Source organism: Triticum urartu, chromosome 7A (genome assembly GCF_056163025.1).
Source record: "Triticum urartu cultivar PI428250 chromosome 7A, HENAU_Tu73, whole genome shotgun sequence".
NCBI classification, from domain to species: domain Eukaryota; kingdom Viridiplantae; phylum Streptophyta; class Magnoliopsida; order Poales; family Poaceae; genus Triticum; species Triticum urartu.
Window position 1 is genome coordinate 508,751,842 of NC_141879.1, and position 72,089 is coordinate 508,823,930.

The 72,089-nt window shown below is 41.9% G+C and overlaps 2 protein-coding genes and 1 pseudogene across 2 annotated transcripts; 1 reads left to right on the top strand and 2 right to left on the bottom strand.

Moving 5' to 3' along the window:
• Positions 1-24,207: 24,207 nt before the first annotated feature.
• LOC147960180 (uncharacterized) lies at positions 24,208-24,759 on the bottom strand. Its single transcript, XM_087533197.1, has one exon. It carries the CDS (start codon positions 24,757-24,759, stop codon positions 24,208-24,210), a length of 552 nt encoding a protein of 183 aa, XP_087389323.1.
• Positions 24,760-27,900: 3,141 nt separating this feature from the next.
• On the top strand, positions 27,901-31,534 carry LOC125525178 (uncharacterized; annotated as a pseudogene).
• A 5,184-nt stretch (positions 31,535-36,718) lies between these two features.
• LOC125521828 (putative beta-1,3-galactosyltransferase 2) lies at positions 36,719-41,298 on the bottom strand. Its single transcript, XM_048686890.2, has 11 exons — positions 40,730-41,298; positions 39,629-39,728; positions 39,471-39,529; positions 39,164-39,360; positions 38,970-39,033; positions 38,771-38,843; positions 38,557-38,677; positions 38,355-38,442; positions 38,140-38,265; positions 37,891-38,000; positions 36,719-37,370 (listed from the first exon to the last, which is right to left on the bottom strand). Exons 1-11 carry the CDS (start codon positions 40,843-40,845, stop codon positions 37,222-37,224), a joined length of 1,203 nt encoding a protein of 400 aa, XP_048542847.2. The 5' UTR covers positions 40,846-41,298; the 3' UTR covers positions 36,719-37,221.
• Positions 41,299-72,089: the final 30,791 nt, after the last annotated feature.

Below are 72,089 nucleotides of genomic sequence, written 5' to 3' on the forward strand. Positions count from 1 at the left end.
GTGTTTACCCACCGTTTGCTATTTTTCTCGAGAGAAGCCACTAGTGAAACCTACGGCCCCCGGGTCTTTTTTCTCATATATTCACCTTGCGATCTACTTTTCCTTTGCATTTTTATTCCGATCTATTAAACCAAAAAAATACAAAAATACCTTGTTGTGTTTTATATTTATTTATTTTATTTGGCATTCGATCTATCAATCTACTACAATTTACCTCACGTCCGTTTGCATATCTTGAGGCGCCGTACCCCGGAAGGGATTGACAACCCTTTTAACACGTCGGGTTGTGAGGTGTTGTTATTTGTGTGCAGGTGCTGCTTACATTGTGTTGCTTGGTTCTCCTACTAGTTCGATACCTTGGTTCATAACTGAGGGAAATACCTACCGTCGCTGTGCTACATCATCCCTCCCTCTCCAGGGAAATACCGACATAGTTCCAGCTACCATCAAGGAGAATTTCTGGCACCGTTGCCGGGGAGAATCAAGTCAACATAGCCTCCCGTCAACATGCCATTTCTGGCACCGTTGCCGGGGAGGATCTTCAACATAACTAGGTTCGTAATCACAAATCTCATTTCCTTGCAATTTACATTATTTTCCATTTGCCTCTCATTTTCCTCTCCCCCACTTCACAAAAATTTGCCGTTTTATTCGCCTCTCTTTTTCCGTTCGCCGTTTTCTTACCGGATCTATTTTTGTGTGCTTTCTTGTTTGCGTAGTCATGATGCCTCAAAGAAAATATTATGATGTTCCTTACCCAAATTTTTTCTTGAAATTGGGAAAAGTACTAAGGAATATATGACTACACAATTTGAGCATAATAAATATTTCACTGAAGAACTCAAGGAGCACTCCGTTGTGCTAGATGCTATCACAAAACAACTTGATGATATTAGTAGAGAAGTTTGTAACCTCCAATCTAAGTATGCTTTTGTTGGAAAAAAATATCCGATGCACAAGCTATCTTAGTAAATCAAATGGCTGCCAAACCAATCTCGTTAGAAGATAAAAGTGATGCAGATCTTAAAATGATTGGTGTTTCTTCTATTGATTCCGTGTTTAGTAAAGTTAAGAATGATGAAAAAGGGACTGGAAAAGAGTGAACTTTAGGTAGAAGGCGTCCCAATATTTCGGAGGGTGAAAATCTTGTTGGGAAAATTGATGAAAGTGGGTTTGGAGAGGTCAAAACTTTATCTAGTGATGCACCCACTCTTTTGGATTACAAAGAATTTAATTATAATAGTTGCTCTTTGATTGATTGTATTTCTTTGTTGCAATCCATGATAAATTCATCCCATGCTTATGAACAAAACAAAGCTTTTACTAAACATATTGTTGATGCTATGATGAAAGCTTTAGAAGAAAAATTGGAATTAGAAGTTTCAATCCCTAGAAAATTGCATGATGAATGGGAACCTACTATCAAAGTCAAGATTAAAAATTATGAGTGTTTTGCTTTGTGTGACTTGGGTGCTAGTGTTTCCACAATTCCAAAATCTTTATGTGATGTGCTTGGTCTTACCAATCTTGAAGATTGTTCTTTGAATTTACACTTGGCAGATTCTACTATTAAAAAACCTATGAGAAGAATTAATGATGTTCTTATTCTTGCAAATAGGAATTATGTGCCCATATATTTTATTGTTCATGATATTGATTGCAATCCGTCTTGTCCAATTATTCTTGGTAGACCGTTTTTACGCACTACCGGTGCCGTGATTGATATGAAAGAAGGCAACATTAAGTTCCAATTTCCTTTGAGAAAGGGTATGGAACACTTTCCTAGAATAAGAATTAGGCCACCATATGAATGAATCATGAGGGCATCTTATGGATCTCGAACCAAAGATGACAAAACTTAGATCCTTGCTTTATGCCTAGCTAAGGGCGTAAAACTATAGCGCTTGTTGGGAGGCAACCCAATGAATAAAATTTATTTTTTGCTTTTTTCTTTCTGTTCTTGAGTGTTAGCACAATTATTCTACTGTTATTATTATGTTTTTATGTTTTAATTAGTGTTTGTGCCAAGTAAAGCCTTTAGGATCTTCTTGGGTGATGGTTATTTGACCTTGCTGAAAAAACAGAAAGTTTTGCGCTCACGAAAACAATTATTATTATTTACTAGAGAGCGATAAAATACCCATTCCAATTGAAGTAGATCAATATACAAATTTCTCAGGTCGTCCTAATTTGGCATAATTTTTGGAGTTACAGAAGTATTCGAAATAGTCAGATTTCTACAGACTGTTCTGTTTTGACAGATTATATTTTCTTTGTGTTGTGTGCTTATTTTGATGCTTCTATGGTTTTCTTTGATGACTTTTTTCCATATAAAAGTTGGAATAGAGTAGATATAATACAAAAAAATATGAATTGGTTTGATACAACACTTATAGTAGTGGTTTATTATTCTTATACTAACGGATCTCGCGAAGGTTTTTGTTGAGTTTTGTGTGATTGAAGTTTTCAAGTTTTGGGTTATCATACGATGGATGAAGGAAGGATGTAAGAGCCTAAGATTGGGGATGCCCCGACATCCCAAGCTATTATCCAATGATGAGCAACCAACTAAGCTTGGGGATGCCCCCAAGTGGCATCCCCGCTTTCTTCCAACAACTATCGGTATTTTACTCGAGACTATACTTTTATTCATCACATGATATGTGTTTTGCTTGGAGCGTCTTGTATGATATGTGTCTTTGCTTGTTTTATTTTTTGTTTTAAGTCATCAATCCTTGCTGGACAAACCTATTTGAGAGAGCCAAAATTATATCACGACTTGTTAGAATTGCTCTCCATGCTTCACTTAAATCTTTTATGAGCTAGGACTTGCTCTAGTGCTTCACTTATATCTTTTTGAGCAAGGTGTGCTTAGTATTTTGAATAAATTGTCTCTTGCTTCACTTAGATTTGTTTGAGAGTTAGTAATTTTTTGAAGAAATTCTCTCTTACTTCACTTAAATTATTTTGAGAGAAAGAAAAAATTTTATGCTCATGATCTTCACTTATATTGGTTCGAGCTTATGAAAAGCAACACATGAAAATTAGTGCCAAACTGATAGATATCCAAGAAGGATAAAGAAAAAAGAAAATGTCATGAAGATCATTGGACAAAATAAACTTGATTCTTAGTAATAGTTTTGAGATATGATGATGTGATATGTGAGTTATGTTGATGAGTAATTGTGCTCTAGTAAGAATATTGGTGTTAAGGTTTGTGATTCCCAATGCATGCACGAAAGTCAATAATCATGCAATGAAAATTACATCCTACTTGTGGTGTATTATTCGGTGTTAATTATGCTTAATGCTTTCTTATGAGATTATTCATTTCTTGGTTGATCGCTTCTCAATCTTTTTGCTAGCCTTCATTTTGCACTAAGTATGACCTCTACTTGTGCATCCAAAATCCTTTAAACCAGTTTTGCCACATGAGTCCACTATATCTACTTATATGCGGCATTCTTTTGCCGTTCTAAGCAAATTTGCATGTGCCATCTCTAATTTTCAAAATAAACTTCTCTTTTGTGTGTTTGTTTCGCTCACAGAACGGTAATGGGTGGCTAATATTTTCCATGCTAGATGTGTTATTGTCAAGATGAGTGTTTATTCACTTGTCATTGCACGAGAGTAAGGGAAAGATATTAGGGATGCCCAGTCCCGAAATGAAAAAAATGAATTTACTTTATGTTGTCAAATAATAAATTCCTTGGAAAGTGTTGGTATGGAGGGCACCCATGGATACGGTTAGCTATGGAAAGTGAAAGTTATGGTGGAAAAGGAATAAACTTTATTTTCTGTTTGGGAACCGCCTATGGCATATCTAGCATGGAAAGTGTTGGTAACTCTAAGTCGTTTTTATTGGTGGGATGGATACACCTCCCAAAATGTTTTTATCTCTAATTTTTCGTTTTGAGCTCTGGCACCTCTACAAATCCCTACTTCCCTCTGTGAAGGGCCTTTTCTTTTACTTTATGCAATTTTTATTTTTTTGAAATTTGAGTCTCCATCTTCTCTCATAAAAGCACCAACTAGGAGGCAATATGATCGTTCTCAAGTATTGAGTGTAGTTAATATTCAAGTGTGTTTCATGAATGGATCAATGTTTGAGCATGATGGGCTAGGGATAACTTATTTTAGCATTGATATTTTGAAAGACATGGTTGCTTGTTGATATGCTTGAGTATCTAAATTATTATGTCAAAACTAGACTATTGCTTTGAATCACATAAAAGTACAAATGTCCATGCTATAAAGAAAAGAATATGATATGACTTGATGAACAACACTCCACATCAAAAATTATGTTTCTATCACTTACCTACTCGAGGATGAGTAGGAGTTAAGCTTGGGGATGCTGATATGTCTCCAATGTATCTATAATTCTTGATTGTTCCATGTTGTTTTATTACCAATCTTGGATGTTTGATAATCATTTTATAGTCATTTTATATCATTTTTTTGGTACTAACCTATTGACATAGTGCCAAGTGTCAGTTGCTGTTTTTTCCATGTTTTTTACATCGCAGAATATCAATATTAAACGGAGTCCAAATGCCACGAAACTCCACGATGATTCTTTATGGTATAGAAGGAAGGCAATGGGCCCTGGTTGCACCCGGGGGTGCCCCGAAGGGGGCACAACCCACCAGGGCGCGCCAGGAGGCCCAGGCACGCACTGGTGGGTTGTGCCCACCTCGGGTGCCCCCCAGACCGCCTCTTTGCTCTATAAATACCGCAATATTCCAGAAACCCTAAGGGCATCGACGAAATATTCATCCAGCTGCCGCAGAGTCCAGAACCACTAGATCCAATCTAGACACCATCTCGGATGGGGTTCACCACCTCCATTGGTGCCTCTCCGATGATGCGTGAGTAGTTCTTTGTAGACCTTCGGGTCCGTAGTTAGTAGCTAGATGTCTTTCTCTCTCTCACTGAATTCTCAATACAATGGTCTCTTGGAGATCCATATGATGTAACTCTTTTGCGGTGTGTTTGTTGGGATCTGATGAACTTCGAGTTTATGATCAGTCATATCTTTTTATATCCATGAAAGTTATTTGAATTTCTTTGATCTCTTATAGCCTCGTATTTCTTGTCCGATATTTGGGTTTTGTTTGGCCAACTTGATCTATTTATCTTGCAATGGGAAGAGGTGCTCGGTAGTGGGTTCGATCTTACGATGCTTGATCCCAGTGACAGAAAGGGAACCGACACGTATGTATCGTTGCTACTAAGGATAAAAAGCTGAGATCTATATCTACCGCCATATAGATAAACAGATCTTGTCTACATCATGTCATCATTCTTATTGCATTACTCCGTTTTTCATGAACTTAATACACTAGATGCATGCTGGATAGTGGTCGATGTGTGGAGTAATAGTAGTAGATGTAGGCAGGAGTCGGTCTACTAATCTTGGACGTGATGCCTATGTAATGATTATTGCCTGGATACCGTCATAATTATTTGAAGTTCTATCAATTGCCCAACAGTAATTTGTTTACCCACCGTTTGCTATTTTTCTCGAGAGAAGCCACTAGTGAAACCCACGGCCCCCTGGTCTTCTTTCTCATATATTTGCCTTGTGATCTACTTTTCCTTTGCATTTTTATTCAGATCTATTAAACCAAAAAAATACAAAAATACCTTGTTGTGTTTTATCTTTATTTATTTTATTTGGCGTTTGATCTATCAATCTACTACAATTTACCTCACGTCTGTTTGCCTATCTTGAGGCGTCGTACCTCAGAAGGGATTGACAACCCCTTTAACACGTCGGGTTATGAGGTGTTGTTATTTGTGTGCAGATGCTGCTTACGTTGTGTTTCTTAGTTCTCCTACTGGTTCGATACCTTGGTTTCATAACTGAGGGAAATACCTACCGCCGATGTGCTACATCATCCCTCCCTCTCCAGGGAAATACCGACGTAGTTCCAGCTACCATCAGCCCTCGAGGCGCTATCCGAGGCCCTTGCGGCCGAGGAATTAACCACTCTGCGCTCTACAATGGACAAGGACGATGTAATCCTCGACAAGAGGCCCAAATCCACTTCCTTTAAGCCAGTAGACGTACACCCAACGGATCCTAATAAAACAGCAGCCATTGGAGCACAGCTGGATCCAACGATCGACGCCGCTTGAAGAGCATTTCTGTGAGAAAATAGGGACATCTTTGCCTGGCATCCTTCGGATATGCCAGGAATCCCATGCAGACTGGCCGAACATAGCCTCAATATAATAAAAGGGTTTAAACCAGTCAAGCAAATGCTGCGGCGATTTTCCGAACCCAAGCGACAAGCTATAGGGGAGGAGCTAGCCAAACTACTTGAAGCCGGGTTCATCAGAGAGATCAAACACCCGGACTGGCTAGCAAACCTGGTCATGGTGCCAAAGAAGGACAAATCCTAGTGCCTTTGTGTCGATTTCAAAGACCTCAACAAGGCCTGCCCTAAGGACCCCTTCCCACTGCCCCGCATTGACCAAATCATTGATGCAACTGCAGGACACGATTCATTGTGCTTCCTCGATGCATACTCCGGATACCATCAAATTAAGATGAAGGAATTCGATTAGGCCGCAAGAGCATTCATTACTCCGTATGGGCCTTTCTGCTTCAACACTATGCCTTTCGGACTCAAAAACACCGGCGCCACCTACCAATGCATGATTCAAACATGCCTGGAAAAACAAATTGGCAAGACGGTGGAGGCATATGTAGATGATGTAGTCATCAAAACTAAACATGTCGAATCATTGGTGGACGACTTGCGCCTTTCATTCGACAACCTCCGAACATATGACATACGACTCAATCCGTAAAAATGCGTTTTCAGCGTCCCGGCCGGAAAGCTGCTCGGGTTCATTGTTTCGAATAGAGGAATCGAAGCAAATAAAGCCAAAATCCGAGCCTTTTCACAATTGGCAACGCCAACTGACCTAAAGCAGGTCCAAAAACTAGCTGGGTGCATGGCAGCCTTGAGCCGCTTTATCTCCAGATGGGAGAAAAGGCACTGTCGCTTTATCGCCTGCTCCGACGTACCGACCACTTTGAGTGGACGGATGCGGCAACAACTGGATTGGAAGAAATAAAAACTCTGTTAGCAAACAACCCAATCCTTGCCGCACCAAATGTCAGTGACCTATGCTACTATACATATCAGCAACTCACTAGGTAGTGAGCGTTGTGCTCGTTGTCGAACGAGAGGAGGAGGGACACAAATTCCCACTCCAAAAACCAGTGTACTATGTATCGGCGGTCCTTACACCATGTAAATCCCGATACCCGCACTATCAAAAGATAACGTATGCGGTATTCATGGCATCCCGAAAGCTGCGGCACTACTTTCAAGAATGCTCGATCACGGTGGCTTCCGAAGTGCCACTCAATGACATCATAAAGAATCGAGACGCCACCGGCCGCATTGCCAAGTGGGCTATTGAGCTCTTACCATTTGAAATAACATGCAAGCCACGCCGAGCTATTAAATCTCAGGTGTTGGCCGACTTTGTCGCCGAATGGACAGAAGCCAAACTCCCTAAAGAGTACAGCACATACTCCAACAGGGTGATGTACTTCGACGGCTCCAAAATGTTAGCCGGATTGGGGGCTGGTGTCATCCTAACATCCCCTACAAGGGACACAGTCCATTATGTATTATAAATCATGTATACGGACTCCAATAACGTGGCCGAATATGAAGCGCTATTGCATGGACTCTGGATGGCCGTTTCTATGGGCATACAACGCCTGGAGGTGCATGGGGATTCGAACCTCGTGATATCTCAAATAAATGGAGAATTCGATGCAAAAGATCCAAAGATGGCGGCCTACTGCAACACCGTACTCAAAATATCAGCTCGGTTTGAGGGGCTCGAGTTTCATCATGTGGCTCGAGACAGCAATCAAGCAGCGGACATCCTTGCTTGAATGGGCGCTAAATGCGACCCCGTCCCGCCTAACACCTTTTTGGAAAGGCTTTTTAAGCCATCTGTGGTATGGCAGGACGACAGCGGAAATACCTGTCCGGCGCCGATCATGTCCCCGGACGCCGAACACGATTCGGGTATCATCGGGGGCTCGGGCACTGATCCAACGCCTTCCACCCATGTAATCATGGCGGTTATTGCTCCATGGACTGAACCCTTCTTAGCCTACCTTAATAGGCAGGAGCTCCCTGAAGGTCAGAACGAGGCCTGTCGCATAGTCCGACGCTCTAAAGCCTACAAAGTTCACGATGGAGAACTCTACAAGAAAAGCACTACTGGAGTTCTTCAAAGATGTATCTCCAAAGAGGAGGGGCGACAGCTCTTGGCCGAAATACATGCTGGCCTCAGCGGCCATCACGCCGCAGCTCGGGCCCTCATAAGCAAGGCCTTTTGTACAGGATTCTTCTGGCCCACGGCCCAAGTAGATGCACATGCCCTCGTACAACGCTGTGTCGAATGCCAGCTCTTTGCCAATCAAAGCCATATGCCACCTACTTCCCAAAGAACTATCCCCATTACCTGGCCTTTCGCGGTCTGGGGGCTAGACATGGTCGGACCCCTTAAAGGGGGAAGCCATAAGAAGAATTATTTACTAGTCATGGTGGATAAATTCACTAAGTGGATAGAGGCCAAACCAGTAAAAACAGCTGAAGCCGGACCGGTGATAGATTTTATATCCGGTGTCGTACACCGTTATGGTGTCCCGCATAGCATTATTACTGACAACGGCTCTAACTTCATAGCCGATGAGGTAAAAAATTAGTGTGCTAAGCAGGGCATCAAGCTCGATTAGCCTCCGTATATCACCCTCAAACAAACAGTCAAGTCGAGCGGGCTAATGGCCTGATAATGACCGGCATCAACCCAGACTAGTGTGATCCCTAAAGGAGTCGGATAAACACTGGGTCGAGGAACTCGATTCCGTACGCTGGGGGCTGCGGACCACACCCAACTGCACGACCGGATACACACCATTCTTCATGGTGTACGGCGTAGAGGCTGTCTTGCCCTGCGACATTATTCATGATTCACCTTGAGTGCGCATGTACGAAGAGAGAGAGGCCGAGCTCGATCGGCAGGACGACTTAGATGGCCTGGAGGAGGAGCGCGATGTTGCAAAATCCCGTTCCGCATTCTATCAACAACAAGCTAGAAGATACCAAAGCAGAGAAGTGCGGGCAAAGACTTATAACATCGGTGAGCTCGTTTTACGCCTCCTAGAGAAGAAAAAGGACAAACTCAAACCAAAATGGGAAGGTCCCTTCATTATAGATGAAGTTCTCACTGGAGGAGCCTACCGCCTTCGCAATGCATCAGATAATCGCTTAGAGCCGAACCCTTGGAACGCTGCCCGGCTCCGAAGATTCTACGCATAAGTACGGCCATGCTTCTTATTCGTTCTTTTCTCTCCTTTTCATTTTTTCCTTTTTTCGTTTTTATACGTTTCCCATGGTGCGTTCGGATAAGCCGAACACTTGAGGGGTACACATTCTTAAATGTACACACCCCGCCACGATTGAGGGCTTCTGTAAGTAGAAGCTTATTATTATACCAAGCCTAGAGCTCACAATATATGTGTCGTTTGCGGATATACATCCTTTTTGCCATTATATGCACCTCTATGACTTAAGTTTTTGCCAAGCTAGGTTGCCTCGCTCCTGTGCTTATGCCCTACGTTCCCGATTGTTCGGCTAGGGCATAAAGGGAGCACCTCTCCGATTGTTACAACTGGGTCATCTGGACATGTACCTCAGACGGGTGAAGCCGAAAGCTAGCATTCTTAAGGGAATAATTGGTCGGCACTAAAATGACAGATTGTTGTCGTATTGCAACCATCTTTAAAGCACTTCGAGACGGTTTTCCCGTATTATGGACCACACGCCCCGGCACGTGTAATCATAATATGCCGACCCAAGGAAAGGAACCTTTAACGGAAATATTTTCCTTGGAAGATGTTTCTTACATACGTAATATAACATACATCCCAAACTCGATTTTTTTGTCTGTTTGAGCACAATGACTGGGTTGCCTGGTTTCCGGAAAGATACTTCCTTTTTTCCTAAGTATCCGAAAACACTCCACCATTTTGGTCTGGAGGTTAAAGCCGAAAGCCTGCGATGAAAAAATCATTTCACATGTTCGTATCAAACCAAAGGTCGATCATACATGTACATTGATACACTAAGTCAAAAACCTATTCCTTCTCTATTCCGTCTATAAGGCTGTCTAATCTACAGTCTTCCTGTGAATATTTTGCAGTGATCATTACTTGATCATAAAACAAATTTAAATGGATTTCTTTTCCATCTGGTCCCTGCGGTCCTACTCAGGCCATATGATTCGGGTCCAGTTTCGTGAAGCGTGTCTTCACCATGGCCCAGGCTTCTCGTGCGCCTTCACGGCAGGCAGACGTCTTCCATAGCTCGAACCGGCGCCGGGCACCTTTGAATAGGTTTGCCAGGCCCTCCATACTTTCTGAAGGGGTATCAGATAGCCATAACGCCTTCACCATCTTCCTCATGGCTTTCCGAGCCGGAGCATGCACGACGGACAACTCCTTTAGCACGTCGCCTTGAAACCCGAGCACTTCCTCCTCTGGCCTACCAGTTAACAGACCTGCCGCAACAAATTCATGATATTCCACATTATGGACTAAACATGAGTACCTATGGTGGTCCTGAATAAGATGGGAAGACATACCGAACATGCCGCCCTTCAGCTTTTCATTTTCCTTCTGAGCGGCTGATAGCTGAGCCTTCAAGCTCTCTATCTCTTTGGACTATTTGTCCTTTTCCTCCTCAAGTTTTTTCTCCCTAAACACGCCCGTTGCGGTCTCTTTCAATTCCGCTAGTTCGGCGGTGACTGCACTCGGTTGCGTCTGGTTTGTGTTCAGCTCTTGGGCTAGCATAGTGTTATTTTCTTGCAGAACCTGCAAAAATTATCGATCGTTAAATCGGTTTGCTTCACCATTTAAAGTCTCACATGTTATTGGCATATGGCCATGCAAATTGCATAAAATTTTACCTGTATATTCTTCGAGAATAACTGAATGAATCCAGTAAGGCCGTCTCGAGTGGCTTGGATATATGCATCTGTCGAACTCAGTGCAGAGAATTCTTGTTCGGACAAGGCCGAAGCACGCATAGCCTCCTTTAATTAACAGTGATTCATCACGCTCTCCACTTCGGAATTCGTGACCGACACGTCATGCAAATCCTCTTGAGGAGGCGAAACGGGCATGGCGTCAGCTCGCGTCCTAGTTGACGAGTCCGGCACCGGATTAGTGGACATCTGGCTAATCGGGCATTTTCCCACCGTCTGCCACGTACTCCTTCTGAAGTCAAGGATAAAAAGGGAGACTCTTAACAACCCAGACTTGTGCCTAGGCATGCATTAAAGCACACATACCTGTTGGAGGACTGAGAGGTCTTCGCTGTACTCCCGGTCCCTTTTTGTTTTGAACGACGACCTTGTGTAGGGGCCGCCCTCGAGGAGATATGGTCCCTAGAGCGCCGATCCTGTTAAAATCCGGATCAGTACAACGGGTAAGGATGCAGATGAGGATCTCCTCTTAGGAATCCTCTGCATACTCATGATGCAGAATGGGTAAAGGAAAGGGTAGTCGGCGGTGATAGCCACTTCCGAACCGTCAGGGCTCGCTTGATAGAATATCCCATCGTCGAATACTATATATATATATATATGTCCGGATCCTCGCAAAAGCAAGGATCTTCATCATGATTATGATCCTTTGGCTGGGGAGCGGGACAGTGGATGTTCTCAGTCATCCTCCTCCATGACTGTTGACGGCAATAACGAGCGAATTCAGTTAGTGCCTGTAATGCAATAAAATAAGCACATATGATCGAGATCTTACCCATTCAATAAGGGTGTACATGGAATAAGCCTCCCGGCAGTTTAACCGGAGAAAATCTTCTTTTCTCCCTTGTACAGATCAGTTGAAGCCAGTTCGGCCGGGGTATCCGGACCCTGCCATCTGTAACGGGAGGCGTCGTCTTCTCTGTTGTAACACCATAAGGGAGTTACTCTGGATTGGAGAGGCTACACGCACCTCTTTATTGCAATCGCCATGACCTCAACTATCGAGAGTTTGGAGTGGGCGAGGAGCCTGACCTTGCTGACCAACCTCTTTATCTCCGCACCGTCCTCTTCCTTGGGACTTCAGGGGCCCCATTTGAGGCGCTTCTTTAGAGGAGCGCTGGAAAATTCAGGGAGGCCGTGCCTGACTGGATTCGCAGAGGGCAACAAAATCTGAGATGTGCAGAATCGAACCTGGGGTGAGGTTGTGCAGTTGGATGCCGTAAAATTCCAATAACCCCCGGAGGAAGGGATGGATTGGAAATCCCAGGCCTCGCAACATAAATGGGACGAAGAACACCCTCTCCTCCTTATTTGGGTTGGGGAAGTTCTCAGCCATCGTGTCGTTGCCTATTGAATATAATCCCGCTCGAATGGGGACTAGATATGCGAGTGGGAGGTAGCCCTGCATCTGGAGCCGGCTTAGTTGAAGATGAGGCACGGAGCAACTCTGCCAATCACCCTCTTGCAGGCCATGGGGGCGCGAAGAGGAGCCTGGGGTGCCGACTATGATGGAAGGCTTTGTTTGTGGCTAGACTTGGCCGTTTTCCTTCCGTGCGATGTGAGATGGCATTTGGAGATCTATATCTCCTTATATAGATGCCATCCGAGCGTGGTGAAGGGCTTATTTGCGAAAAAGCATGGACCGTTCATATATCGCCCAACGCGCAAAAATTGAAGCGTTGACAAGGGGGATCGTAAAAGACATTGAGGTTATCGCCGAACTGTCATTAGTCCAGATTATAATGAAGAACCCACCTTGCAAAGCCGAAGACATGAGCCTAATATTACATCGTCATTGAAGGTAAGTTCGGGGGCTACTGAGGGAGTCCTGGATTATGGGGTCCTCAGGTGTCCCAGCTGTGTAGCATGGGCCGGACTGATGGGCCATGAAGATACAAGATAGAAGGCCTTCCCCCGTGTTTGGGTGGGACTCTCCTTTGCGTGGATGGCAAGCTTAACGTCTGGATGTGTAGTTTCCTTTCTCTGTAAACCGACTCTATACAACCCTAGGCCCCTCCGGTGTCTATATAAACCGAAGGGTTTAGTCCGTAGAGGCTATCAAAATTCATATAGGCTAGACATCTAGGGTTTAGCCATTACGATCTCGAGGTAGATAAACTCTTGTAACCCCTATACTCATCAAATACAATCAAGCGGGACGTAGGATTTTACCTCCATTAAGAGGGCCCGAACCTGGGTAAAGACCGTGTCCCCCTTGTCTACTGTTACCTTCGATCCTCAGACGCACAGTTCGGGACCCCCTACCCGAGATCAGCCGATTTTGACACCGACAGGGGGCGCGCGCCACCCCTTGCGGGCTTCCCACTCTCTCCCCTATGGCCCATGTAGGCCCATTACTTCCCCGGGGGTTCCGGTAACCTCCCGGTACTCTGAAAAATACCCGAGACATTCCGAAACCATTCCGGTGTCCGAATACTATCGTCCAATATATCAATCTTTACCTCTTGACCATTTCGAGACTCCTCATCATGTCCGTGATCTCATCTGGGACTCCGAAAAATCTTCGGTCACCAAAACACATAACTCATAATACAAGTCATCATCGAACATTAAGCGTGCGGACCCTATAGGTTCGAGAACTATGTAGACATGACCGAGACACATCTCCGGTCAATAACCAACGGTGGAACCTGGATTCTCATATTGGTTCCTACATATTCTACGAAGATCTTTATCGGTCAAATCGCAATGACAACATACGTTATTCCCTTTATCATCGGTATGTTACTTGCCCGAGATTCAATCGTCGGTATATTCATACCTAGTTCAATCTCGTTACCGGCAAGTCTCTTTACTCGTTCCATAATGCATCATCCCGCAACTAACTCATTAATCACATTGCTTGCAAGGCTTATTGTGATGTGCATTACCGAGAGGGCCCAGAGATACCTCTCCGATACTCGGAGTTAAAAATCCTAGTCTCGATCTATGCCAACCTAACAAACATTTTCGGAGACACCTGTAGAGCATCTTTATAATCACCCATTTACGTTGTGACGTTTGATAGCACACAAGGTGTTCCTCCGATATTCGGGAGTTGCATAATCTCATAGTCAAAGGAATATGTATAAGTCATGAAGAATACAATAGCAATAAAATTTAATAATCATTATGCTAAGCTAATAGATGGGTCTTGTCCATCACATCATTCTCCTAATGATGTGACCCCGTTCATCAAATGACAACACATGTCTATGGTTAGGAAACTTAACCATCTTTGATTAACGAGCTAGTCTAGTAGATGCTTACTAGGGACACAGTGTTTTGTCTATGTATCCACACATGTATCAAGTTTCCGGTTAATACAATTCTAGCATGGATAATAAACATTTATCATGATATAACGAAATATAAAATAACAACTTTATTATTGCCTCTAGGGCATATTTCCTTCAGTACTAGGGTGTAACTCCGCCAACTTGAAGTGAAACCAGTTTCTCGCTTCTGTCTAGAAGCCTGCATTAGCAAGCTCCAAGCAATTATGGTTCTGTATTGTACATATCAGCGATATGTTGCATTTTTCTTGAATTTTGTTGGGAAGAGGGTGAATTCATGTTGCCAATGTGTTTCTTATTTGTTGTTATTCTTGTTTCCATATGCTGCAAATATGTTTTTAGACAAATAAGTATAGGTTGCAAATATGTTGCAACCAATAATCATCTTCCTTCTCGTGTATGTCATGCGAGAGGAGGAAAACAAGCTCCGAGCCTGCGATCAAACAACCCCGTACAACTAATCAGCCGGTTGGCCACGCGGCTCATCTTTCCCTAACATCAGGCTACTGGCCCCTAGCAGCTGCCTTATTCTTTTTTATTCTCTTTCATTTTTTGGTTTTCCATTGGTATTTTATTTTTCCCTTTTGATATACCTAAAATGTTTATTTGAATTAGCAAAAATTATAAAAATTCAAAAATAAATAAATTCTTGAAGCGTAAATATTTTCCAATTCACAAAGATTTTGTGAACATTTTTAATTCATTTTTTTAATTCATGAACAAATTTATAAATTTGGATTATTTTTAAACTCATCAATATTTTTGAGCTCGCAAACATTTTTAAAATTCATGAACACTTTTGTAGATTCACAAACATTTTTTTAACTTACTATCAACTTTTAAAATTCATGAACATTGTTTTGAATACATGAACCCTTTTAAATTTTGAACATTTTTTAATTGAAAAACATTTGTTTTGAAAATCGCAAGCATTTTTGGAATTCTCGAACATATTTCTAGTTACTATATTTTTTCTATAAGATTTCGCAAATATTTTTTGTATTTGCAAAAAAATCCATATTCCAGAACATGTTTTGCTTTTGATTAAAATCATTAAAAGAAAGAATTGAAAGAAACTGAAAAAGCGTCTTATGCCCCGCACTAGGCCGGCCCAAAGCTGCATGGGAGGGGGAGGGTGCAACGAGCATGCGGAGATTAGGAGGTCCCACAAAAGGCCTAGGTGAGTCGACGGGCTTGCTTATTTTTTTCTGTACATGGGTTTTGATCAATGGGGCAAATAGCTTTGTGTCTAGGACATGTATAAGTTGCCCAAAAGGTTGAGTGGGTTGCAAGTAAATTTTCTCCTCAATGGGAGAGCTCCTAATTGGCGCCTTTAGCGCCCACTAGCTAATTGGCACTCACGCACCCGCTTAAGCGGGCCGCAGCCCGGATCGCTCGCCCTTCGAAGGTGCACTCGCAAATGCCCTCGCCCGCTAACCAGCTCTCCACTAACCACTGACTACCTGACAGGCTTACCTACCGACTATTCGTTCTTTTGACCCGTTGACTTTTTTTAAAAGTTCATAGATTAAAAAATGTTCAAAAATTTAAAAAGATTCATAATTTTTACAATTGTACTCACCATAAAAAAGTTCACCGGCTTTAAGAAAGTTCATGGATTTGTTTTTTTAATTTACAGAAATGTCAATGAAATTTGAAAAAAGTTCACCGGTTAAAAAAAGTCCATACATCTGAATAAAGTTCATGGATTTGAAAAGTTCATAGATTTCATGAATTAAAAAAAGGGCATGCATTTGGAAAACAAAGTTTGTAGGTTTGAAGAAGGTTCATGATTTTTTAAAAAGTTCATACATTTCAAAAATGCCTTCAAATTTCAAAATATTTTTAGACCTAAATTAATATTCACAAAAAATTAAAAACAGAAAAAGGAGAACCCCCTCCCCCCCAAAATTAAAAAAAGAGAAAGAAAAAATAAATTAAATAAAAGGAAAAGGACAAAAGGAGTAAAAACATGAAAAAAAAACTCCAATAAAAAACCTTGCAGAAACTAGGAGTACCATTAGAAGGAAGGTTTCGAAAACTGATGGTAAGAAAGAATGGTGTATGGGTGGCCCTCTATGGACGATCGGGAGCTACTACTGATACTATTGTACTTGGTGCCTTAAGCGCCAAATAAGGAGTGGCCCAGGGTGGAAAGGGCGAATATACTACCCATTTGTCGCTCTCTGTGACAGATTGTTGAGAAAACGCACACGTAGGGAGATATATTATGTCACAACATAATTAGCTATATTCCTAATAGAAATTTGCCAAATTTGGATTTCCCCGTTTTAGGAAGGTTCTAGTCTCATTTCTTTCTATCGATTTTTTCTGATTTCCCTTTTTATATATACTTTAATAATTTCGTTTTTTATTTTCTTTCATAAAATTCTCACAATTTTAAAAATATGTTTATTAAATTTAAAGCAGCTAAAATAATTTAACAACAGTTTACAATTTTTAGCATTCTTTTAATTTATTTCATAAATACTCACATTTTCTAAAAAAACTATCAATTCATAAATAAGTAAATATTCATGTCTTTTTGAAAACAAAAATAACCACTAAAAAGTAAAATAAAAGTGAAAAAAGAGAGGATCTTTTATTACTACAGTCATCTGCAATTCCCGAGTGCCAAACCCCCTATTATGTTGCAATAAGCGACAAATAGGACATCTTGGAGCCAAACACTATTCCACGCCCGGTTTTTAGGCAGTCTTCTTTGTACTTCCCTTTTTGCTGCCCAGCCAATGTTATGTTTTTTGCCTTCATGTTTTTCATTTCTGTTCCCCTATTTATTCTTACTCTTCATGTCCATTTTAATTTCCCCTTTCCATTTTTGAAACTTTATTCAATTCTTTTCACTTCTCCTGTTGATATATGTTTATGGTTTTTTCTATAACTATTTAAACATTTTGACATGGTATATGAATATATATTCAGGATTACATATTTTAATTAATTGGTGAATTTATTTTATATGGATTTTGCTTAATACGCTATGAACATTTTCTAAAACATGATGAAATTTTAAAAAATAGATGATGACAACTTTTTAAATACAAGATATAGGTTCTTAATTTGTTTCCATTCTTATATTTTGCTCCGTACATTTCTCTAATCAGCGGTAAATATTATTTCAAATACACAATGAATTTATTTTTAAATATTCTGTGAACATTTTTTATATCCTATGAACGTTTCAAAATTATGATGAATCTTTTAAACATACTCCATGAAATGTTTTCGAACCCCAGATGAACATTTTTTCCATGTGCGGTTAACTTGTTTTAATATATGCAATGATCTCAATAGTTAGTAGATGGTGAATATTTTTTTAAACGTGATGATCTTTTAAAAGAGGTAGACATTTTAAAAATACAATGATTTGTTTGAAAATTTTATGAATATTGTTTCAAATATATGATCAAGATTTTTAAATATTGGGTGAACATGTACTAAATATGATTTTTTTAATATGCTATTCTTATTTTCAATTAATTTCTAAACATTTTTGGAAAAGGTATTTTTCTGATACAAGTTGAATCTTTTTTTAGGTGCTTGGTGAACATTTTTAATAGGAATAAAAAACATAGAATATTTTAAAATACACGACGAACAGTTTTCAAATATGCAAAAAAAAATACTCGATGATTTCCTTAAAAAGGCAATGAATATTTTTTGAATATGTGATGAGCATCTTTTGAAATAAATGATAAAATTTTCTTCAAAAAGGCGGTGAATTCATTATAAATTATATGATGATTTATTCTAATTGTGTGATGACCATTGGACGAATATGTATAATTTTTCATTTTTGTAATACATGCGTTTCCTAATATTTAAACAACTTAACTCTTTTTTATAAAATATAAAAATATATTATCCATTTTAATAATACACATTTTTTGTATTTTTAAACAGCTGTTATCAAAGTATTTTCCTCTTAAGTATTTGAACAGACAAAATGTAAAAGGAAATATGCACGTTAGACGTGCCGGTCCACGGGCTTTCGACACACATTTGCGCCTTCAACGCTAGTTGTTGCAACTGGCACTCTCGGGCCGTGCCCCTGGGCCAGCCCAATAATCCCTAGAACCTGCTCTCAAACACAGGGAATTTATTATGATATTTTATTCCTGACGCCATTTTGAGAGCAGAGGGATTCGAATTCCACACGGAGCATTGACAGTTGTCCCTAATCACCACTAGGTCAAGTTCATTTCAGTGACCGCAAGTTGGAACTAGTGCCATTTGACCCTTCCTTCAGTAAACATATATTGAACCATATCAGCTTATTCAGTAACCCAAGGGGCGGATATCAGATACTGGAATTTGATCTTGAGACCACATTCAGAGAAAATGAATTACTTGATTCTACGCTTTTCCACTGACGCTGGATCAAGACGAAGGGTAAAGACCTTCGAGTTGCCGCCGATGGCGATTTTTTCAAAAAGTAAGGTCTGCCGGTTTGCAACTTCGAAGCAGAAAAGGAAAGATAACGTTAGCCGGTTTCCAGTTCCTTACCATTATTTTAAAACGAAAGTATATATTTGAATAATAATTCTAAAAAATATTGAAAGCAACCACGAAATTTGAAAAAAACATTCATAAAAATTGGAAAAAGTTCCTGGAAACTAATAAAGTTCATCAATTTCAAGAAGTAGTTCACAAATTTTAAAAAGTCTATCAATTTTGAAATTTTCTCGTCAATTAAGAGAAAAATTTGCCAAATATTAAAAAAAATCGTCTATTCTGGGAAAAAGTTCACAAATTTGAAAAAAGTTCATCAAATTTCAAAAAATAAATTAATTTTAGAAAAGTTCACAAATTTATGAAAGTCTATCAATTGGAAAAAATCACAAATTTGAGAAAAAGTCCATTGATTTTGAAAAAAACATTCATGCATTTAGGAAAAAAGTTCATCGATTTTGAAGAAAAAGTTCGGGAACTTGGAAAAAGTTAAGGAATTTGAAAGAAATTTGTGCATTTATGAAAACATGAATAAAATGAAAGAACAGGAGAAAATAAAAACTAAGCAAAACCATCAAAAAACTCACGAAATGGGTAAAAACTGGCTTGGGAATTTGAAATAAAAAAGGAATAAAACTAACTGAGCACAAGCGGCTATGCGGCGCAGTGGAAGCAGTCGCTAGTTCGAACCCTTTCACCTGCACTTGTTTTTTTTATGTTCTAAAAAACTTATTTCTTTTTGAAGATCAACAGAAAAATAAAGGAGGAATGGACCGGTCCAGATCTGAGAGGGGGGACATAAGCATGCACTTACGTGTACAGTTTTTGTATTCATGTCCCTCAATAGAAAAATGTTAAGTTTTTCATTCAATTTTTTCGTTTCCTAAAAAACCATCAATTTGTTCGTATTTCATTTTTGTAAAAAGCATATTAACGGGCGCCTGAAGCTTCAAATAGGACATGTCCAGTTTTCCGCGGACTGGTCGCGGAGTTGGGAGGAGAGGGAGATGGGCGTGGCTCTGTCTCGCTGCGACACATCCTAAATCTGCCGGCCCATAAGCATGCAGTTACATGTGCAGTTTTTGTTAGTTTTTGTTTTCATTTCTTTAAAATAAAAATGTTAGATTTTTCATTCAATTTTTTCGTTCCCTAAAAAATTTCAATTTGTTCGTATTTTATTTTTGCATATATTTTACAAAAAATATTATATATATATATACAAATTTATTTATTTCATACAACTTAATGTACATCGGTTTACAAAAAATGTCGCACTGTGAATTTGAAAATATTAACACATTGTGATGTTTTATTAATTTAATTTTAAAATGTTAATACAATTCAAAAAATGTTCGTGAAAATTAAAAATATTAATACATTTCAATAATATGTATGTGAAATTTTTAGAAAATGTTTTACAATATAATATATGTTTATTTAATTTGAAGAAATGTTTCGTACCATTCAGAAAAACGGACATCACATTCAAAAAAAGTTCATGCATTTCAAAAATATATTTATGTAATGTGAGAAAATGTTTATACGATGTAACAAATGTTCGCATAGATTAGAAAAATGTTTTCTAACATTAAAATAGTTTTTAACATGTATTCGTAAAATGTTTAACACATATTGAGAAACTGTTCAAAAATATGTATTTGAAAAAAGGTTCACCATATATTTGAAAAAAATTGATGGTGTATAAAAATGTTTTATATATGTACTGAACATGCACAATGTGTTTGAAAAAAGAATAGACGTCAAAAAATATATTTTAAAAAAGGTAAAAATGCATAGAAAAATATTCCTGATGTACTATAAAAAGGTCATGTGTTGAAAAAAAATGAAAAGAGAGAAATAAACAAAAAGAAAAAACCCAAAGAAAACCTGTGAAAAGCAGAACAAAAGACAAAGAAAAAGTAATAAAGAAAAAACAGAAGAAAAAAAGGCCGCAAAGACTAAAAAAACAGATAAAACCCACACAGGGGAAAAAACACGCTGCTGCTACAGTAAAGGGACGACCGAGTAGCGTCGGCGTGAGAGCAACGGGCGATTTATAGCTTCTTCTGATGGAGATCGATTGGATTTGGTGATGCTGGAGAGTTCTAGAACGGGCCCTAAATAAGCAAATATATACTCCTCACGATGATCAGATCAATACAACAACAAAGTAATGTTGATTTTTCATATATATATTTTCTAAAAGGAAAGCAAGCGAGTAATATATATTTTCTATACCCGCAAAAAGAAGAAACATATATTTTCTAAAGGGAAAGCAAGCAAGAAGACCATCCCACGCGTACGGTCGCGCACAACTCCAACTGGAAATCCAAAAAACATCTTATTGTGCTATTATTACATGATAGCATACATCACCACCGATGAGCATTTGGCAAGAATGGTGGGGGGAGAACCCCGCCGATCTCCCTCTCCTTCCACTCTTTTATCATCGCATCACCCCTCTCCGCTATCTCCTCATATTTATAAGTAATCTTGTCGGGATCTTTTCAAGCACTAAAACATAAAAGCTCCCCTACGTACACTGATACAATTCCTAATCAATCAAACCACTACAAGATTTAAAAAAATTAACGTAAGAACGAAGAACAAAGCTCCTCATGTCGGCCGAGCTTGTAGTTGTACATGAGTGTACAAGCATCCCACGCTCTGAAGGGGCCACCAGCGAATTTTCTTCTATCCACCATCTTGACATGTGAAACTATACAATATCAATCGGCACTCCTGAGCTTGCCTAGCGCTCCGCTCCCTCCCTCACGCCTAGCGCTCCGCTCCTAGCGCTGCCGGTGGCCACTCCGCCCCGGCGTCCACCTATGTTTATCACTTCCCTGTTGATCTTCTCCTTCCTAGCCATGTCTCTTGTTGTTAGAATAAATCTAAGGCATTCCATCGATCTACCGAGGACCAAGCAATCACACAAGCATCGACACCGAGATTTGTTAACGAGGTTTACCATTATGGCTACATCTCCGAGGCATAACTACGGGTGCGCCTCCCCATGACACTGCTACAATACCGCACCCTAGCCGCTCGGGTGCCGGCACACACCGCCGGCTCCCCCGCGTGCCTGTGCTATTATGTTGGCATGGGTTACATCGTGTGTCTACCCCGCTATATATGAGAGGCTTAAGATACAAGTGTCCTAATAGGACACGACTCCGTAATCCTATCTACAGACCGTACGACTCAGAGTCCAACTGTAACCTACCTTGTACAATAATATTCGACACAACTCTAACAAACTCCACCTTGGCGAATATTCTCCATCATTTTGGATTCTTCCATGCATCAAATTTTCATGTACATTGGACTTGAGATACGCCATAAGTACCGCTGCTACTCCCAGATTCCATGTGACTCCACCTGCAACTGTAGTCCCTTCTCGTCTTCTTCACAGTCAATACTTGAGCAAAATTAAGTTTCTCATTACTCTACTTTATACTCCCAACTTCCGGAGAATCCGTTCAACGCCATCACACAACGATCACTGTCTGCGTGAAAGTGAACAATTCATATATTGAACGTCACATATAAGAGTTACCTGAACTCAACTTTACCGCTCTTTCATGACCGTCTGTCTGAAACTTGAAGAAATTTCACCGTCGCCTTGTGTCACCCTGAGTCAAATTCGCAGTTGTCTCACCCTTTTTCCCAGATAGTCTCTGACACGTCCCATAGCTATAGCACTCCGCCTCCTTCTATACTTGTCATCGGCACTTGGCCATGTGCACTGAACACCACAGAATATACAGCCATGTACTCTCTCAGCTTTTGACAATTTCAGACTCTCCGCCACTTTCTCAGATTCTTCATAGTCAACTCATGTCCATCAACTAGCATCGATAGACCTAGTCACCAACTTGAATCTGGTACTCGTCAACACTGCTTCAGCACCCCTTGCACAATTTGTCTGACCACATGTCTGGCCATCAGTGCCTTGGCATGTCGCTGTGTCCTGTGCTTACCGCACGCCTCGCCGCTATCACCGCGTCGAGCCTCTGCTGTCCTGGTCGAATCTCCCGGGTAGCTAGCCCACACTGCCTCAACCCCCACTGCAGAGAACCATCGATCATCACCGACCGATGCCGAGTATCACGCCTCCATTAGACCACTGGTACCCAGTCTGATCCACGTGTCTCTCGTTGTCCCGCTGAAATAGGCTTCGACTCTCCGAATTCTTACGCCGTAGCCCCTTCATCGGCACAGAGTGAAGTCTTCCATTAAACTCCATCTCCACCTTCAACATGACTCCATGGTGGTTGTACGTGCCACCCTCCCGCGCCCTGTCGACTCCAAACTCTCATGTGCACCGTCTTGAATCAACCCCGCGTCATAGTCTGTCGAAGCCGCACAAGCCCTCAGGCCCGCACCACGTGTTTCCACGCCCCAGAAACCAGCCACCATCAGCATCACGCTCCTATGTCGTCGTCACTGAAATCACCGCCGTCTTCTGCTTTGACCAACAACCCCGTCGATCCATCAGACTATCCAGTCCGACCTAGCCGAATTATCTGACTGCAACCATGCTTCACCCCGCGTCATGTCCGCCTCGCACATCTTCGTGCATTGCTTAACACCTTGTGTATGCATGAACCTGACGACGCGCTTGCCTGCGCGCTCCGTTGCCTGTCCACACGCTCCAAGCCATCCGATCAAACCAACCTAGCAAAACTTCCATGCATACTTGAACGGACAAATCCCTTGTCTGCAAATTATCTTGCCCATGTTTGATATATTAACCTCTTGGTGCACCCAGCAGAAAATCAGATCGTAATGATCCATCCCAACTACTCCGTACACACGCGTTGGACCTAGCAACTCCTTTTTTTTTTAACCAAACAAATCTCAGGTAGCCTTTGTATTGCACAGCACGCACACGTACACCTCTGCACCAGTAGCACTTCTCCTTGACCTTAGCGCATGCAGCCACCAGTGGGCCTTGCCTGGACCTAGGGCGCCTAGCAGTAATGTATTCCTGCATACGCACGCAGCAGCCTCGCCTGGCCGCACGCGCCGTACTGCCTTGGACCTGTGCACAAAGGGATCTTAGCCCGGACTGGACTCGGCCGCGTCGCTGCTGCACGTCTGCCGTCCGATGCATGCACTTTACGCAGCCGCCGCTATCTCCAATCTAACCGACGTCTGCACCACGCGCCGCCAGCCTGTTGTATGCTGTCTCGCCGTGGTCGCTTCCGGTACTCGCCGACTTCTCCAGATCAATTTTCATGTTTCTGTCCGAACATCATTGATCCACGTCGAGCTTTTATCCTCTAAATCAACAAATCCACAACCTTCTCGCAACCTTTTTTTTTGCGGGATAATGTGGGTTTTATTCCTCAGAAACAGAATTACAGTCTGCTAGTACATCATGCGTAACTATGTCTGGCACACGGCGCAACCAACAAGCGGTGCTACCATCAGATCTTCCAATACTAGCTAAACTATCAGCAACTCTATTTTGATGACGCTCAATTTTCAACGGAATAAACCCACGTGAGTCCAGAGTTTTCTTGATCTCCAACATGAGATGACCATATGTAGAACGGTCCAACGAGTCATCAGTCAATGCAGCAATAACGGCCGCGTTATCGGATTGGATCACAATTGGCAATTCTGACCACTGTATACTCATTGACAATCCTTCAAGAACAGCGCTAATCTCTGCTTCAAGGGTATCTTTGCAGTTGAACAGGTACCGATAAGCCGAGAAGATAACCTCCCCCTTGGAATCCCTAAGCACCATGCCGGACCCAGCTAGTCCTGTCTCCTTCACAAATGATTCATCCGTAGATAGTGCGACCCATCCCAGGGGAGGTTTTGGCCAGGGTGCACGTTTAGCACTAATAGGAGCCGGGATGGCCACCTGTTCATCGACGGTCATTTTTCCTTTAATGATATCCTCAATGCTGTGCTTCTGGGCCTGATTGAAAGAAGATAAATAGCTGCATAAAAAGTCTTTTGTGATGTCAAGCGGTGGAGTGGCTTTATGGTGCAACTGGTCATTCCGTACAGACCATATACGCCAAAGCAACATGATAATCATTGCACATATCTTCTCTGTCCTATCCGCAAGCAGTGGCATTAACCATTCCGGCCCCGTGTAGATTAACTCATCATTAGTCGGGAGTGGCCAAACCTGCCTCATTGTATTCCATATCGCGACAGAGCTTGGACATGTTATTAATGCATGAAATGAGTCATCCTTTGAATCTCCGCACAGCCGACAAACTTCAGATTCGCTAATGTGACGCTTTACTTTGCATGCTGCAGTAGCTAACACGCCAACCGAGACCTTCCATGCAAATGTTCTCATTTTATGTGGTACTTGGGCCTTCCACACCCAGTTCCAACATGCGCGATTCCCCTCAGGTCTTGAGCTGCTAGCACCTGGGTTGTGACGTCGTATGTGCTCCTGCATCGCCCAATGGTAGGCCGATTTGACTGAGGATTGCCCAAACTTGCCCGGAAACCATGCAAGAAAATCATCATCCTGGCTCGGTGATGTTCGAATGCTCTGGATCACTTGCACGTCTACCGGCCAAAAATGTTCATTTAGAAGATGAATATTCCAATTACCTCTATGATCAAGAAACTCAGAAACTCTGTTCAGTCGACATCTTCTTTTTGGGGTAATTGGTTTTAGCACAGGCCCTCTTGGGATCCATGGATCTCGCCAAGTTCTGATACTATTGCCGTTACCCACTCTCCATATCATGCCTTTTTTCACCAGCTCTAGCCCATGTTCTATACCTGTCCAGACAGCAGAAGCATTGCCAGTAAACACAGTGTCCACCAAGCTGCCAGAAGGGTAATATTTGGCACACAACAGTCTCGCGACTAAACTTTCGGGGTGTTCAATTAATCTCCATGCCTGCTTGGCTAGGAGAGCTTGGTTAAAAGCTCTCATGTCCCTGAATCCCATTCCACCCATAGCTTTGGGTAGTATCATTTTATCCCAAGCAAGCCATGCCATTTTCCTCTTCCCATTCTCCACACCCCACCAGTATTGCCTTATCATGCGGGTCAAGTCATCACAAACTGACATGGGCAATTTAAAAACACTCATAACATATGTAGGTATTGCTTGTGCAACCGCCTTAATAAGAACTTCTTTACTTGCCATGGACATATACCTCTCGCTCCAATCCACTAGCCTCTTGCTCAACTTGGCTTGAAGTGGTTCTAATTTACCTTTGTTCATTCTCCCCTCTGGGACCGGAAGACCCAGGTATTTTGGTTCAAATACTTCCTGAGCAACTCCCAATATATTTTTAACTTCATTTGAGGTCGTCACTGGGCAATTGTCTGCAAACAAGATGGAACACTTCGCCGGGTTAATGAGTTGTCCCGTAGCCTCCGCATATGTGTTCAACACCCCCTTGACAATTGTCGCTTGTTCAGAACTCGCCCGAAAGAAGAGCAATGTATCATCCGCAAATAGAAGATGAGAAATTTCCGGAGCTCTTCTACAAATTTTTAATGCTTCTAGGCCATCATCTCGTATTGCTTTATGTAACAAGGCGGACAAAGCATCAGCCACAAAAAGAAATAAGAAAGGTGATAAAGGATCACCTTGTCGAAGTCCCCTTGTCGGTGTAAACTGGGCCAACAACTTCCCATTAAACTTGACTGAATACTTCACTGATTTAACACATTCCATGATCCGGCTCACCCATGTACCTGAGAAGCCCCACTTCAGAAGTGCCTTCTCCAAGAAATCCCAATCGACGCGATCGTACGCCTTCGAAAGATCCAACTTGTACGCACAATAACTCTGACTTTGAAGAGCAGATTGGATATGATGTATACACTCAAAGGCAATAATTGTATTATCAGTGATAAGTCTCCCTGGTATGAATGCACTTTGGTTCTCCGAAATAAGATCCGAGAGAAGAGGCCGCAGTCGGTTTACCAAACATTTGGAAACAATCTTATATATGACATTACAGAGACTAATAGGTCTAAAATCCTTCAGGTCAGCCGGTGAATTTACCTTAGGGATAAGAACTATAGCCGTGTCATTGACTCCTGCTGGCATCTTTCCGGTTGCAAAAAATTCCAATACGGCTGTTGTAATCTCCTCCTTCAATATGTTCCAGTTCCGCTGAAAAAACCTCGCTGGGAAACCATCTGGTCCCGGCGCCTTAATGGGGCCAATTTGGAATAGCGCATCCGCCACTTCCTTCTCCGTGAATGGCACATCAAGTAACTCATTCATATGGGGTGTAACCTTTGTATCGATACACCCTAAAAGAGCCTCATATGTCAAGGTAGGATCCTTAGTGTACAACTCCTGAAAATAAGAGCTAGCCATCAGCTCCATTTCACTAGGAACAGAACTCCATGTACCATCACTTTTGCGCAGTTGCCTGATAAGATTCTTCCTAGCACGCCACACTGTCTTTCTATGGAAATATTGTGTGTTCCTGTCCCCCTCCTTTAACCAAGTGATACGTGACCGTTGAAGCCACAACATCTCCTCACGGTACAAAAGTTCGTCCAAAACAAACATCTTTTCTTTAATCACCGCTCTCTCTTCATTATTTAATTGCAAATCCTCTAGTTCTGTAGCAAGCGTTCAATCTGTTTAGAGACATGACCAAAATGTTCTCGACTCCATTCCTTCAGTTCTGTCATAACTGTTTTGAGATTTGCAGCAACATCTCCTAAGTTGCTAGCTTTCTTTTTAGACCAAGCATTATCTATTACACCGGGGAGAGAAGAATGCCTCTCCCACATAATTTCGCAACCTTACTCATGATACCACTTGTTAGAATAAATCTGAGGCACTCCATCGATCTACCGAGGACCAAGCAATCACACGAGCATCGACACCGAGATTTGTTAACGAGGTTCACCAGCATGGCTACATCCCCGGGGCATGACTACGGGCGCGTCTCCCCATGACACTGCTATAATACCGCACCCTGGCCGCCCGGGTGCCGGCACACGCCGCCGGCTCCCCCGCGTGCCTGTGCTATTATGTTGGCATGAGTTACATCATGTGTCTACCCCGCTATATATGAGAGGCTTAGGATACAGGTGTCCTAATAGGACACGACTCCGTAATCCTATCTACACACCGTACGACTCAGAGTCCAACTGTAACCTACCTTGTACAATAATATTCGACACAACTCTAACACTTGCAGATCTAAATTTCGACCGAGGACAGGACTTCGCGGCTGAAGTTTGGAGAAAATGGGGTGTCACGATCAACTTTGAGGAAGGGAAGGATATGGAGGAATTGATCCTTGTTGCCGAGTTCACCAGATCTCGTATCAGCCTCACTGAGGAATCAGTTAGCACTATCCTCCTCTCTTGCTTTGGTGGGCGCACTTCTCTCTATAAGGTATCTCGTCTTCAGAATTGGTCTTTCAAATTTTCCGTCTCATCCAAAGAAGTTGGTTTCTCCATTATCAAAGAGGGGAATGTTTCGCTCCCCCTAATCAATATCAATTTCCTTCTTTGGGGTGATGGAGGTCCTAATTCCAGCTGGGAACTAGATCAATATCTGTAAGAGAAAGAGGATGAATGGACCCATATCTTCAGAAACCATCCTAGGAAATCTTATCTTCAAGCTCTTAGATCTCCTGCTACCTTCAGAGATTCTAGCCTTGCGGTTCGTCCGGTCGATCGTCAGGATCTTGCGCGTTCTCCGCCTGCCACTCATGCCGCTCATCAACAAGGAGTTAATGCCCATTATTCGTCAGTTACTACACATGAGGCGGGATCATCTCGTTTTCAAAAAGGCCCACAGAGAGACTACTGCGTCCGATGTCTTCTTCCGGGCCATATCTGGCCCAACTGTAAGAATTGTATCAAATGCCACAAGTGCAAGAGATGGGGACACATTGGACGAGATTGCTACTCGCAGGCCCAACAAGACCCGGTCTACAAGCCCACTTCTCAGAGTCGCCCGACGGTAGAGTTTTCGAGGCAAGTGGCCACTGTTCCCGCGACTGTGACTAATCAGGCAGTCACACCGCCGGCCGCCCCTGCTAATCGCATTAATGCCCCTCCTCTCCGCCGGGTTGGTAGCCCTCTTTGTAGCTCCTTCCAAAATTCCGTCGCCCAGCGTCTTCTAGCAGCCACAATCTCGCCCAATCCAAACCCCATAGCTTCATCTTCCACATTGCCGCAGACTAGCAGAGCAGGTGCCATGGCCACCTTCCCGTTCGACCCAACGCCTTTTCTTCCGCCAAACCACCAAAGCATCGAGGTGGAAGGAAGACCCGCGCGCATCAAGATCATCAATGGTGCGGCGCCGGCTTCCCATGAGGAATGGGCCATCGCCACGATTGTTCCTATGCCCAATCTTCCGGTGGCGTTCTCTACGATCAGAGAGGTACTCACTGACTTCTTGGATGACAAGCACATAGGGTTTTTAGAGATTGGGCCATGTCCTTTTGGCCAAGCGTACATCAAGCTAGCGAGTGTCTTTGATAGGGACTCACTGGTTACTGATAGTCCCCACCCTTTCACTGATGTTCATGTGGTTTTCCAACCACACAATAAGGGCCTGAACTAGAGACGGGTAGTTATGAACAGAGACGCTTGGATACTTCTTTGTGGTTATCCGTTTGACAGAACAGACATTCAAGAACTCAACAATGCTGTCAGTAAATTTGGAAAATTCCTAAGCTGGGACAGGAATAGAAGTACTCCTGCCAATCTGATGGTTAAAGTGAGAGTGGAGCAGTTGAGTGACATCCCTGCTAGCCTTGTCTTTGGGGAGGGTTATGACTTTCAGACTGACTCCCTCACTGTCCCAATAGTTATTTTGAAGCATCAGATTTTGGGAGCCGAGGTCCCTGATGAAGATCCAACTGATCCTTTTGGTAATCCACATCCGGCGCGTGCACAACTCAATTTCCATCCAAATCAACATAACCATTTTCTTGGACCACTTCAGCAGCATGAGCATGATGATGTTCATTTACATGACCAGCAGAACAATCCCCAGCTTGATCTCCAACTTACTCTACAACCAATACAAGGATAGGTGGCCAATCAGTTACAGGAGGTTGAGGAGGATGTGGGGATTTACCAGGCTGGGGACATTGGGCTTTACCACCAATTGCAGATATTGAGCTCCATGCAGGTGAATTTCTGGCTCTTAATGATCTGATGGATCCAATGGAAGAGGAAGTTAATGTGGCACATGAAGCAAATAGTATTCTCACTGGCTCTCAAGCTCCACCCGACAACAGTATGAGCTCTGATGCATCTGCCAATGGCCCTATGGAGCCAATGCCTGCATTGATACCAGATTTGAATGAAGTGCAGCCCAATGGACCAGAACTGGAGCAGGATTTGGCCCAACAAGATATACCTTTGCCTGTCTTGGGCCTGCAGGAGTTACCTGGAGCCCAACATATTGATCCCTTGCCTGTGCAACAACATGCTCACCATGTGCAGCCACTGGCCCAGCTGGTAGACCCCATGATTGCAGCTCTCAACACTGTTGGAATTTGGGACAACAGAAACTCTGTTGATGACCCTATGCTCTCTGAAATACTGGCTAATGCTAGTATTTTGAATTCCATCTCTAAGCCTGATAATATGCAGAGACTTGAGGTGTCAGAGAACACTGCGGTGGCTATGGAAACAGTGAAGGACACTAGTCACCCCCTGCCTTTAGCTGCTCAGGTTAATGATAAAGAGTTAGAGATGGCTAAGGAGAATACAGGTACAGACAACTTTTTTGAATTATCTGCTCCACCTGGCTTCCCTATCAGAGCCTATGCTAACCAGAACCACACACTTTGCCCAGAATCCTCCTCTGTTAGAGACCATGAGGTTCTACAAAAAGTCAATGAGGAAGCCCTGCTTGGTAAGGAAGGTGCATGGATTTGGAAACAACACTTTGCTCCAAAACCTAACAGTGACAACATTATTCAGGTACCTTCAGACTGGGTCAACTTTCTTTCAGTTAATTTCCTTAATCCAGAAAAATTCCCTTGGGAAAAGAAATTCATCTCATCCACAATTTGGGAAATCATCAAGCAAGCATCTTCTTGTAATTCTACTCTTCCTTTCTCTGTCCCTGAGATCTATCATGGTAGTGATGTCTTGGCATGTCTTGCATCTACTCCTTCTCAGGATTCTCAGGAACATGTTGTGGAGACATCAGAGGACAAGTGTGCTTCTGAATCTATGTCAGCCTCTTCTACCTCTGCTCTCCATAAAAACAAGAAGAGGAAGGATAACATCCCCATGGTGGAAACTGAGGTAAGGAGGAGTTGCAGACTACAAAAACTATCTAAAGGTTTCAAGCAAGCAGTATGTAGAGATAAGAATAGTCTGGCTTTCCATGTTTCACCTCCTACTCTATCTACTAAAATAGTTAAATCTCTGAACTCCTCCTTCTGTAAGGTTCCGGACAAGGAGATTCCAGGAGGTCTCCCCAGTAAGAGATCTAAGAAAGGAAAGGGAGAAGGCCAGGAGATGGAAGGTGGCAAGGGCACCAAGGAGAAGAACAAGAAATGGCTCTAAAGCCATTCCTGAGAGCTTGAGAGACTTAGTTCCTCTATCAGACCTTTATGTATGCAATGTGTCTGATGTATCTGTTGTCCTTGTCCCTTGTGAACAGTTGTTGGAGCACTTTTCATATGTTTAATCTGATGCAGACTTTTGGGTATATCCCTCTGCAAGATCTTTCCTTTTTGCTTGTCCTGGGTTTTATATGCCTTACTTCTCCTCCTTCAAGTGTTGTGAATGCTAGTACTGCTCTATATCCCTATGATGAACAGAAATTGGAATATTTTGAATTGGAATATCCGAGGTCTTAATGATCCAAAAAAGTGGACGGCCATCTCTAACAAAGTGCAGGAATCAAGATGTGCCATCCTTTGTCTTCAGGAAACCAAGAGGGAGCAGATTGATTCAGCCTATCTCAAGAACTTCTGTCCTAGAACTATCTCGAAATTCTCTTATCTTCCTTCTGTGGGTGCCTCTGGGGGTCTATTGATTGCTTGGAATGACAACATCTTCTCTGGCCAACTCCACCATATCAATGATTTCTCTTTGACCATCCAATTTTCTTCTAAGTTGGATGGTGATTCCTGGTTTCTGACTAATGTTTATGGGCCATGTCAACCCAATGAGAGAGCAGAGTTCATCAATTGGTTCCAGAACTTTCCTATGGCTGATGATGCAAACCGGATTATTATGGGTGATTTCAACTATATCAGGTACCCTCATAATAGAAGCAGAGAAGGAGGGTCCATTGATGATATGCTCTCTTTAAATGAAGCTATAAACAGACATGCATTGATTGAAATCCCTTTAAAGGGCAGAAATTATACTTGGAGTAATATGCAAGATGCTCCTTTGCTGGAGAAATTGGACTGGTGTTTTACCTCTGAAGCATGGACTCTTAAATTCCCTAGCACCTTGGCTCTTCCTCTTGCTAAAACTACATCTGATCATATTCCTATTATGATTTCTATTGGCACAAACATCCCAAAATCCAAGGTCTTCAGATTTGAGAACTACTGGTTAGAACATAATCAGTTCAGAGAGGTTGTACAGAATATTTGGACACAACCAGTGGATGTACAAGACAGTGCTAAAGTGATTGCTACCAAGTTTAGAAGATTGAGGAAAGGTCTGAAGAACTGGGCTAGGGGTCTTTCTGATTTGAAGAAGGTCATTGACAATTCTAATTTCCTTATTCTTTGTTATGATTATTTTGAGGAATACAGAAGCTTGACCACTGATGAAAAAGAAGGCAGAGATGTTGTTAAGGAACATTTACATGTCATACTAGAGCATCAAAGAGTCTATTGGAAACAGAGAGCAACTATTAGGCAGATCAAAGTGGGAGAAGCCAACACTAAGTACTTTCAAGCCAAGGCCACTATCAAAATGAGGAATAATTGTATTGCAGTGTTGAAGGATGAGAATGGATTGGAGCATCATGAACACAATGCCAAGGCTGCCATACTTCTAAGGGCTTTTAAAGCAAGAATGGGCACTTCAGCAGCCACCAGCAACCCTCTCCAAATCCACCAACTATTAAACCCTTTGGATGATCTCTCTGCTCTAGAAGCCTCTTTTTCTAAAGAAGAAATTGACAAGGTGGTGCATAGCATGCCTGCAGATAAATCCCCAGGGCCTGATGGATTTAATGTTGCTTTCTTGAAAAACTGCTGGGACATTATAGCTGCTGATTTCTATAAGTTGATTGAAGACTTTCACTCTGGAAAAGTTAATCGTCAAAGAATTAACTATTCTTTCATCACTCTGATCCCTAAGAAGGATTCTGCAGTTTACCCATAAGATTTCAGGCCAATTTGTTTACTCAACTACACTCTTAAGATTATCACAAAGCTTTTGGCAAATAGACTGCAAGGTTACATTCTAAATATGGTGCATAAGAACCAGTATGGGTTTCTGAATAAGAGGTGCATACAAGATTGTCTTGCATGGGCATATGAATATATTCATCAGTGTTATCAGAGTAAACAAGAGCTCATCATGCTGAAATTGGATTTTGAGAAAGCTTTTGACATGCTTAGCCATGACACTATTGTTCAGACTCTGCAAGCCAAAGGATTTGGTGAGAAGTGGATCACCTGGGTCAAGATGATTTATGGCGCTGGATATTCCTCTATCCTTCTGAATGGTTGTACCTGGGAAACAGTTTTTATGCTTAAAAGGGGTCAGGCAAGGAGATCCACTATCCCCCCTCATCTTTGTACTTGCTACTGATATCCTTCAAAGCATGCTTAATGAGGCCATGAGAAATCAACTAATTCAGGCACCTTTGCAACATAATTCTGCTACTGATTTCCCAATTGTACAGTATGTAGATGACACTGTGCTTATAGCTAGGGCTGATCTTAGGCAAGTTATGCATATCAAGAACCTGCTTTTGCACTATGCTGAATTTCTGGCCTCCAGATTAACTATGCCAAGTCCACTCTCATCTCAATTAACACTGCTCATGAGAAAATGCTGGAACTATCAGCTTTGCTTGGTTGTAAGATTGGCAGTTGGCCTCACACTTATCTGGGTCTCCCTTTGAGCTCTTCTAAACCCAAAGTTCAAGACTTCATGCCTATGTTGAAGAGAATTGAGAACAGATTGCTTAGTTGCTCAACCATGCTATCATCTGGGGATAAGCTAACTCTTCTCAAATCAGTTTTCTCCAGTATGCCTACATTCTTCATGTGTACTCTCATGATCCCAAAGACTGTGCTTAAACAAATCAACTTCTATATGATGAATTGCTTCTGGAGGAAATATGGGACCCATGACAGAGGCATGGTTCTGATTGCTTGGGATAAAGTTTGCCTTCCTAAATCCCATGGTGGCTTGGGTGTTCTAGATTTGCAGGCTCACAATCAAGCCCTTCTCATGAAGTTTCTGCATAAGTTCCTCAACAAAGAGGACATCCCCTGGGTTAATATTGTTTGGGAAGCTTATTATCAAAACAGCCTGCCAGGAGATAGAATGATTGGATCCTTCTGGTGGAGAACAATACTTAAACTGCTTCCTACCTTCAAGGCACATACAAAATGCAAAGCAGGCAGAGGAGACACAATACTTTTCTGGTCAGATAAGTGGTTAAGCATGCCTCTCAACACACAGTACCCTGAACTGCATTCTTTTGCTATTTCTGCTAACATCACCTTGGCAGAGGCTCAGCAGAATGTAGACTTGAGCACTATGTTTCATAGACCTTTATCTCTCCTGGCATACCAACAGTTCAATGCTCTACACAACATCTTGACAACTAGGGCAAACATAACAATCAAAGACTCTTGGATCATGGCAGGCAATAATCCAAAATTCTCAGCTATGACCATTTATAAAGCCATGTCTGGTCCTAGCAATGCTCATGAGATCTTTCAGAAAGTTTGGAAAACGTCTTGTAGGCTCAGGCACAAAATTTTCTTTTGGCTTTTGCTCCATGACAGACTGAGCACCAGGAATATGATTCAGCGCAGAAGTATGCATCTAGATGATTACAACTGTGCCCTTTGTTCAGACTCTACTGTTGAAACCAGCACACATCTCTTTTGGGATTGCCAATTTGCTAGCTACTGCTGGTATAGAATTACTCCTGCTAAACACAGAGGCACATCAACATATGATGAAGTTCTTTTCACTCTCAGAGAGCTGCCCAAAGATATTGCAATGGAAGTGGTGATTATGGGCTGTTGGAGCACCTGGATGATCAGAAATGATAAAATCTTCAAAAAGGTGCCAATAAGTTATGGGTCCTGGCAACATTATCTCCGGGAAGGCATGGAAATGACTAGGCTGAGAGCAAAGGCAAAGAAAGCTGAGTTGATTACCAGTTGGGTCGAGCATAATCTCTAATTTCCTCATGATAGTTATGTTTCCTAAAACTGGTGTTGGCTGATGTCCTGTTGTTGGCTATTTAGCCATTTGTAAATATACTTTACTTTATTTAATATAGAAATACCGTAGAACGTCTACGGTTTCGGCTAAAAAAAAACCATCTTGACATGTTTCAGTTGATCGCTATAATATCCGGCCGCCCTCCGTTAAAGCAAGAATTGTGTATGTGGATGTTCTGTGCCTTTCTCCTTTCAGTAGTATGAAGTCTGGAGAATCTTCAGTTCAGAAGGTTGCGTTCCAGATAGCGTTCGCACTCTCACCGCAGCGCCGATGGACCTCCTTGATCCGATCGGCCGACTTACAGATGCCGCTGCAGCTCCAGTCAAACGACGCGGCGCATACGTTCCCCGCCTGAGCCTTCCGCTCACAATCTGCACAATGGTGACAAGAAAGATCAGCTCAGATATATCTGAAAATTTTAGTGGAAAAAATGATTTACAAAGGTGACTGTGAAAAATTTACAAAGTTTTTTGTTAATTTAATTTTAAACAAATGTTAATACCATTCAAAAAATGTCTGTTACAATTTAAAAATATTCATGAATTTCAATAACATGTATGTGAAAATTTTAGAAAATGACTACAATATAAAATATGTTTATTTAATTCAAAGAAATGTTTCGTACCATTAAAAAAAGCAGACATTACATTTAAAGAAAGCTCATGCATTTCAAAAGTATATTTGTGTCACTTAAAAAAATGTTTATACGATGTAAACAAATGTTCACATAGATAAAAAAAATGTTCTGTAACATTCAAATAGTTCTTTCAACATGTATTCGTAAAATGTTTGGTACATATTCAGAAAACTGTTCAAAATCATGTATATGAAAAAATGGTTAACCATATATTTGAAAAAAATGTTAAACATGTATAAAAATGTTTTATATATGTACCCAACATGTACAATGTGTTTGAAAAAAGAATAGACGTCAAAAAAATATTCAAAAAAATGATAAATTTGTATAGAAAAATATTCCTGATGTATTAGGAAAAAGGTCATGTGTTGAAAAAAGTTGAAAAGAGAGAAATAAACAAAAGGAAAAAACCCCAAAGAAAACCTGTGAAAACCAGAAAAAATAAAACCAAAAAGACAAATGAAATGTAATAAATGAATAACAGAAAAAAGGTCGCAACGAGTGAAAAAGCTGATGAAAACCACACAGGGAAAAAAAACCCACTGCTACAGTAAAGGGTCGGCCGACTAGCATGCTCACGAGAGCAACGGGCGATTTATAGCTCCTGCAGATGGAGATCGACTGGATTTGATGCTGGAGAGTTCCAGAACATGGCCTAAATAAGTAAATATATACTCCTCACAATGATCATATCAATACAACAACAAAGTAATTTAGATTTTTCATATATATATTTTCTAAAAGGAAAGCAAGCAAGAAATATATTTTCTAAAAGGAAAGCAAGCAAGAAGACCATCCCACGTGGACGCTCGCGCACAACTCCAACTGGAAATCCAAAAAATATCTTATTATGCTATTATAACTTGATAGCATACATCACCACCAATGAGCATTTGGCAAGAATGGTGGGGGGAGAACCCCGCCGATCTCCCTCTCCTTCCACTCTTTTATCACCACATCACCCTCTCCACTATCTCCTCATATTTATAAGTAATCTTGCTGGGATCTTTTCAAGCACTAAAACATAAAAGCTCCCCTACGTACACTGATACAATTCCTAATCAATCAAACCACTACAAGATTTAAAAAAATTAACGTAAGAAGGAAGAACAAAGCTCCTCATGTCGGCCGAGCTTGTAGTTGTACATGAGTGTACAAGCATCCCACGCTCTGAAGGGGCCACCAATGAATTTTCTTTCATCCACCACCTTGACATATACCAGTTGATCGCTATAATATCCGGCCACCCTCCGTTAAAGCAAGAATTGTATACGGATGTTATGTGTCTTTCTCCTTTCAGCAGCGCTTAAAGTCTGAAGAATCTTCAGTTCAGAAGGTTGCGTTCCAGATAGCGTTCGCACTCTCGCCGCAGCGCCGATGGACCTCCTTGATCCGATCCGCCGACTTGCAGATGCCGCTGCAGCTCCAGTCAAACGACGCAGCACACACGTTCCCCGCCTGAGCCTTCCGTTCACAGTCTGCACAATTGTGACATGAACAGTTAGCTCAAATATGTCCGAATTTTGACTGAAAAAGTGATCTTCTTTCTATACTGATAGGTCTATGTAGAAGAGTTTTCTGTCAGATGTCATCAAATTTTAGTTCACATCGATGAATACTCAGCATATTTGTCATTACACTTCACCGAAGAAACTGTACCTGAGGCGACGTGTTAGTTTAAGAAAAAAAAGGGAAAGATGAGATGTCTAATGTCCGGAAAGACTGATGGCACACGAGGAACCCTAACAACAACGTCGAGAAGCACATGCTTATGACAGCTGATACCACACCTACTTACTGAAGTTGACTGCCAACCGCTCCAGATCCGAACTACATACACATTAAAGAATACTTACGCTGCCTTGCGGAATGATTGCATACAGGCCGACTAAGCTGTGTGTGCTAAAATATTAATCAGCAGCCACATACAGGCGGTAGCCGACTGGCATGTTATGTTACCACCGACGAATTCGTCTCAAAGAGGACGCAATTCAGTACCTGGATGCGTGCCGCAGCAGAGCCGGCGATCGTCGACGTGCTCGGCATCTACTCCGATGAACCAGGCCCCTATCGACACATCCTCGTTGGCATATTTGTGGAGAACATGCCTGAAATGTCGCCATCCAATCATCAGGGTTAGGTTATATATGGTCAGCGATGCGATGGGCAGGTGTTGACTTGTGCGTAGAAAATTCAGTCAGTCGGCACAAGAAGGGAGCACAAAAAACATTCTTAACATTTGCTTACTGGTTGATTGATATGTAGGAGGCCAGATCCTTGGAGATGGCGTACAGCTGACCGCTCGCGTGCCGGAAGTACTTGTTTCCCCACTCGCCGAATTTCCAGTACTCCGGCTCATGGTATTTCACACCCCTGAAACGGCCAACAACTTCATCTCAGCAGCTGCTGCAAGGGAACCAATGCAAGAAGAAAGGCGTCGTAGCAGTGGCGAGCGAGCTTACTCCTGAGCGAGGACCGGGCCTGATTTCATGCAGCCGATGTAGGCTCGGGGCTTGGAACGATGCCTGGCCAATATGCCTCCAAGAGTTGCTGCAGTTTATACGGTCGAATCTCGTCAACACACACACCAGTGAGACAGCTTCATTTAAATGAACAGTGTACTATCTTTTAGACCTCCAAGATCTGCAATAATGTAGCACAGACCTATGTTTACATGCACATCATCGTCCACCTTGACGAAGTACTCTGCGTCCCACGTGGAGACGGCTTTGGCGAAGTAGGATTTCGTCTTCGCTGCGAGCTCCAGGTACCCTTCAACGTGGTCCTGCATGACAGTATGAGTGACTGTTAATACTGCTGTACTACGGCTACATACAATCATCAGTCAGTACTGTGTTGTGCGTTCAAAGGAAGTTACCAGCCTCAGGAAGTCGCCATGCTCTCTGTCTTCCGCGTCAATTGCTCTGTCCAGTATCCCGCCAGATGTTGCACTGGAAAGGGCAAGTTTCAGATGTCAGTAATCTGAATTTATGGTTGGGTTAACGTAGATTAACCATACAAAATGTCAAAGTGCACTGCTTTTTTTTATAAAGGCAATGCATGATCGATGGACTAACCTATGACCTATGACGAAACGGATGATGATGCCCTTCTCCTCTTCCATCCTCCTTCTTTTCTCCCCTGCAGTAAATCCGGCAAAGCAGGTCAGGGGACACATCACACAAGGTCGGCGCCGAGGCAGCGAAAAGCAGCTCATGGAATTTTTGTTACGAGGAAGTATCTTAAGGCAGGAACAAGAAACTGCAAGAACCTTGAGGCATCCATGTGGCGCGAACTGAATCTCGCCGCTTCCGGCTGCTGAACGCGGTGTTGATGCCGATGACCATGAAGTACTTCCGTTTTGCCGCCGGTTCCGACGACGGTACGCCGCCGTTGAGGATAGAGTCCTGCGTCGCCTTGGCCGAGGCTAGCTCCATTTCCAAGTTTGATATTGTCTTGTCCAGCGTCCTGATGGCACAAGGAATTATTTGTAAGCCTCCACCCAACACTTCAGTGTGGTCTCAGAATTTCTAAGTAGAATGAAAATGATCTACTGTTTCGACACTTGGTCTACTTACTGTATAGCATCTTCAGTTCTTTGGACTTGCCCAACATAGTCTTTTGGCTCGTTATTGATCTATTGTATTTTCAAAAGAAAGGAGGGATCAGTGATCACATCACACAAGCGAAAGTCGGCAATCAGACATGACAAGTGGAAGGATATATGTATGCTTACGCTTTTGAGCGCACAATCACTAGAAGAGACGAGATTCATTTTGTCCAATTCGAGGGCCGACCTCCTGATGATTTCTTTGGATTCCGGGACGGTCCACATCCTGCATCATCAACCAGCAAATAAAATTTACAGCGCCGAACAGAGTCATTTGCGATAGCAAGAGCCTAAACATTAGAAAACACCAGAAAAACGGAAGAAGAGTACTTGTAGCTGTTCGTGATCAGCTAGTAAGCCACTGCCGAATTTTTTATCGGATCAAGTACCCCCAAAAGTGAAAGTGATTATACTTTTACTACTACTAGTACTACTTAGCCAAACCACTTGTGTTCTTCCGGGTGGTGGGGCTGGGGCAACAGAAACCGAACCACTATGTTGTTTTTTTTTGAAACGGAGGAACCACTATGTTGTCGGCGACAGGTAGACTGGTGGCAGATGCTGGGCGGGCAGTTCGCGCTTAATGGCCCTGTGGCCTGCTCGCGATGCAAGATCTTGAGACATAAAGAAGCAACTCATCCGCCAGTGAAGTACACCGCGGGGTACATGCCCCCGGAATTCCACGCTCACGACTCCGGTGGGAGTACGCTACAGCAACAGTCGTGCGGACAGAGAGAGGGGTACGCCAGCTATAGTATTGGTGGTCGCCCTGGGGCCTGTGGGTGGGTACTGGGTAGTACTCGCCTGGCCCTTGGAAAAAATGGGGTGAGGTGATCACAGGGAAGTCGATAAACCAATGGGATTCGGTGATTTTGCAGAGGACTCTGCTCGAGACGGAGACATTCGCTAGGACATGATTGGAATTAGCTGCTGCAAATTTATTCTGCGTGTGTGCAAGCGGCCTAAGAAGCCTAATAACAGGCAGAACGTACACGGGCGGGCATTGTTCATGGCTATCTGGAGCTCATCAAGAACTCAAGGCAAGTCCAAGGAGACAAGCACGAATATGCAAAGAAAAGAAGAAACTGAGCGGTCCAAGCAAAACTGCATGCAGAAACGTCAGAGCGATCGAAACTTGATGAACCATCCAAGCGAACTCACAGAAAATCAGGAGCGGGAAAGAAGAAGGAGAAGAGGAGGAGGAGGAAGAAGAAGCATGGTGTGCACCTGTTGGTGAAGATGAGGCCGACGAAGAAGCTGCTGAGGCAGAGCAGAGAGGTCCATTTCCGGGAGATGGTGCCCCTGAACAGCAGCTCGTCCCCTCCTCCCGACCCCCTCGTCATCTCCCTCCCTCTCTCCCGCTCTCTCTTCCCCTCTCCGCAACACCAAGCCCGGGTCACCTAATGCTGCTCAGGGCCGCTTTACTCTGGGGGAAAGCATGATCACACTACAGAAACTTCAAGCCGAGCATCAAGAATCTAATGGTCCCTGCTTCCACTCCACCTCCACCTCCCGCTGCTCTCGCTCTCACTTTTGTGAGGCGCAAGTCTCCCTCCACCTTGCTTCCCTCTCCGGATTCCTGCCCGGGTTCGCTCCGAGTGGCCGGTGTCTTTGAAGTGAAGGGGAAGGGGAAGGGGAGCGCGAGGAGGAGGACGCACCAACTGCGGGCGTGCGTGCGTGCGATCTCCGATCTGTGATGCGTGTGGGTGAGCCAGCGAGCGGGCGGTGTGGAGTCCGAGGGAGGCAAGGGATCTCGCGCCCGCCCAGATTTATTCGGCAGCGCTTGTCTGGGGGCAGGGCGCGCACCGGCCCGGCTTAATCTGGTGGTTATCTTCTTGGTTTAAACTTTGGTTCTTGGTGGATTATAGAATTATTACTGTCACTGGCATGTCAGCATTAACGCCCGGGTAAAGTTAGTTGGATTGTGAAGGGTTTGGACTGGTGGGGACAAGTTGTAAATTTGGCTCTTCCATGGTCAAGTCAAACCCTCAGCTTTGTGTTTATCTTCCGGGAATTTTATAGTGCAAATGATTGGTTTTGGAGAATCTCTGCCTACTGTTACTGTAAACTGTACTTTGGGTCCCGTGTTTTTTTGTTAACTTTGGGTGTCGTGTTTTTTTATAACTCCCTCCGCCTTTTTATACAAGGCACTTCAATTTTTTATGTCTAACTTGGAGAATTATTTTTTATCAATAAAATGTGAGGTGTATGCCATAAAAAGTATTATATTTCTTTACAGAGGGAGTATATGCCATTGGATGTACGTTTCAAACAACTTATGGATGATATAGTTTTGATGACGTATAACCCACATTTTGTTGACGAAAATTACAAGTCAAAATTTGATATGAAAAATGAAGTAGGGTATAGAGAGGATTTGTTTTACATTTTTAGAAAGGACATTTTTGTTGTCCTAGTGTCACATTAAGAGGATAAAAGTGGTTACGATAATTTCCGACGGACACCATTTTTGAATAATGTTTTATAGGATATGGTAAGAGATTTTTAAGTCCGATTTTGGGGATTTCAAGGCAATGTTCATGATTTGAGGATTTTGTAGAGGCAAGTCACACCTAACGGATATAGATACGAGATTTCACATAGTGAATGTTTTACCCATGTTCAACCCCTGTCATAGGGGAAATACCCTGTTTCTACATGGATGTGTTTCTCTCTTGTGTGAGCTGAGTTATTACAGAGGAATTGCCTAGCTTGTAGACTTGAGTGAACATGTCTATGTCTCGCGCCCTTCCAACCTTATATACTACGGTGAGACGGTGGAGTTACAAGGGTTGTTATGAGCTATGGCGCAGTAATCACCAAAATGGTGGCAGTTACACATGGAATTAGCAGGTTGCCGTAAGAGTAATCTTGATGGCGTCGCGGGTAACATTCGACTTGATTGACCACGTCTTGGTCACGTCGGAAGGACATTGTGGTGTTTTATCGATGCCGGCCCGACCGAGCGATTCTCCTGATGAAGGCTAGGGCCATAGGCCATGCTAGGCCGAATCCTTGTCATGGGCCTACCCTAGGGGAATCATGCCATCAATAGCCCCCCCCCCCCCCCCCGAGTTCTTCAAGGTCTTTGGGATGGCACCGACTCCTTGGATGAGGAAGGTTCCTGTGGGGAAACCGACTGCGGTCATGATTGGGTCGCCTAAAGAGAGGCCTAGATGCAATTAATCAAAAAAGGACAAGCAGTTTATAATAGACTTAGTGATACCGAATACGCTTAGAAGGGAGTTTGTCTTATGGCTTGTCAGGAAGCGTATCAAAAATTCTGAGTGATCTCGAGGAATGCCTATGCTTATCCGAGTGGGTCGTTGCTAGCTTTGGACTTGAGGAGGTGCATACCGTTGATCACCATCTTCAGAACTAAGTCATCGGATTTAGACATTTGATTGGGAAATCAAGTTGTGTCATCAGGATGTTGAGTCCGTACTTTGCCTTAGCATTGCAGAGTGATCTAGAACTCACCGAGCCAGTCATGGATGCCTTTTCCTGAAGGGCGGTGATTGCCTAAGTAAATTGATTGGGTGTGGAGATGTATAACGTTGACGAACTACTTGGAGGGTACGTAAAGTGGAGCCCTTGCCTGGTTCATCGACTGCGTATCTCGCCGCTTGATCTAGTCGAGCTTTCAGTCCAAGCGACTATTAGACTACGTGACTGGTGACAGTCGTGAGACGGAATTGATGGAAATATGCCTTGGAGGCAATAATAAAGTTGTTATTATTATATTTCCTTATTCATGATAAAGGTTTATTATTCATGCTAGAATTGTATTGACCGGAAACTTAAACACATGTGTGAATACATAAACAAATACCGTGTCCCTAGTGAGTCTCTACTAGACTAGCTCGTTGACCAAAGATGGTTAAGGTTTCCTAACCATAGACATGAGTTGTCATTTGATAACGGGATCACATCATTAGGAGAATAATGTGATGGACAAGACCCAACTATTAGCATAACATACGATCGTTTAGTTTATTGTTACTGCTTTCTTAATGTCAAATACATGTTTCTTCGACCATGAGATCATGCAACTCCCGGACTCTGAAGGAATTCCTTGTGTGCCATCAAACGTTACAACGTAACTGGGTGATCATAAAGGTTCTCTACAGGTATCTCTGAAGGTATCTATTGAGTTGGCATGATTCGAGATTGGGATTTATCACTCCATATGACGGAGAGGTATCTCTGGGCCCTCTTGGTAATACAACATCACAAGAAGCTTGCAAGCAAAGTGAGTAAGGAGTTAGTTACAGGATGATGTATTATGAAATGAGTAAAGAGACTTGCCCATAACGAGATTGAACTAGGTATGGAGATACCGACGATCGAATCTCGGGAAAGTAACATACCGATAGATAAAGGGAACTACGTATGTTGTCAAAAAGGTTCGACCGATAAAGTTCTTCGTAGAACATGTAGGAACCAATATGGGAATCCAGGTCCCACTATTGGTTATTGACCGGAGAAACGTCTCGGTCATGTCTACATCATTCTCGAACCCGTAGGGTCCGCACGCTTAACATTTGTTGACGATATAGTATCATATGAGTTATGTATGTTGGTAACTGAATGTTGTTCGGAGTCCTGGATGAGATCACGGACATGACGAGGAGCTCCAGAATGGTCCGGAGGTAAAGATTGATATATGGGATAATAGTGTTTGGTCTCCGGAAGGGGTTTCAGATGTTTCTCGAAATGTTCCGGTGCGAGAACACTTTGTTTGGGCCAATGGGTAAAGCTCATGGGGCTTTTGGAAGGTGCAAAAGAAAGTTTTGTGGAGGCCAGGGTCCAGACCCCGATGACCCTGGCGTCTGGTCCTGGAGTCCGAGAAGGACTCTTGCCTTGCAGGCTAAATCGACTTTGAGGAGGCTCTTTCTCCAATAAACGACCCCAGGGCTCAACATATAAATAGAGGGGCAGGGCTAGCAGCAGGAACACATCAAGATTCACCCACCCATGTGCCGGCAACCCCACCCCCTCTAGTTTATCCTCCGTCATAGTTTATGTTGTGCTTGGTGAAGCCCTGTGGAGATTTTTCTTCACCATCACCGTCACCACGCCGTCGTGTTGCCGGAACTCATCTACTACTTCGACTCTCTTACTAGATCGAGAAGGCGAGGACGTCATCGAGATGAACGTGTGCTGAATGCGGAGGTGTCGTACGTTCGGTACTTGATCGGGACGGATCGTGAAGGTGTACGACTACATCAACCACGTTGATAAATGCTTCTGCTTAGCGATCTGCAAGGGTATGTAGATGCTCTCCCCATCTCGTAGCTATACATCTCCATGGATAGATCTTGCATGTGCGTAGAAATTTTTTGTTTTCCATGCAACATTACCCATTAGTGGCATCATGAGCCAGGTCTATGCGTAGATGATATGCATGCGTAGAACACAAAGGAGTTGTGGGTGGTGATGTTCATACTGCTTACCACCAACGTCTTATTTTGATTCGGCGGTATTGTGGGATGAAGCAGCCCGGACCAACCTTACATGTCCACGTACATGAGACCGGTTCCACTGACTGACATGCAACTTGTTTTGTATAAAGATGGCTGGCGGGTGTCTGTTTCTCCTAATTTAGTTGAATCGAATTTGACTAAGGCCGGTCCTTGCAGAAGGTTAAAACACCAAACCTGATAATCACCGTTGTGGTTTTGGTAGGTAAGAACAGTTCTTGTTAGTTTCCTGTGGCAGCCACGTAAAACTTGCAACAACAAAGTAGAGGACGTCTAACTTGTTTTTGCAGGGCATGTTGTGATGTGATATGGTCATGATATGATGTGATATATGTTAATGTATGAGATGATCATGTTTTGTAATAAGTTCACGACTTGCATGTCAATGAGTACGACAACCGGCAGGAGCCTTAGGATTGTCTTTAATTATTGTATGACCTGCGTGTCAATCACTAAAGCGTCATGTAATTACTTTACTTTATCGCTATGCATTAGCAATAGTTGTAGAAGCGATAGTTGGCGAGACGACCCCAACGCTACGATGGAGATCAGAGTGTCGTGCCGGTGACGATGGAGAACATGTCGATGCTTTGGAGATGGAGATCAAAAGCACAAGATGATGATGGCCATATCATGTCACATATTTTAATTGCATGTGATGTTTATCCTTTATGCATCTTACTAGCACAAATGCCCGTGCGTTGCAACAACGAAAAAATTTAAGGTGTCTCCCTATGAAGCGGAGGCCAAAATATTCAGACCCTAGTTCTAGACATGGAATATGCTCCCTGATCAACTAATTGGCGTGAAAAACCCTAACTTTAGATTATTAGTTTATAATGGACATGCATTCAGACCTGCTAATGGCTCGTGTTCGTACACCCACATGAACAGTAATATTCTAAAAAATAGAAAACAAATTCAAAAAATTCTGATTTTTCATGACATCAAATATGCTCAAACTTTGTGGATGTGTGCAAGATTTCATGCAGAAAAGACATTCAAGGAGCTCTACAAAAGAAAATAACTTCACTTCTCAAAAGTCTTGATTAGTTTTGAACACAGATTTTTTGTTTCTCATGTGTAATGCTCATCGCATGTTACTTCTCATCAAAAACATGCAAGCGTCCGCAAAGTTTGAGAAACTTGATGTCACAAAATATCAGTTTTTTTTAGTTTTTTTTCAATTTGTTGTCCATGAGGGTATAGGGACACCTGAGAGCTATCATACGTTTCTCAAGAATAAATCACCAGCTCCTCAGCCCTGTGGTTGTGGAATTATTTTTTTAACTAACAACCTGAATGGCTGAACTATGGCGGCCTTGCTTGTTATCTTCACACATGAATCATGCATGTAATGTCACAACAGACCGTAGGGATACCATCGGATCTAATAAGATACAGCTTGATCGGCAGCAATGCAGGAATGAACGAACCATCACCGGGAGCTCATTCCTATCAAAATAACAATTGGTCAGATGGAGGTGTCAGACACCATCGTTAGCTATGGAGATGTGGTCCTCCAGATGTTGTATAAATATACGAATACATACAGGCTACATCTGCCCACATGGAAGAGACCTAGTGCAGATGTGGGGAGCTTGGACCTGTTCCTCACTGTCGCCTTGCTCTACAGTTTCTTATTGCTACTTCTTGAGCTTGCGTTGGTTTTTCCTTTAAAGGCGAATAAAATGAATTTTTTTATGAAGTGGGGGAGATGAAAACGAGAGGCAAATGACAAATAATGTAAATTGTAAGGAGATGAGATTTGTGATTAGGAACCTGATAGATATTGATGATGTCTCCCCGGCAACGACGCTAGAAATTCTTCCTGCTACTTCTTGAGGTTCCATTGGTATTTTCCTTGAAGGGGAAAGGGTGATGCAGGAAGTGCCCCTGATGTCTACTACGCAACTTTATTCTTGTAGACTCGTGTTGGGCCTCCAAGCATAGAGTTTTGTAGGACAATAGCAATTTTCCCTCAAGTGGATGACCTAAGGTTTATCAATCCGTGGGAGGTGTAGGATGAAGATGGTCTCTCTCAAACAACCCTGCAACCAAATACAAGAAATCTTTTGTGTCCCCAACACACCCAATACAATGGAAAATTGTATATCTGCACTAGTTCGGCGAAGAGATGTTGATAAAATTGTAATATTGATGGTAGAAATATATTTTTATAATCTGAATAAATAAAAACAGCAAGGTAGCAAATAGTAAACGGGCACAAAAACAGTATTGCAATGCTTGAAAATGAGGCCTAGGGTCCGTACTATCACTAGTGCAATCTCTCGATAATGCTAATATAACTGAATCATATAACCATCCCTCAACGTGCAACGAAGAATCACTTCAAAGTTCCTATCTAGCGGAGAACATAAGACGAAATTGTTTGTAGGGTACGAAACCACCTCAAAGCTATTCTTTCCGATCAATTTATCCTAGAGTTCGTACTGAAATAACACGAAGCTATTCTTTCCGATCGATCTAACCAAGAGTTCGTACTAAAATAACACCAAAGCAAATTCAGATTCATAATATTCAATCCAACACTAAGAACTTCAAAGAGTGCCCCAAGATTTCTACCGGAGAAACAAAGACAAAAACGTGGATCAATGACAGTAACCTCACTAAGATCACCATGACTCTTGTATAAGGGTAGAAGATAAAGTAAAAGACATGCCCTTCGCAGAGGAAAGCAGAGGTTGTCATGTGTTTTTATGGTTGGATGCACGAAATCTTAATGCAAAAGAACGTCACTTTATATTGCAACTTGTGATATGGATCTTTATTATGCAGTCTGTCGCTTTTATTTCTTCCACATCACAAGATCATATAAAGCTTATTTTCTCCACACTAATAAATCATACATATTTAGAGAGCAATTTGTATTGCTTGCAACAATGACAACTTACTTGAAGGATCTTACTCAATCAATAGGTAGATATGGTGGACTCTCACGGCAAAACTGGGTTTAAGGATATTTGGAAGCACAAGTAGTATCTCTACTTGGTGCAAAGAATTAGGCTAGCATGAGAGGGAAAGGCAAGCTCAACATGTTGGATGATCCAAGACAATATAACGTTTCGGATATAGGAAAACATAACCCATTAAGTTGTCTTCCTTGTCCAACATCAACCTTTTAACATGTCATATTTTAATGAGTGCTCAATTGCAAAAAATGTCAAAGATAGTATATTTATATGTGAAATCTCTCTTCCTTCAATATTCTTTCATGAATTGTTCAAGTGACCAATTCTGCGTTTGCTAACTTTCAATAAGTTTACTACCTATACTTATTATGTGTGAAGTCATCACTCCCCATGTTGTAAGCATATGAAACGTATATAAATTCAGATTTATGATATTCAATTCATTCAACCATTTACTCATAGGATATATGTGAAGCACGTGAGTAAATGACAGACTACTCCAAGAAGATATAAGTGAAGAACACTGAGTAGTCAAATAATTAACTAGCCATGGGAGGATTCTTTTTCATTCAGGATTTTATATCCAATGATTTTATTCAAACAACAAGTAAAATTGAAAATACGCTCCAAGCAAAACACATATCATGTGACGAATGAAAATATAGCTCCAAGTGAGGTTACCGATAATGTTGGAGACGAAAGAGGGGATGCCTTCCGGGGCATCCCCAAGCTTAGTTGCTTGGATCTTCCTTGAATATTACCTTGGGGTGCCTTGGGCACCCCCAAGCTTAGGGTCTTGTCACTCCTTATTCTCCTCATATTGACATCTCACCCAAAACTTCAAAACTTCAATCACACAAAACTTAACAGAACTTCGTGAGATAGGTTAGTATGATAAAGAGGAAACCATTTCACTTTGGTACTTTCAAAGACAAGATTCATAATTGTTTCCAGACAATTCCTACTGTATAATATCATTTCCACAATTTATATTGAGCAATATAAGCCATGAAAATTAGAAAACAAGCAAACTATGCATAGAAAACAGAATCCGTCAAAAACAGAACAGTCTATAGTAATCTGTACTCCAACCATACTTATGCTACTCCAAAAATTCTGAAACATTAGGAAAACCTGGGTAATTTGTCTATTAGTCTTCTGCAAAAAGAATCAGCATTTTATCACGCTTCTGCTAAAAATGAGAATTGTTTTCCTGAGTGCAAAAGTTTCTGTTTTTCAGCAAGATCAAATCAACTATCACCAAACATAATCCCAAAGGCTTTACTTGGCACTTTATTGAAACAAAAGCTATAAAACATGATTACTACAGTAGACTAATCATGTGAACACACAAAAATAGTAGGGGTAAATGTTGGGTTGTCACCCAACACGCACTTTTCTTTAATGTCTCTTAGCTAGGCATGATGATTCCAATGATGCTCACATAAAAGATAAGAATTGAAACATAAAGAGAGCATCATGAATCACATGGCAAGCACATTTAAGTCTAACCCACTTCCTATGCATAGGGATTTTGTGAGCAAACAATTTATGGGAGCAAGAATCAACTAGCATAGGAAGGCAAAACAAGTGCAACTTCAAAACTTTCAACATAAAGAGAGGAAACTTGATATTATTGAGATGTGTAGAAGCATAAGTTCCTCCCTCATAGTAATTTTCAGTAGCATCATGAATAAATTTAAGAATATAACTATCACATAAAGCATTCTTTTCATGATCTACAAGCATAGGAAATTTATTACTCTCCATATAAGCAAAATTATTCTCATGAATAGTAGTGAGAGCAAACTCAACAAAATAATTATCATGTAATTGAAAATTAAAATCATGATGACAAGTTTCATGGTTTTCATTATTCTTTATAGCATACATGTCATCACCATAATCATCATAGATAGCAACTTTGTTATCATAGTCAATTGAAGCCTCATCCAAAATGGTGGATTCATCACTAAATAAAGTCATGACCTCTCCAAATTCACTTTCATCATTATAATCATCATAAATAGGAGGCATGCAATCATTATAATAAATTTGCACATCAAATCTTGGGGGACTAAAAATATCATCTTCATCAAATATAGCATCCCCAAGCTTATGACTTTGCATATCATTAGCATCATGGATATTCAAAGAATTCATACTAACAACATTGCAACCATGCTCATCATTTATACCAAACATTCTATCAAATTCTTCTTCTATCAATTGAGCACAATTTTCCTTTCCACCATTTTCACGAAATACATTATAAAGACGAATAATATGATGCAACCTTAATTCCATTTTTTGTAGTGTTATTTTATAGACCAAACTAGTGATAAAACAAGAAACTAAAAGATTCAATTGCAAGATCTAAAGATATACCTTCAAGCACTCACCTCCCCGGCAACGACGCCAGAAAAGAGCTTGATGTCTACTACGCAACATTATTCTTGTAGACTCGTGTTGGGACTCCAAGTGTAGAGTTTTATAGGACAGTAGCAATTTTCCCTCAAGTGGATGACCTAAGGTTTATCAATCTGTGGGAGGTATAAGATGAAGATGGTCTCTGGCAAACAACCCTGTAACCAAATACAAGAAATCTCTTGTGTCCCCAACACACCCAATACAATGCAAAATTGTATAGGTGCACTAGTTCAACGAAGAGATGGTGATAAAAGTGTAATATTGATGGTAGAAATATATTTTTATAATCTGAATAAATAAAAAACATCAAGGTAGAAAATAGTAAACGGGCACAAAAACAATATTGCAATGCTTGAAAATGAGGCCTAGGGTCCGTACTATCACTAGTGCAATCTCTCGACAATGCTAATATAATTGGATCATATAACCGTCCCTCAACGTGCAACAAAGAATCACTCCAAAGTTCCTATCTAGCGGAGAACATAAGACATGATTGTTTGTAGGGTATGAAACCATCTCAAAGCTATTCTTTCTGATCAATCTATCCTAGAGTTCATACTAAAATAACATGAAGCTATTCTTTCCGATCGATCTAACCAAGAGTTCATACTAAAATAACACCAAAGAAAATTCAGATTCTTAATATTCAATCCAATATGAAGAAATTTAAAGAGTGCCCCAAGATTTCTACCGGAGAAACAAAGACAAGAACATGCATCAACCCCTATGCATAGATTACCCCAATGTCACCTCGGGAATCCGCGAGTTGAGTGCCAAAACATATATCAAGTCAATCAATATGATACCCCATTGTCACCACGAGTATTCAATTGCAAGACATATATCAAGTGTTCTCAAATCCATAAAAGTATTCAATCCGATAACAATGAAATCTCAAAGGGAAAAACTCAATTCATCACAACAAGGTAGAGAGGGGAAAACACCAATGACCCGACTATATTAACAAAGTCCGCGATACATCAAGATCGTGACATCTCAAGAACACGAGAGAGAGAAAGATTGAACACATAGCTACTGATACAAACTGAAGGAAATATGCCCTAGAGGCAATAATAAAGTTATTATTTATTTCCTTATTTCATGATAAATGTTTATTATTCATGCTAGAATTGTATTAACTGGAAACATAATATATGTGTGAATACATAGACAAACATAGTGTCACTAGTATGCCTCTACTTGACTAGCTCATTAATCAAAGATGGTTAAGTTTCCTAACCATAGACATGAGTTGTCATTTGATTAACGGGATCACATCATTAGGAGAATGATGTGATTGACTTGACCCATTCTGTTAGCTTAGCACTTGATCGTTTAGTATGTTGCTATTGCTTTCTTCATGACTTATACATGTTCCTATGACTATGAGATTATGCAACTCCTGTTTACTGGAGGAACACTTTGTGTGCTACCAAACATCACGACATAATTGGGTTATTATAAAGGTGCTCTACAGGTGTCTCCGAAGGTACTTGTTGAGTTGGCGTATTTCGAGATTAGGATTTGTCACTCCGATCGTCGGAGAGGTATCTCTGGGCCCACTCGGTAATACACATCACTATAAGCCTTGCAAGCATTGTAACTAATCAGTTAGTTGCGGGATGATGTATTACGGAATGAGTAAAGAGACTTTCCGGTAACGAGATTGAACTAGGTATTGAGATACCGACGATCGAATCTCGGGCAAGTAACATACCGATGACAAAGGGAACAACATATGTTGTTATGTGGTTTGACCAATAAAGATCTTCGTAGAATATGTAGGAGACAATATGAGCATCCAGGTTCCGCTATTGGTCATTGACCAGAGACGTGTCTCGGTCATGTATACATAGTTCTCGAACCCGTAGGGTCCGCACGCTTAACATTCGGTGACGGTTTGTATTATGAGTTTATGTGTTTTGATGTACCGAATGTATTTCGGAGTCCCGGATGAGATCGGCGACATGATGAGGAGTCTCGAAATGGTCGAGGATCGATATATTGGACGACTATATTCAGACATCGGAAAGGTTCCGAGTGATTCGGGTATTTTTCGGAGTACCAGAGAGTTACGGGAATTCGCCGGGGAGTATATGGGCCTTATTGGGCTTTAGGGGAAAGGGAGAGGAGAGGCTGCGCGCACCCCCAATGCTTAGTCCGAATTGGACTAGGGGGAGGGGCGGCGCCCCCTCCTTCCTTCTCTTCTCTTTTCCCTTTCTTTCTCTCCTACTCCTACTACTTGGAAGGGCTCCTAGTTCTACTAGGAAAGGGGGAATCCTACTCTCGGTGGGAGTAGGACTCCCCTAGGGCGCGCCATAGAGAGGGCCGGCCCTCCCCCTCCTCCACTCCTTTATATACGGGGAGGGGCACCCCTTGGAGACACAACAATTGATCATTGATCTTTTAGTCGTGTGCGGTGCCCCCCTCCACCATAATCCACCTCGGTCATATCGTAACGGTGCTTAGGCGATGCCCTGCGTCGGTAGCATCATCATCACCGTCATCACGCCGTCGTGCTGACGGAACTCTCCCTTAAAGCTCTGCTGGATCGGAGTTCGTGAGACGTCATCGATCTGAACGTGTGCTGAACTCAGAGGTGCCGTGCGTTCGGTACTTGGATCTGTCGGATCGTGAAGACGTATGACTACATCAACCGCGTTGTGCTAACGCTTCCGCTTTCGGTCTACGAGGGTACGTGGACACACTCTCCCCTCTCGTTGCTATGCATCACCATGATCCTGCGTGTGCGTAGGAAATTTTTGAAATTACTACGTTCCCCAACACAAACCCCTAGCCCTGAGGGTGGACTACTCCCTCCTCATCATGGTGGCTTCCGGCATGATGAAGATGGCCACCGAAGATGATTTCCCCCTCCGACAGAGTGCCGAAACGGGGTCTAGATTGATTTTTGGTGGCTACAGAGCCTTGCGGTGGCGGAACTTCTAATCTAGGTTAACCCCCGATGGTTTCTCTATTTATAGGATTTTTTGGTGTTGGTTTCACACTAAGATGGGCCTCGAGGTGAGCACAACCCACCGGGGCAAGCCAGGCCCACCAGGCGCCCCTTGGTGGGTTGTGCCCTCCTCGTGCCTCTTCTGGCCCTCCCACAAAGCTTCGGAGGTCTCTTTTGTTCCAAAAAAATCGTCAAAAAGTTTCAGCTCATTTTGAGAACTCTCATTTCTGCACAAAAACAACACCACGGTAGTTCTGCTGAAAACAACGTCAGTCCGGGTTAGTTCCATGCAAATCATACCAAAACCATATAAAATTGTTGCAAACATGGTAGGCATACTTCATTAATTATAGATACGTTGGAGACGTATCATCCCCCACTAGAACCGAAAGAACTCGGAAAAACCCTGGCTAAATCCGAGTGAAAACCGGTATAAAGAAAAACTTAAGCTCTAAGACTCCCGCCAACTGCTTCCAATTGACGACAGTCTCGGGGACTACACCCAGTGGGTGCACTCAGTGTGCCCCCACTAAAAAGAGAACACCCAGTGGGTATGTCCCGTGCAAACCCACTTACAGGAACACTATCATCCACTCAGAGCATGATGAAGAAAACCCAAAATTCAAAGACATCGACTCGGGGTATCATACTCACAATGGTACTTACTCAGACGTGTTGGGGAACGCAGTAATTTCAAAAAAATTCCTACGCACACTCAAGATCATGGTGATGCATAGCAATGAGAGGGGAGAGTATTGTCCACATACCCTCGTAGACCGTAAGCGTAAGCGTTATGAGAACGCGGTTGATGTAGTCGTACATCTTCACGATCCGACCGATCCAAGTACTGAACGTACGACACCTCCGAGTTCAGCACACGTTCAGCTCGATGACGTCCCACGAACTCCGATCCAGCAGAGCTTCACGGGAGAGTTCCGTCAGCATGACGGCGTGATGACGGTGATGATGTTGCTACCGACGCAGGGCTTCGCCTAAGCACCGCTACGATATGATCGAGGTGGATTATGGTGGAGGGGGCACCGCACACGGCTTGGAGCAATAAACTTGTGTGTCTTTGGGTGCCCCCCACCCCCATATATAAAGGAGCAAGGGGGGAGGCCGGCCAGCCTTGGTGTGCCCCAAGGAGAGGAGGAATCCTCTTCCTACTAGGAAGAGGATTCATCCTTTCCTAGTCCAACTAGGAAGAGGGAAGGGGGAAGGAAAGAGAGGGAGAGGGAAAGAGGGGCCGCGCCCCCCTCCCCTAGTCCAATTCGGACTCCCATGGGAGGGGGCGCGCCACCTCCTGGGCTGCAGCCCTCTCTCTGCCCTCACGCCCACTAAGGCCCAATACTTCCCCGGGGGGTTCCGGTAACCCCTCCGACACTCCGATTTTCTTCAAAATCATTCGGAACACTTCCGGTGTCGGAATATAGCCGTCCAATATATCAATGTTTACGTCTCAACCATTTCGAGACTCCTCGTCATGTCCGTGATCACATCCGGGACTCTGAACTACCTTCGGTACATCAAAACACATAAACTCATAATACCGACCGTCACCGAACTTTAAGCGTGCGGACCCTATGGGTCCGAGAACTATGTAGACATGACCGAGCCTCTTCTCCGGTCAATAACCAATAGTGGAACCTGGATTCTCATATTGGTTCCTACATATTCCACGAAGATCTTTATCGGTCAAACCGCATAACAACATACATTGTTCCCTTTGTCATCGGTATGTTACTTGCCTGAGATTCGATCGTCAGTATCTCAATACCTCGCTCAATCTCGTTACCGGAAAGTCTCTTTACTCGTTCTGTAATGCATCATCCCGCAACTAACTCATTAGTTGCATTGCTTGCAAGGCTTATAGTGATGTGCATTACCGAGAGGGCCCAGAGATACCTCTCCGACAATCGGAGTGACAAATCCTAGTCTCAATCTATGCCAACTCAACAAGTACCATCGGAGAAACCTATAGAGCACCTTTATAATCACCCAGTTACGTTGTGACGTTTGGTAGCACACAAAGTGTTCCTCCGGTAATCGGGAGTTGCATAATCTCATAGTCATAGGAACATGTATAAGTCATGAAGAAAGCAATAGGAGTAAACTAAAATGATCAAGTGCTAAGCTAACGGAATGGGGCAAGTCAATCACATCATTCTCCTAATGATGCGATCACGTTTATCAAATGACAACTCATGTCTATGGTTAGGAAACATAACCATCTTTGACTAACGAGCTAGTCAATTAGAGGCATACTAGTGACACTCTGTTTGTCTATGTATTCACACATGTATTATGTTTCGGGTTAATACAATTATAGCATGAATAATAAACATTTACCATGAAATAAGGAAATAAATAATAAATTTATTATTGCCTCTTGGGCATATTTCCTTTAGTCTCCCACTTGCACTAGAGTCAATAATCTAGATTACACAGTAATGATTCTAACACCCATGGAGCCCTGGTGCTAATCATGTTTTGCTCGTGAGAGAGGCTTAGTCAACAAATCTGCAACATTCAGATCCGTATGTATCTTGCAAATCTCTATGTCTCCCACACGGACTTGATCGTGGATGGAATTGAAGCGTCTCTTGATGTTTTTGGTTCTCTTGTGAAATCTGGATTCCTTTGCCAAGGCAATTGCACCAGTATTGTCACAAAAGATTTTCATTGGACCCGATGCACTAGATATGACACCTAGATCGGATATGAACTCCTTCATCCAGACTCCTTCATTTGCTGCTTCCGAAGCATCTATGTACTCCGGTTCACACGTAGATCCCGCCATGATGCTTTGTTTAGAACTGCTCCAACTGACAGCTCTACCGTTCAATATAAACATGTATCCGGTTTGCGATTTAGAATCGTCCGGATCAGTGTCAAAGCTTGCATCGACGTAACCATTTACGACGAGCTCTTTGTCACCTCCATAAACGAGAAACATATCCTTAGTCCTTTTCAGGTATTTCAGGATGTTCTTGACCGCTATCCAGTGATCCACTCCTGGATTACTTTGGTACCTCCCTGCTAAACTAATAGCAAGGCACACATCAGGTCTGGTACACAGCATTGCATACATGATAGAGCCTATGGCTGAAGCATAGGGAACACTTTTCATTTTCTCTCTATCTTCTACAGTGGTCGATTAACCCACAAGTATAGGGGATCGATCGTAGTCCTTTTGATAAGTAAGAGTGCCGAACCCAACGAGGAGTAGAAGGAAATGATAAGCGATTTTCAGCAAGGTATTCTCTGCAAGTACTGAAATAAGTGGTAACATATAGTTTTGTGATAGGATAAATTGTAACGAGCAACGAGTAACAAAAGTAAATAAAGTGCAACAAGATGGCCCAATCCTTTTTGTAGCAAAGGACAAGCCGGAACAAACTCTTATAATAGGAAAAGCGCTCCCGAGGACACATGGGAATATCGTCAAGCTAGTTTTCATCACGTTCATATGATTCGCGTTCGATACTTTGATTTGATATGTGGGTGGACCAGTGCTTGGGTGCTGTTCTTACTTGAACAAGCATCCCACTTATGATTAACCTCTATTGCAAGCATCCGCAACTACAACAAAAGTATTAAGGTAAACCTAACCATAGCATGAAACATGTGGATCCAAATCAGCCCCTTACGAAGCAACGCATAAACTAGGGTTTAAGCTTCTGTCACTCTAGCAACCCATCATCTACTTATTATTTCCCAATGCCTTCCTCTAGGCCCAAATAATGGTGAAGTATTATGTAGTCAACGTTCACATAACACCACTAGAGGCTAGACAACATACATCTTATCAAAATATCAAACGAATACCAAATTCACATGACTACTAATAGCAAGACTTCTCCCTTGCCCTAAGGAACAAATATAATTACTCACAAAGCATATTCATGTTCATAATCAGAGGGGTAATAATATGCATATAGGATCTGAACATATGATCTTCCACCAAATAAACCAATTAGCATCAACTACAAGGAGTAATCAACACTACTAGCAACCTACTAGCACCAATCCCGGACTTTGAGACAAGAACTGAATACAAGAGATGAAATAGGGTTTGCAGATGAGATGGTGCTGGTGAAGATGTTGATGGAGATTGCCCTCTCCCGATGAGAGGAGCGTTGGTGATGACGATGGTGATGATTTCCCCCTCCCGGAGGGAAGTATCCCTGGCAGAACAGCTCTGCCGGAGCTCTAGATTGGTTCCGCCAAGGTTCCGCCTCGTGGCGATGGAGTCTCGTCCCGAAAAGTTCCTTCTTATTTTTTTCTCATCGAAAGACTTCATATAGGAGAAGATGGACGTCGGAGAGCCATCAGGGGGCCCACGAGGTAGGGGGCGCGCCCTAGGGGGGGCGCCCCCCACCCTCGTGAGCAGGGTGTGGGCCTCCTGGCCTTCATCTTTGGCGAGGATTTTTCTTTATTTATTTTAAGATGTTCCGTGGAGTTTCAGGACTTTTGGAGTTGCGCAGAATAGGTCTATAATATTTGCTCCTTTTCCAGCCCAGAATTCCAGCTGCCGGCATTTTCCCTCCTTATGTAAACCTTGTAAAATAAGAGAGAATAGCCATAAGTATTGTGACATAAAGTGAAATAATAGTCCATAATGCAATAAATATTGATATAAAAGCATGATGCAAAATGGACGTATCAACTGCCCCAAGCTTAGACCTCGCTTGTCCTCAAGCGAAAAGCCGATAACAATAAATATGTCCTCATGTTTAGAGGTAGAGGCGTCGATAAAAATAAAATACGGACATGAAGGCTTCATGATTATTCTCATAGCAGCAACATATATAGCTTTTGTCATATGATTACTTATGTTCAAGTGATGATTTATTCACAATGCAAAAGTATAAATCATAAACCTTATTGGGCTCCGACAAACTATAATCTCAGTCATTGAAACAACTGCAATTTATCATAACATCGGAAAGAGTCTATGTCAGAGCTAAAAAGCAAGCCCACATACTCAACTATCATTTAGTCCTCCATAATTGCTAACACTCACGCAATACTTGTGGTTACGGAGTTTTAATCGGACACAGAGAAAGATAGGGGGCTTATAGTTTTGCCCCACAACCTTTTACCTCAAGGGTAATGTCAACAATAATGGTTCATGCTCCCCTACATCCAATCATATATATATATATATATATATATATATCATGTTCTTTCCAACATGCTGAGCTTGCCAAAGGATAAAATGAAAAAGAAAAGGTGAAGATCACCATGACTCTTGCATAAGGTAGAAGATAATAATAAAGGATAGGCCCTTTGCAGAGGGAAGCAGAGGTTGCCATGCGCTTTTATGGTTGGATGCATAAAATCTCAATGCGAAAGAACGTCACTCTATATCGCCCCTTGTGATATGAACCTTTATTATGCAGTCTGTCGCTTTTATTACTTCCACATCACAAGATCGTATAAAGCTTATTTCTCCCACACCAATCAATCATACATATTTAGAGCAATTTTTATTGCTTTGCATCGATGACAACTTACTTGAAGGATCTTACTCAACCCATAGGTAGATATGGTGGACTCTCATGGCAAAACTGGTTTAAGGGTATTTGGAAGCACAAGTAGTATTTCTACTTGGCGCTGAGAATTTGGCTAGCATGAGGGGGAAAGGCAAGCTCAACAAGTTAGAGGATCCATGACAACATACTTTATGTCAGATATAAGAAAGACATAACTCATTCGTTGTCTTCCTTGTCCAACATCAACTCTTTAGCATGTCATATTTTAATGAGTGCTCCCAATCATAAAAGATGTCAATGATAATATATCTATATGTGAAAACCTCTCTTTCCTTATTACTTCCTATTAATTGCAACAATGACCAAAGCTATGTTTGCCAACTCCCAACAACTTTTAATCATCGTACTTTTTCTATGTGAAGTCATTACTCTCAGTAAGATCAATATGAACTTTTTGTTTCTTTTTATTCTTTTTCTCTTTTATTTTATTCACCCAAGATCATGGCAAAATAATCAAGCCCTTGACTCAACACTAATCTTTATAATATATAGCTCATGGACTCAATTACAAAGAGAGATCTTAAAGCAAACTCAAAACTAGATCATGCCATAAACTTTATTCTACTAGATCAAGATACTACTAATAGGATCGAACTAAGAAAAACGGTAAAGATAGGAGTTGTGATTGTGATACGATACCGGGGCACCTCCCCCAAGCTTGGTAGTTGCCAAGGGGAGTGCCCATACCCATGTGATTATATCTCCTTTGTCGGTGAAGAAGGTGGAGGTGTTGTTGATGATGCGGGCTTGTCATCCATCTTCCAAGGCATAGGTTCACCATCATAGAAGGATGATCGAGTCTCCGGAATCCTCGAATCTGCAGCCAAACACATTCTTTTGAATCTATATTCATACTCACAATTTTGGTTTTGCAGGTCATAGATTTGGGCTTGGAGGTGCTCGATCTTCTCATATAGCTTGAAGATGGCCTCCTTAGTGTTCTTGGCATCCGGCTTGTAGTTGTTAGTGAACTCCGCGAGCATCGTGTGGCTAGCGTTGATTCCACGCTCCACCATCCCCTGGCACTTGAAAACTTGTTGCTCCATTGCTTCGAGCCTCATCTCCATGCTTCGGGTTCCCTTTGGTCCCTCAACATCACGGATGTGCAACAACCCATCACTCATCTCAATGGTTTGAGGGTGTCGCAGCACCTCCGTGAGGTAAGGGTTGATTACCTTCTCGAAGAACTTGTCCTTGGAAGCACTTGGGGACGTCATGATAATCTAGATCTGTCAGAAAAATAGCTCGAAACAAGAACAGAGAATAATTGCGTGATACGGGAGTCAAAACCTTCGGGAGGTTATATAATGAATTTTTACCAACCAAAATACGTATCGTGCAAGAAAACGGAGTCCGGAAGGCACATGAGGTGCTCACGAGGTAGGGGGCGCGCCCAGAGGGGTAGGGCGCGCCCACCACCCTTGTGGGGCCCTCGTGTCCTTCCCGGACTGCTAGTTATTTTTCTATTTTTCTAAATATTCCAAAACGGAGAAATATTGCCTTAAAAATTGTTTTGGAGTTGGTTTACTTACCGTACCACATACCTATTCCTTTTCAGAGTCTGAAACATTCCGAAAAGTGTCCCTTATGTATTCCTCCGGGGTTACGGTTTCAATAATATTGGTTTCAACATTTATGAGATTACCTGAGATATAATGTTTGATTCTTTGACCATTTACCACCTTCAGATTTGTGCCCTTGAAGTTGTTGATTTTTATGGCACCGGAACGATAGACCTCTTCGATAACATAGGGGCCTTCCCATTTAGAGAGAAGTTTTCCTGCAAAAAATCTTAAACGAGAGTTGTATAGCAATACATAATCACCTACATTAAACTCACGCTTTTGTATCCTTTTGTCATGCCATCTTTTAACTTTTTCTTTAAACAACTTGGCATTTTCATAAGCTTGGGTTCTCCATTCATCAAGTGAGCTAATATCAAATAACCTCTTCTCACCGGCAAGTTTAAAATCATAGTTAAGCTCTTTAATAGCCCAATATGCCTTATGTTCTAGTTCGAGAGGTAAGTGACATGCTTTTCCATAAACCATTTTATATGGAGACATACCCATAGGATTTTTGTATGCAGTTCTATAAGCCCATAATGCATCATCAAGTTTCTTAGACCAATTCTTTCTAGACCTATTAACAGTCTTTTGCAAAATTAATTTGAGCTCTCTATTGCTCAACTCTACTTGACCACTAGACTGAGGGTGATAAGGAGATGCAGTTCTATGATTAACATCATATTTAGCAAGCATTTTACGGAAAGCATCATGAATAAAGTGTGAAACACCATCAGTCATTAAATATCTAGGGACTCCAAACCTCGGGAAAATAACTTCCTTAAGCATTTTAATAGAAGTGTTATGATCAGCACTACTAGTTGGAATAACTTCTACCCACTTAGTAACATAATCAATAGCAACTTAAATATGTGTGTATCCATTTGAGGCAGGAAAAGGTCCCATATAATCAAAGCCCCAAACATCAAACGGTTCAATAACAAGAGAATAATTCATAGGCATTTCTTGACATCTACTAATATTACCAATTCTTTGACATTCATCACAAGACAAGACAAACTTATGGGTATCCTTGAAGAGAGTAGGCCAATAAAAACCAGATTGCAATACCTTATATGCAGTTCTATCTCCAGCGTGGTGTCCTCCATAAGCCTTGGAATGACACTTGCGTAGGATCTGTTCCTGTTCATGCTCAGGTACACAACGTCTAATAACACCATCTACTCCTTCTTTATAAAGATGTGGGTCATCCCAAAAGTAATGTCTTAAATCATAGAAAAACCTTTTCTTTTGCTGGTATGTGAAGCTAGGTGGTATAAACTTAGCAACAATATAATTAGCATAATCAGCATACCATGGAGTACTACGAGAAGACTTATAACATTTAATTGTTCATCAGGAAAGCTATCATTAATAGGTAGTGGGTCATCAAGAATATTTTCTAACCTAGACAAGTTGTCTGCAACGAGGTTCTCAGCTCCCTTTCTATCAACAATATGCAAATCAAATTCTTGTAGCAAGAGAACCCATCTAATAAGTCTAGGTTTAGCATCTTTCTTTTCCATAAGGTATTTAATAGTAGCATGATCAGTTTGAATAGTTACTTTAGAATCAACAATATAAGATCTGAACTTATCACAAGCAAATACAACTGCTAAAAGCTCTTTTTCAGTAGTAGCATAATTTCTTTGAGCATTGTCTAGAGTCTTACTAGCATAATGAATAACATTTAATTTATTATCAACTCTTTGCCCTAGAACAACACCTATAGCATAATCACTAGCATCACACATAATTTCAAAGGGTAAATTCCAATCAGGTGGCTGAACAACAGGTGCAGAGACTAATGCTTTCTTAAGTATTTCAAATGCTTCTACACAATCATCATCAAAGACAAATGGTATATCTTTTTGCAGTAAATTAGTCAAAGGCCGGTAAATTTTTGAGAAGTCCTTAATGAACCTCCTGTAAAATCCGGCGTGACCAAGGAAACTTCTTATACCTTTGATGTCCTTGGGACATGGCATCTTTTCAATAGCATCAACCTTGGCTTTATCAACTTCAATACCTCTTTCAGAAACTTTATGCCCCAAGACAATACCTTCATTAACCATAAAGTGGCACTTTTCCCAATTCAAGACAAGATTAGTTTCTTCACATCTCTGCAAAACTCGATCAAGATTGCTCAAGCAATCATCAAAAGAGGAACCATAGACGGAAAAGTCGTCCATGAAAACCTCACAAATCTTTTCACAAAAGTCAGAGAATATGTCCATCATGCATCTTTGAAAGGTAGCAGGTGCATTACATAAACCAAAAGGCATACGTCTATTAGCAAAAGTACCAAAAGGGCATGTAAAAGTAGTCTTTGATTGATCTCTAGCCGACACAGGTTTTGAGAGAAACCAGAATAACCATCTAGAAAGCAATAGTGTGTATGTTTGCATAATCTTTCTAGCATTTGATCAATAAAAGGTAAGGGGTAATGATCTTTCTTAGTAGCATTATTTAATTTGCGGAAATCAATTACCATCCTATAACCTGTGATAATTCTTTGTGGAATCAATTCATCTTTACCATTAGGAACAACAGTAATACCTCCCTTCTTAGGGACACAATGGACAGGACTTACCCACTCACTATCAGCAACGGGATAGATTATACCTGCCTCCAGAAGCTTTAGTATTTCTTTTCTTACCATTTCTTTCATTTTAGGATTCAGACGTCGTTGAGGATCACGAACTGGTTTGGCATCTGCTTCCAAATTTATTTTATGTTGACATAGAGTGGGACTTATGCCCTTAAGATCATCAAGAGTATATCCAATAGCAGCATGATGCTTCTTCAGAGTTTTCAATAATCTTTCTTCTTCATGCTCTGAAAGGTTAGCACTAATAATAACAGGATATATCTACTTTTCATCAAGATAAGCATATTTAAGATTATCAGGCAAAGGTTTAAGCTCAAACACGGGATCACCCTTGGGTGGAGGAGGATCCCCTAAAATTTCAACAGGCAAATTGTGTTGCAGAATAGGTTCCTGTTTAAAGAATACTTCATCTATTTCCCTTCTTTCATTCATGAACATATCATTTTCATGGTCTAGCAAATAGTGTTCTAAAGGATCACTAGGAGGTACGACAATAGAAGCAAGAACAATAATCTCATCCTTACTAGGTAATTCTTCCTCATGATGTTGTTTACTAAATTTAGAGAAATTAAACTCATGAACCATATCATCCAAGCCAACAGTAACAACATTCTTTGTGCAGTCTATGGTAGCATTGGCAGTATTTAAGAAGGGTCTACCAAATATAATGGGACAAAAACTATCTTGTGGGGAACCAAGAACAAGAAAATTAGCAGGATATTTAGTTCTCCCACACAAGACTTCAACATCTCTAACAATTCCCATTGGTGAAATAGTATCTCTATTAGCAAGTTTAATAGTAACATCAATTTCTTCTAACTCAACAGGTGCAATGTCATGCATAATTTCTTTGTATAAGTCAATAGGTATTGCACTAGCACTAGCACCCATATCATATAAGCCATGATAACAATGATCTCCTATTTCAACAGAAATAACAGGCACGCCTACCACAGGTCTATGTTTATCTTTATCACAAGGTTTAGCAATTCTAGCAGTTTCACCTTCGAACTGAATAACATGCCCATCTATATTATCAGACAAGAGATATTTAACAATAGCAATATTAGGTTCTACTTTAACTTGCTCAGGAGGTGTATAAGTTCTAATATTGCTTTTACGAACAACAGTTGAAGCTTTAGCATGATCCTTTATTCTAACAGGGAAAGGTGGTTTCTCAACATAAGAAGTAGGAACAATAGGATCATTATAAGTGACAGTCTTTTCTTCAACTTTAATAGGTGCAGCTACTTTTACTTCTATGGGAGGATGATATTTAAACCACTTCTCCTTAGGGAGATCAACATAAGTAGCAAAATATTCACAGAAAGAAGCTACTATCTCAGAGTCAAGTCCATATTTAGTGCTAAACTTACGGAAAATATCGGTGTCCATAAAAGATTTAACACAATCAAACTTAGGTGTCATACCTGACTCCTTACCTTCGTCGAGGTCCCAATCTTCAGAGTTGCGTTTAATTCTATCCAATAAATTCCATCTGAATTCAATAGTCTTCATCATAAAAGAGCCAGCACAAGAAGTATCGAGCATGGTGCGATTGTTTTCAGAAAGCCGAGCATATAAATTTTGAATAATCATTTCTCTTGAGAGCTCATGATTGGGGCATGAATATAACATTGATTTAAGCCTTCCCCAAGCTTGAGCGATGCTTTCTCCTTCGCGAGGCCAGAAATTATATATATAATTGCGATCACGATGAACAAGATGCATAGGGTAATACTTTTGATGAAATTCCAGCTTCAATCATTTATAGTCCCATGATCTCATATCATCACATAGCCTATACCATATCAATGCGTCTCCCTTCAAAGATAAAGGGAAGACCTTCTTCTTAGAAACATCATTGGGTATACCTGCAAGCTTAAATAATCCACATATATTAAGTGCTCATCAGGATGCTTTGTTCCATCTCCTGTAAAAGGGTTAGCTAGCAGTTTTTCCATCATACCCGAAGGAAATTCAAAAGGAGTTTCATTTTCAATAGGTTCAGTAGGTTGAGGAGCAACTCTTTGCTCTACTAGACGGGGTGAAGATACCCCGAACAAGCCCCTCAGAGAATTACTTTACATAGTAACAAGTGACAGTAAATTTCAGCACACTATATAAAATTTTCCTTACCAAATTCCACCTACCAAAGGCGCTACACTCCCCGGCAACGGCGCCAGAAAAGAGTCTTGATGGCCCACAAGTATAGGGGATCGATCGTAGTCCTTTCGATAAGTAAGAGTGTCGAACCCAATGAGGAGCAGAAGGAAATGATAAGCGGTTTTCAGCAAGGTATTCTCTGCAAGTACTGAAATAAGTGGTAACAAATAGTTTTGTGATAGGATAAATTGTAATGAGAAATGAGTAACAAAAGTAAATAAAGTTCAGCAAGATGGCCCAATCCTTTTTGTAGCAAAGGACAAGCCGGAACAAACTCTTATAATAGGAAAAGCACTCCCGAGGACACATGGGAATATCGTCAAGCTAGTTTTCATCACGTTCATATGATTCGCGTTCGATACTTTGATAATTTGATATGTGGGTGGACCAGTGCTTGGGTGCTGTTCTTACTTGAACAAGCATCCCACTTATGATTAACCTCTATTGCAAGCATCCGCAACTACAACAAAAGTATTAAGGTAAACCTAACCATAGCATGAAACATGTGGATCCAAATCAGCCCCTTACGAAGCAACGCATAAACTAGGGTTTAAGCTTCTGTCACTCTAGCAACCCATCATCTACTTATTATTTCCCAATGCCTTCCTCTAGGCCCAAATAATGGTGAAGTATTATGTAGTCAACGTTCACATAACACCACTAGAGGCTAGACAACATACATCTTATCAAAATATCAAACGAATACCAAATTCACATGACTACTAATAGCAAGACTTCTCCCTTGCCCTCAGGAACAAATATAATTACTCACAAAGCATATTCATGTTCATAATCAGAGGGGTAATAATATGCATATAGGATCTGAACATATGATCTTCCACCAAATAAACCAATTAGCATCAACTACAAGGAGTAATCAACACTACTAGCAACCTACTAGCACCAATCCCGGACTTCGAGACAAGAATTGAATACAAGAGATGAAATAGGGTTTGCAGATGAGATGGTGCTGGTGAAGATGTTGATGGAGATTGCCCTCTCCCGATGAGAGGAGCGTTGGTGATGACGATGGTGATGATTTCCCCCTCCCGGAGGGAAGTATCCCTGGCAGAACAGCTCTGCCGGAGCTCTAGATTGGTTCCGCCAAGGTTCCGCCTCGTGGCGATGGAGTCTCGTCCCGAAAAGTTCCTTCTTATTTTTTTCTCATCGAAAGACTTCATATAGGAGAAGATGGACGTCGGAGAGCCATCAGGGGCCCCACGAGGTAGGGGGTGCGCCCTAGGGGGGGCGCCCCCCACCCTCGTGAGCAGGGTGTGGGCCTCCTGGCCTTCATCTTTGGCGAGGATTTTTCTTTATTTATTTTAAGATGTTCCGTGGAGTTTCAGGACTTTTGGAGTTGCGCAGAATAGGTCTCTAATATTTGCTCCTTTTCTAGCCCAGAATTCCAGCTGCCGGCATTCTCCCTCCTTATGTAAACCTTGTAAAATAAGAGAGAATAGCCATAAGTATTGTGACATAAAGTGAAATAACAGTCCATAATGCAATAAATATTGATATAAAAGCATGATGCAAAATGGACGTATCATGGTCGGGCATTGAGTCTTACTCAACTTCACACCTTGTAACACAGGCAAGAACCCTTTCTTAGCTCGATCCATTTTTAACTTCTTCAAAACATTATCAAGGTATGTGCTTTGTGAAAGTCCAATTAAGCATCTTGATCTATCTCTATAGATCTTGATGCCCAATATATAAGCAGCTTCACCAAGGTCTTTCATTGAAAAACTCTTATTCAATTATCCTTTTATGCTATCTAGAAATTCTATATCATTTCCAATCAACAATATGTCATCCACATATAATATTAGAAATGCTACACAGCTCCCACTCACTTTTTTGTAAATACAAGCTTCTCCAAAAGTTTGTATAAAACCATGTGCTTTGATCACACTATCAAAATGTTTATTCCAACTCCGAGAGGCTTGCACCAGTCCATAAATTGATCGCTGGAGCTTGCACACTTTGTTAGCACCCTTTGGATCGATAAAACCTTTAGGTTGCATCATATACAACTCTTCTTCCAGAAATCCTTTCAGGAATGCAGTCTTTACATCCATTTGCCAAATTTCATAATCATAAAATGCGGCAATTGCTAACATGATTCGGATGGACTTAAGCATCGCTACGGGTGAGAAGGTCTCATCGTAGTCAACTCCTTGAACTTGTCGAAAACCTTTCGCAACAAGTCGAGCTTTGTAGACAGTAACATTACCGTCAACGTCAGTCTTCTTCTTGAAGATCCATTTATTCTCGATGGCTTGCCGATCATCAGGCAAGTCAACCAAAGTCCACACTTTGTTCTCAAGCCATTTTGTGAAATCTGGGCTCATCATCGCTTCTTCATAGTTCGTAGGTTCGTCATGGTCAAGTAACATGACCTCCAGAATAGGATTACCATACCACTCTGGTGCGGATCTTACTCTGGTTGACCTACGAGGTTCGGTAGTAACTTGATCTGAAGTTTCATGACCATCATCATTGGCTTCCTCACTAATTGGTGTAGGTGTCACAGGAACCGGTTTCTGTGATGGACTACTTTCCAATAAGGGAGCAGGTACATTTACCTCATTAAGTTCTACTTTCCTCCCACTCACTTCTTTCGAGAGAAACTCCCTCTCTAGAAAGGATCCATTCTTAGCAACAAATGTCTTGCCTTCGGATCTGTGATAGAAGGTGTACCCAACAGTCCCCTTTGGGTACCTACGAAGACACATTTCTCCGATTTGGGTTCAAGCTTATCAGGTTGAAGCTTTTTCACATAAGCATCGCAACCCCAAACTTTAAGAAACGACAACTTTGGTTTCTTGCCAAACCACAGTTCATAAGGCATCGTCTCAAGGATTTAGATGGTGCCCTATTTAACGTGAATGCAGCTGTCTCTAAAGCATAACCCCAAAATGATAGCGGTAAATCAGTAAGAGACATCATAGATCGCTCCATATCTAGTAAAGTACGATTACGACGTTCGGACACACCATTACATTGTGGTGTTCCGGGTGGCGTGAGTTGCGAAACTATTCCACATTGTTTCAAATGAAGACCAAACTCGTAAATCAAATATTCTCCTCCACGATCAGATCGTAGAAACTTTATTTTCTTGTTACGATGATTTTCCACTTCACTCTGAAATTCTTTGAACTTTTCAAATGTTTCAGACTTATGTTGCATCAAGTAGATATACCCATATCTACTCAAATCATCTGTGAAGGTGAGAAAATAACGATACCCGCCGTGAGCCTCAACATTCATCGGACCACATACATCAGTATGTATGATTTCCAACAAATCTGTTGCTCGCTCCATAGTTCCGGAGAACGGCGTTTTAGTCATCTTGCCCATGAGGCATGGTTCGCAAGTACCAAGTGATTCATAATCAAGTGATTCCAAAAGTCCATCAGAATGGAGTTTCTTCATGCGCTTTACACCAATATGACCTAAACGGTAGTGCCACAAATAAGTTGCACTATCATTATCAACTCTGCATCTTTTGGCTTCAACATTATGAATATGTGTATCACTACTATCGAGATTCATTAAAAATTGACCACTCTTCAAGGGTGCATGACCATAAAAGATAATACTCATATAAATAGAACAACCATTATTCTCTGATTTAAATGAATAACCGTCTCGCATCAAACAAGATCCAGATATAATGTTCATGCTCAACGCTTGCACGAAATAACAATTATTCAGGTCTAAAACTAATCCTGAAGATTGATGTAGAGGTAGCATGCCGACGGCGATCACATCAACTTTGGAACCATTTCCCACGCGCATTGTCACCTCGTCCTTAGCCAATCTTCGCTTAATCCGTAGTCCCTGTTTCGAGTTGCAAATATTAGCAACAGAACCAGTATCAAATACCCAGGTGCTACTGCGAGCTTTAGTAAAGTACACATCAATAACATGTATATCACATATACCTTTGTTCACCTTGCCATCCTTCTTATCCGCCAAATACTTGGGGCAGTTCCGCTTCCAGTGACCAGTCCCTTTGCTGTAGAAGCACTCAGTCTCAGGCTTAGGTCCAGACTTGGGTTTCTTCTCTTGAGCAGCAACTTGTTTGCCATTCTTCTTGAAGTTCCCTTTCTTCTTCCCTTTACCCTTTTTCTTGAAACTGGTGGTCATGTTGACCATCAACACTTGATGCTCCTTCTTGATTTCTACCTCCACAACTTTTAGCATTGCAAAGAGCTCGGGAATCGTCTTATCCATCCCTTGCATATTACAGGTCATCACGAAGCTCTTGTAGCTTGGTGGCAGTGATTGAAGAACTCTGTCAATGACACTATCAACAGGAAGATTAACTTCCAGTTGAGTCAAGTGGTTATGGTACCCAGACATTCTGAGTATATGTTCACTGGCAGAACTATTCTCCTCCATCTTGCAGCTGTAGAACTTATTGGAGACTTCATATCTCTCAATCCGGGCATTTGCTTGAAATATTAACTTCAACTCCTGGAAAATCTCATATGCTCCATGATGTTCAAAATGTCGTTGAATTCCCGGTTCTAAGCCGTAAAGCATGGCACACTGAACTATCGAGTAGTCATCAGCTTTGCTCTGCCAGACGTTCATAACATCTGGCGTTGCTCCCGCAGCGGGGTTGGCACCTAGCGGTGCTTCCAGGATGTAATTATTCTGTGCAGCAATGAGGGTAATCCTCAAGTTACGGACCCAGTCCGTGTAATTGCTACCATCATCTTTCAACTTTGCTTTCTTAAGGAACGCATTAAAATTCAACGGAACAACAACACGGGCCATCTATCTACAACAACATAGACAATCAAAATACTATCAGGTACTAAGTTCATGATAAATTAAAGTTCAATTATTCATATTTAAGAACTCCCACTTAGATAGACATGTCTCTAATCATCTAAGTGATCATGTGATCCAAATCAACTAAACCATGACCGATCATCACGTGAAATGGAGTAGTTTTCAATGGTGAACATCACTATCTTGATCATATCTACTATATGATTCATGCTCGACCTTTCAGTCTCTATGTTCCGAGGCTATATCTGCATATGCTAGGCTCGTCAAGTTTAACCTGAGTATTTATGCGTGTGCAAAACTGGCTTGCACCCGTTGTATGTGAACGTAGAGCTTATCACACCCGATCATCACGTGGTGTCTCGGCATGACGAATTTGGCAACAGTGCATACTCAGGGAGAACACTTGTACCTTGAAATTTAGTGAGAGGTCATCTTATAATGCTACCATCAATCAAGCAGAATAAGATGCATAAAGGATAAACATCACATACAATCAATATAAGTGATATGATATGGCCATCATCATCTTGTGCCTTTGATCTCCATCTCCAAAGCACCGTCATGATCACCATTGTCACCGGCGCGACACCTTGATCTCCATCGTAGCATCGTTGTCGTCTTGCCAAATATTGCTTCTACGACTATCACTACTGTTTAGTGATAAAGTAAAGCAATTACAGGGCGATTGCATTGCATACAATAAAGCGACAACCATATGGCTCCTTCCAGTTGCCGATAACTCCGTTACAAAACATGATTATCTCATACAATAAAATATAGCATCATGCCTTGACCATATCACATCACAACATGCCCTACAAAAACAAGTTAGACGTCCTTTACTTTGTTGTTGCAAGTTTTACGTGGCTGCTACGGGCTGAGCAAGAACAGTTCTTACCTACGCATCAAAACCACAACAATATTTCGTCAAGTTAGTGCTGTTTTAACCTTCAACAAGGACCGGGCGTAGTCACACTCGGTTCAACTAAAGTTGGAGAAACTGACACCCGCCAGCCACTTGTGTGCAAAGCACGTTGGTAGAACCAGTCTCGCGTAAGCATACGCGTAATGTCGGTCCGGGCCACTTCATCCAACAATACCGCCGAACCAAAGTATGACATGCTGGTAAGCAGTATGACTTGTATCGCCCACAACTCACTTGTGTTCTACTTGTGCATATAACATCTACGCATAAACCTGGCTCAGATGCCACTGTTGGGGAACGCAGGAAATTCAAATAATTTCCTACGCACACTCAAGATCATGGTGATGCATAGCAACGAGAGGGGAGAGTATTGTCCACGTACCCTCGTAGACTGTAAGCAGAAGCTTTATGAGAACGTGGTTGATGTAGTCGTACGTCTTCATGATCCGACCGATCCAAGTACCGAACGTACGGCACCTCCGAGTTCAGCACACGTTCAGCTCGATGACGTCCCACGAACTCCGATCCAGCAGAGCTTCACGGGAGAGTTCCATCAGCACGACAGCGTGATGACGGTGATAATGTTGCTACCGACGTAGGGCTTCGCCTAAGCACCGCTATGATATGATCGAGGCGGATTATGGTGGAGGGGGGGCACCGCACAAAGCTTGGAACAATCAACGTGTGTGTCTTTGGGTGCCCCCTGCCCCCGTATATGAAGGAGCAAGGGGGGAGGCCGGCCAGCCTTGGTGCGCCCCAAGGAGAGGAGGAATGCTCTTCCTACTAGGAAGAGGATTCATCCTTTCCTAGTCCAACTAGGAAGAGGGAAGGGGGAAGGAAAGAGAGGGAGAGGGAGAGGGAAAGAGGGGCCGCGCCCCCTCCCCTAGTACAATTCGGACTCCCAATGAGAGGAGGCGCACCACCTCCTGGGCTTCAACCCTCTCTCTCCCCTCACGCCCACTAAGGCCCAATACTTCCCCGGAGGGTTCTGGTGACCCCTCCGGCACTCCGGTTTTCTCCGAAATCATCCGGAACACGTCCAGTGTTCGAATATAGCCGTCCAATATATCAATCTTTACGTCTCGACCATTTCGAGACTCCTCGTCATGTCTGTGATCACATTCGGGACTCCGAACTACCTTTGGTACATCAAA

Bases quoted from the DNA above. Each gene is read 5' to 3' on its own strand.
- LOC147960180 (XM_087533197.1), bottom strand. From the start codon at position 24,759: ATGACCGTCGATGAACAGGTGGCCATCCCGGCTCCTATTAGTGCTAAA.
- LOC125521828 (XM_048686890.2), bottom strand. From the start codon at position 40,845: ATGACGAGGGGGTCGGGAGGAGGGGACGAGCTGCTGTTCAGGGGCACC. The intron at 39,729-40,729 runs GTGCACACCATG...TTGATGATGCAG, and splicing joins GGCCTCATCTTCACCAACAG to GATGTGGACCGTCCCGGAAT. The intron at 38,678-38,770 runs GTAACTTCCTTT...ACTGTCATGCAG, and splicing joins ATGGCGACTTCCTGAGGCTG to GACCACGTTGAAGGGTACCT.